The sequence below is a fragment of the Oncorhynchus masou genome, unplaced genomic scaffold (genome assembly GCF_036934945.1).
Source record: "Oncorhynchus masou masou isolate Uvic2021 unplaced genomic scaffold, UVic_Omas_1.1 unplaced_scaffold_2579, whole genome shotgun sequence".
NCBI classification, from domain to species: Eukaryota; Metazoa; Chordata; class Actinopteri; order Salmoniformes; family Salmonidae; genus Oncorhynchus; species Oncorhynchus masou.
In genome coordinates this window covers 1-59,388 of record NW_027009020.1, presented here as the reverse complement: position 1 = coordinate 59,388, position 59,388 = coordinate 1, and the positions used below count along the sequence as shown (strand labels likewise).

The window sequence follows — 59,388 nt, the reverse complement described above, 5'->3', positions numbered from 1 at the left end:
AATATTGTTCACAAGAAGAGTTCACCTACAAAAAGGTTACGACTGGATCCTACACAGTACTATAGCCTACTGCTAGGGCTAACCACTTAGCATCCCGCCAACCACTTAGCATCCCGCTAACCACTTAGCATCCCGCTAACCACTTGGCATCCCTGCTAACCACTTGGCATCCTGCTAACCACTTGGCATCCTGCTAACCGCCGGCATCCTGCTCAACCGCTTGGCATCCCGCTCAACCACTTGGCATCCCGCTAACCGCCAGCGTCCGGCTAACCACTCGGCATCCGCTAACCACTTGGCATCCCGCTAACCGCTTGGCATCCCGCTAACCACTTGGCATCCCGCTAACCGCTTGGCATCCCGCTAACCACCCGGCATCCTGCTAACCACTTGGCATCCCGCTAACCACTTGGCATCCTCGCTAACCACTTGGCATCCTGCTAACCACTTGGCATCCTGCTAACCACTTGGCATCCTGCTAACCGCCCGGCATCCTGCTAACCACTTGGCATCCTGCTAACCGCCCGGCATCGCCGCTAACCACTTGGCGTCCTGCTAACCACTGGCGTCCTGCCCAGCACGCCCCAGCGTCCCGCCAACCGCCCGGCATCCTGCTAACCACTTGGCATCCCGCTAACCACTTGGCATCCTGCTAACCACGGCATCCTGTACCGCCCGCATCCTGCTAACCACTTGGCATCCTGCTAACCACTTGGCATCCCGCTAACCACTTGGCATCCTGCTAACCACTTGGCATCCCGCTAACCACTCGGCATCCCGCTAACCACTTGGCATCCTGCTAACCACTTGGCATCCCGCTAACCGCCCAGCATCCCGCTAACCACTTAGCATCCTGCTAACCGCCCGGCGTCCTGCTAACCGCCTGGCATCCCGCTAACCACTTGGCATCCCGCTAACCGCTTGGCATCCTGCTAACCACTTGGCATCCTGCTAACCACTTGGCATCCTGCTAACCACTTGGCATCCTGCTAACCATGGCGTCTGCAACCATGGCATCCTGCTAACCGCTTGGCATCCTGCTAACCGCTGGCATCCTGCTAACCACTTGGCATCCTACAACCGCTTGGCATCCTGCTAACCGCCTGGCATCCTGCTAGCCACCCGGCATCCTGCTAACCGCTTGGCGTCCTGCTAACCACTTGGCATCCTGCTAACCAAACGGCGTCACACCCAACCGCTTGGCGTCCAGCTAACACGGCGGCGTCCGTGACACGGCAGCTCCGGCAACAGCGGCGTCCGCTAACCGCCGGCGTCCAGCTAACCGCCCAGCGTCCTGTAACCGCGGCGTCTGCTAACCATGGCGTCCTGCTAACCGCCAACATCCTGCTAAAGCCGCGGCATCCTGCCAACCGCTGCCGGCGTCCTGCTGGCCACTTGGCATCCTGCTAAATCCTGCTAGCCATCCTGCTAACCGCTTCCCTGCTAAAGCTAACCGCGGCTTCCTGCTAAAGCCACTTGGCATCCTGCTAAAGCCACTTGGCATCCTGCTAAAGCCACTTGGCATCCTGCTAACCACCGTCCTGCAACTTCCTGCTAAAGCCACTTGGCTTCCTGCTAAAGCCACTTGGCCAGCGTCCTGCTAACCGCTTGGCATCCTGCTAAAGCCACTTGGCATCCTGCTAAAGCCACTTGGCATCCTGCTAAAGCCACTTGGCATCCTGCCTAACCACTTAGCATCCTGCTAACCACTTGGCATCCTGCTAACCACTTAGCATCCTGCTAACCACTTAGCATCCTGCTAACCGCGGCATCCCCGCTAACCACTTAGCATCCCGCTAACCACTTGGCATCCTGCTAACCACTTGGCATCCTGCTAACCACTTAGCATCCTGCTAACAGTACACACACACTCCCTTTCTCATTGGAACAGGCCACAGTTGTACAGTATGTCAGAGGCAGATCGGAAGGTGAGGACATCGTCGTGGAAACGCTGCAGGTCCAACCGGGCCTGCCCGACGCCCCGCCCCCTCGACTCTTATAGGTTATAGTCAGCAGCTTGGAGCTCAGGTAGTGGAGCCACAACACATTGGAGTGGGGCTGGTAGTCACCCCACTTGTTACTGTAGGAGAGAGAGAGACAGGTTAGAGACAGAGAGACAGACAGGTTACCACCCACACCCTCCGATAACCACCCACACCAACGTACCCGTTCTCCATGGTAACCCCCCCACCCCAACGTACCCGTTCTCCTGTCTCATGAGTCTGTAGATGTCAAACTGCAGGTCTCCATGGTAACCCCCCACCCCAACGTACCCGTTCTCCTGTCTCATGAGTCTGTAGATGTCAAACTGCAGGTCTCCATGGTAACCCCCCCCACCCCAACGTACCCGTTCTCCTGTCTCATGAGTCTGTAGATGTCAAACTGCAGGTCTCCATGGTAACCCCCACCCCAACGTACCCGTTCTCCTGTCTCATGAGTCTGTAGATGTCAAACTACCCGCAGGTCTCCATGGTAACCCCCACCCCAACGTACCCGTTCTCCTGTCTCATGAGTCTGTAGATGTCAAACTGCAGGTCTCCACCCCAACGTGTTCTCCTGTCTCATGAGTCTGTAGATGTCAAACTGCCTCCACCCCCACCCCACGTACCCGTTCTCCTGTCTCATGAGTCTGTAGATGTCAAACTGCAGGTCTCCATGGTAACCCCCCCACCCCAACGTACCCGTTCTCCTGTCTCATGAGTCTGTAGATGTCAAACTGCAGGTCTCCATGGTAACCCCCACCCCAACGTACCCGTTCTCCTGTCTCATGAGTCTGTAGATGTCAAACTGCAGGTCTCCATGGTAACCCCCCACCCCAACGTACCCGTTCTCCTGTCTCATGAGTCTGTAGATGTCAAACTGCAGGTCTCCATGGTAACCCCCCAGGTCTCCATGAGTAATGTCCTGCCCCATGGTAACCCCCACCCCCAACGTACCCGTTCTCCTGTCTCATGAGTCTGTAGATGTCAAACTGCAGGTCTCCATGGTAACCCCCCACCCCAACGTACCCGTTCTCCTGTCTCATGAGTCTGTAGATGTCAAACTGCAGGTCTCCATGGTAACCCCCACCCCAACATACCCGTTCTCCTGTCTCATGAGTCTGTAGATGTCAAACTGCAGGTCTCCATGGTAACCCCCCACCCCAACGTACCCGTTCTCCTGTCTCATGAGTCTGTAGATGTCAAACTGCAGGTCTCCATGGTAACCCCCCACCCCAACATACCCGTTCTCCTGTCTCATGAGTCTGTAGATGTCAAACTGCAGGTCTCCATGGTAACCCCCCCCACCCCAACGTACCCGTCTCTCCTGTCTCATGAGTCTGTAGATGTCAAACTGCAGGTCTCCATGGCCCTGGAACAACTCCTCATCCTCTGAGATGTCACAGGACACGGTGAGACCATCTACACACACACACACACACACACACACACACACACACACACACACACACACACACGTTAGTGGTACAGAGAGAGAGACAGAGCCAGAGAGACAGAGACAGCCAGAGAGAGAGACACACACAGAGCCAGAGAGAGAGACACACAGAGAGACAGAGAGAGAGAGACAGAGAGAGAGAGACAGAGAGAGAGAGACAGACAGAGAGACAGACAGACAGAGAGGGACTGACCTATCTCGAGCCTGGAGAGGGAGTAGTCGATGATGCGTACGCTCACCCCCCTGGTCTCTAAGGAATGGTTTGTCCCATTGAGGAGGAAACTCCCCTCCTTCTCCTTAGTGGACTGGACCAATACATTACCCCAGTGGAGGTCTCTGAGGACAGAACAACAGGTTACTAACACACACAGACAGGTGTTACCAGACAGACAGACAGGTTAGACAGAGAGACAGACAGGTGTTACCAGATAGACAGACAGACAGGTGTTACCAGACAGACAGACAGGTTAGACAGACAGGTGTTACCAGACAGACAAACAGACAGGTTAGACAGACAGACAGACAGGTGTTACCAGACAGACAGGTGTTACCAGATAGACAGACAGGTTAGACAGACAGACAGGTGTTAACAGATAGACAGACAGGTTAGACAGACAGACAGGTGTTAACAGACAGACAAACAGACAGGTTAGACAGACAGACAGACAGACAGGTTAGACAGACAGACAGGTTAGACAGACAGACAGGTTAGACAGACCTGTGTTCAAAGCAGAGCTCCTGTTCAGCCACAGCCAGAGCAGCAGTCACCTGATGGAGGATACTCTTAGACACCATCACCGACGCCAGCTGGAGAGGAGAGAGGAGGGGAGAGGAGAGGGGAGGAGAGAGAGAGGACAGAAAAGGAGGGAGGAGATAGGAGAGGAGGAGGAGAGGAGGAGGAGAGAGGAGAGGGGTGGGGAGAAGAGGAGGGGGGGGAGAAGAGGAAGGGAGGGGAGTTTTGGTATGTTCATAAACATATCACAAGACCAAACACCCGATCAGATATACTGTAGAGAACCAAACAGAACCAGGTCTCCTCACCTGTCCATTGCTGTTCTCCAGGTCTCCTCACCTGTCCATTACTGTTCTCCTCACCTGTCCATTACTGTTCTCCAGGTCTCCTCACCTGTCCATTACTGTTCTCCAGGTCTCCTCACCTGTCCATTACTGTTCTCCAGGTCTCCTCACCTGTCCATTGCTGTTCTCCAGGTCTCCTCACCTGTCCATTACTTGTCTCCAGGTCTCCTCACCTGTCCATTACTGTTCTCCAGGTCTCCTCACCTGTCCATTACTTGTCTCCAGGTCTCCTCACCTGTCCATTACTGTTCTCCAGGTCTCCTCACCTGTCCATTACTGTTCTCCAGGTCTCCTCACCTGTCCATTACTGTTCTCCAGGTCTCCTCACCTGTCCATTACTTGTCTCCAGGTCTCCTCACCTGTCCATTACTGTTCTCCAGGTCTCCTCACCTGTCCATTACTTGTCTCCAGGTCTCCTCACCTGTCCATTGCTGTTCTCCAGGTCTCCTCACCTGTCCATTACTTGTCTCCAGGTCTCCTCACCTGTCCATTACTGTTCTCCAGGTCTCCTCACCTGTCCATTACTGTTCTCCAGGTCTCCTCACCTGTCCATTACTGTTCTCCAGGTCACTGCCTCCAAACTCGAACTCCAGGATCAGAAACAGCTGCTCGTCATTGAAGAAATCTGAGAGAATGAAACAGACGGCGGCTAAATTAGTCAATGAGGTTTATTCACGAGGACGCTGGTCTGTTGTACGGCTCCTTACTCCTTACATTCACACACAAACAGTAGGTATCCTACGCACACACTGTCCTGCTACCCAGCCGACAAAGATTAGGGGAGTCCGTGAGAATCACTCCTCCCTCAAGACAGGGAGACCCTGGGACGTGCTCTCAGTGGCCCCCAGCCAAGGTCGGCACCGAATCAGACTGTTTAAAGATACTATAATACAGATATATTGTTTTACACTCTGACCAAAAACTACACTCACGGATATATAATTCTACTGACTAAAACCACCATCACTTTCATGTATAATTCTACTGACTAAAACCACCATCACTTTCATGTATAATTCTACTGACTAAAACCACCATCACTTTCATGTATAATTCTACTGACTAAAACCACCATCACTTTCATGTATAATTCTACTGACTAAAACCACACACATCATTAGAATAACCTCATGAGTCTAATCGCTTTCATCATGATTCTAATCGCTTACATCATGATTCTAATCAATGTCATCATGATTCTAATCGCTTTCATCATGATTCTAATCGCTTACATCATGATTCTAATCAATGTCATCATGATTCTAATCTCTTTCATCATGATTCTAATCAATTTCATCATGATTCTAATCAATTTCATCATGATGCTAATCAATTTCATCATGATGCTAATCAATTTCATCATGATGCTAATCAATTTCATCATGATGCTAATCAATTTCATCATGATGCTAATCAATTTCATACAATCGTATGGTTTCAGGGTGGAATATTCTAATAATTCATATGAACATATAAAATCCCATTAACACTGGGGTATTGTGATGTCATCCTGGGGTATTGTTTGTAGATTAACCCAGAATAAGGATGTAAAGAAATAAATGTGGAAAAGGGGGAGTGGTCTGTATAACCATACCAGAGCTAGCCAGCTCCCAGACTGAAGGGGATCAGATAGAGCTAGCCAGCTCCCAGACTGAAGGGGATCAGACAGAGCTAGCCAGCTCCCAGACTGAAGGGGATCAGATAGAGCTAGCCAGCTCCCAGACCGAAGGGGATCAGACAGAGCTAGCCAGCTCCCAGACCGAAGGGGATCAAATAGAGCTAGCCAGCCAGCTCCCAGACTGAAGGGGATCAGACAGAGCTAGCCAGCTCCCAGACTGAAGGGGATCAGATAGAGCTAGCCAGCTCCCAGACGGATGTGGATCAGACAGAGCTAGCCAGCTCCCAGACTGAAGGGGATCAGATAGAGCTAGCCAGCTCCCAGCCTGAAGGGGATCGGATAGAGCTAGCCAGCTCCCAGCCTGAAGGGGATCAGACAGAGCTAGCCAGCTCCCAGACCGAAGGGGATCAGACAGAGCTAGCCAGCTCCCAGCCTGAAGGGGATCGGATAGAGCTAGCCAGCTCCCAGACTGAAGGGGATCGGATAGAGCTAGCCAGCTCCCAGACTGAAGGGGATCAGATAGAGCTAGCCAGCTCCCAGCCTGAAGGGGATCAGACAGAGCTAGCCAGCACCCAGCCTGAAGGGGATCGGATAGAGCTAGCTAGCCAGCTCCCAGCCTGAAGGGGATCAGATAGAGCTAGCCAGCTCCCAGACTGAAGGGGATCGGATAGAGCTAGCCAGCTCCCAGACCGAAGGGGATCGGATAGAGCTAGCCAGCTCCCAGCCTGAAGGGGATCGGATAGAGCTAGCCAGCTCCCAGACTGAAGGGGATCGGACAGAGCTAGCCAGCTCCCAGACTGAAGGGGATCGGACAGAGCTAGCCAGCTCCCAGACTGAAGGGGATCAGATAGAGCTAGCCAGCTCCCAGCCTGAAGGGGATCAGACAGAGCTAGCCAGCTCCCAGACTGAAGGGGATCAGATAGAGCTAGCCAGCTCCCAGCCTGAAGGGGATCAGACAGAGCTAGCCAGCACCCAGCCTGAAGGGGATCAGACAGAGCTAGCCAGCACCCAGACTGAAGGGGATCAGATAGAGCTAGCCAGCTCCCAGCCTGAAGGGGATCAGACAGAGCTAGCCAGCACCCAGACTGAAGGGGATCAGATAGAGCTAGCCAGCTCCCAGACTGAAGGGGATCGGATAGAGCTAGCCAGCTCCCAGACTGAAGGGGATCAGATAGAGCTAGCCAGCTCCCAGCCTGAAGGGGATCAGATAGAGCGAGCCAGCTCCCAGACCGAAGGGGATCAGATAGAGCTAGCCAGCTCCCAGACTGAAGGGGATCAGATAGAGCTAGCCAGCTCCCAGACTGAAGGGGATCGGATAGAGCTAGCCAGCACCCAGACTGAAGGGGATCGGATAGAGCTAGCCAGCTCCCAGACCGAAGGGGATCAGATAGAGCTAGCCAGCTCCCAGACTGAAGCCAGCTCCCAGACTGAAGCCAGCTCCCAGACTGAAGGGGATCGGATAGAGCTAGCCAGCTCCCAGACTGAAGCCAGCTCCCAGACTGAAGCCAGCTCCCAGACTGAAGGGGATCGGATAGAGCTAGCCAGCACCCAGACTGAAGGGGATCGGACAGAGCTAGCCAGCTCCCAGACCGAAGGGGATCGGATAGAGCGAGCCAGCTCCCAGACCGAAGGGGATCAGATAGAGCTAGCCAGCTCCCAGACTGAAGGGGATCAGATAGAGCGAGCCAGCTCCCAGACTGAAGGGGATCGGATAGAGCTAGCCAGCACCCAGACTGAAGGGGATCGGATAGAGCTAGCCAGCACCCAGACTGAAGGGGATCGGACAGAGCTAGCCAGCTCCCAGACCGAAGGGGATCGGATAGAGCTAGCCAGCACCCAGACTGAAGGGGATCGGATAGAGCTAGCCAGCACCCAGACTGAAGGGGATCAGATAGAGCTAGCCAGCTCCCAGCCTGAAGGGGATCAGATAGAGCTAGCCAGCTCCCAGCCTGAAGGGGATCAGATAGAGCTAGCCAGCTCCCAGCCTGAAGGGGATCAGATAGAGCTAGCCAGCTCCCAGCCTGAAGGGGATCAGATAGAGCTAGCCAGCTCCCAGCCTGAAGGGGATCAGATAGAGCTAGCCAGCTCCCAGACTGAAGGGGATCAGACAGAGCTAGCCAGCTCCCAGACTGAAGGGGATCAGACAGAGCTAGCCAGCTCCCAGACTGAAGGGGATCAGATAGAGCTAGCCAGCTCCCAGACTGAAGGGGATCAGACAGAGCTAGCCAGCTCCCAGACGCATGGGGATCAGACAGAGCTAGCCAGCTCCCAGACCGAAGGGGATCAGATAGAGCTAGCCAGCTCCCAGACGGATGTGGATCAGACAGAGCTAGCCAGCTCCCAGACTGAAGAGGATCAAATAGAGCTAGCTAGCCAGCTAAGAGAGACAGACAGGTGTACAGGGTTCTCTCTCACCTGGCCGGTCATTCTCTGATCCTCTCTGTGTGTTGAAGGAGTCCCAGGCTTTTAGCAGGCTTGGAGGGTAGCAGCCCTGCACACAGTGGAGACTGGACACACACACTAATATTAGTGCTAGTACCTATTGACCTAGCAGTTCTACATAGAGTATCTGATCGAGACAAGAGGTAGAGGCAGAGAGGCCGAGAGAGAGACAGAGACAGAGAGAGACAGAGAGAGAGAGAGAGAGAGAGAGAGAGAGAGAGAGAGACAGAGGCCGAGAGGCCGAGAGACAGAGAGAGAGAGAGAGAGACAGAGAGAGAGAGAGAGAGAGAGAGACAGAGAGAGAGAGAGAGAGAGAGACAGAGAGAGACAGAGAGAGACAGAGAGAGACAGAGAGAGACAGAGAGAGACAGAGAGAGACAGAGAGAGACAGAGAGAGAGAGAGACAGAGAGAGACAGAGAGAGACAGAGAGAGACAGAGAGACAGAGAGAGACAGAGAGAGAGAGAGAGAGAGAGACAGAGAGACAGAGAGAGAGAGAGAGAGGGAGAGAGAGAGAGAGAGAGAGAGAGAGGCAGACAGAGAGAGACAGAGAGAGAGAGAGGCAGACAGAGAGAGACAGAGAGAGAGACAGAGGCAGACAGAGAGAGAGACAGAGACAGAGACACAGAGAGAGACAGAGACAGACAGCGACAGCGAGAGACAGACAGCGACAGCGAGAGACAGACAGCGACAGCGAGAGACAGACAGCGACAGCGAGAGACAGACGGCGACAGCGACAGAAAGACGGCGACAGAGAGAGACAGACGGCGACAGAGAGACAGACGGCGACAGAGAGACAGACGGCGACAGAGAGAGACAGACGGCGACAGAGAGACAGACGGCGACAGAGAGACAGACGGCGACAGAGAGAGACAGACGGCGACAGAGAGAGACAGACGGCGACAGAGAGAGACAGACGGCGACAGAGAGACAGACGGCGACAGAGAGAGACAGACGGCGACAGAGAGAGACAGACGGCGACAGAGAGAGACAGACGGCGACAGAGAGACAGACAGCGACAGAGAGAGACAGACGGCGACAGCGACAGAAAGACGGCGACAGAGAGAGACAGACGGCGACAGAGAGACAGACGGCGACAGAGAGACAGACGGCGACAGAGAGACAGACGGCGACAGAGAGACAGACGGCGACAGAGAGACAGACGGCGACAGAGAGAGACAGACGGCGACAGAGAGAGACAGACGGCGACAGAGAGACAGACAGCGACAGAGAGAGACAGACGGCGACAGAGAGACAGACGGCGACAGAGAGACAGACGGCGACAGAGAGACAGACGGCGACAGAGAGACAGACGGCGACAGAGAGACAGACGGCGACAGAGAGACAGACGGCGACAGAGAGACAGACGGCGACAGAGAGACAGACGGCGACAGAGAGACAGACGGCGACAGAGAGACAGACGGCGACAGAGAGACAGACGGCGACAGAGAGACAGACGGCGACAGAGAGACAGACGGCGACAGAGAGACAGACGGCGACAGAGAGACAGACGGCGACAGAGAGACAGACGGCGACAGAGAGACAGACGGCGACAGAGAGAGACAGACGGCGACAGAGAGAGACAGACGGCGACAGAGAGAGACAGACGGCGACAGAGAGAGACAGACGGCGACAGAGAGAGACAGACGGCGACAGAGAGAGACAGACGGCGACAGAGAGAGACAGACGGCGACAGAGAGAGAGACAGAGAGAGACAGAGAGAGAGAGAGAGACAGAGAGAGAGAGAGAGAGAGAGAGAGAGAGACAGAGAGAGAGAGAGAGAGAGAGAGAGAGACAGAGAGGCCGAGAGACAGAGAGAGAGAGAGAGAGAGAGAGAGAGAGAGAGAGAGAGAGAGAGAGAGAGGCAGACAGAGAGAGACAGAGAGAGAGAGAGGCAGACAGAGAGAGACAGAGAGAGAGACAGACAGAGAGAGAGAGGCAGACAGAGAGAAAGAGAGAGAGAGACAGACAGAGAGACAGGCAGAGACAGAGACACAGAGAGAGACAGAGACAGACAGCGACAGCGAGAGACAGACAGCGACAGCGAGAGACAGACAGCGACAGCGAGAGACAGACAGCGACAGCGAGAGACAGACAGCGACAGCGAGAGACAGACAGCGACAGAGAGAGACAGACAGCGACAGAGAGAGACAGACGGCGACAGCGACAGAAAGACGGCGACAGAGAGAGACAGACGGCGACAGAGAGACAGACGGCGACAGAGAGACAGACGGCGACAGAGAGACAGACGGCGACAGAGAGACAGACGGCGACAGAGAGACAGACGGCGACAGAGAGACAGACGGCGACAGAGAGACAGACGGCGACAGAGAGACAGACAGCGACAGAGAGACAGACAGCGACAGAGAGACAGACGGCGACAGAGAGACAGACGGCGACAGAGAGAGACAGACGGAGAGACAGACGACAGAGAGAGACAGACGGCGACAGAGAGAGACAGACGGCGACAGAGAGAGACAGACGGCGACAGAGAGAGACAGACGGCGACAGAGAGAGACAGACGGCGACAGAGAGAGACAGACGGCGACAGAGAGAGACAGACAGCGACAGAGAGAGACAGACAGCGACAGAGAGAGAGACAGCGACAGAGAGACAGAGAGAGAGACAGCGACAGAGAGACAGAGAGAGACAGACGGCGACAGAGAGAGAGACAGACAGCGACAGAGAGAGACAGACAGCGACAGAGAGACAGACGGCGACAGAGAGACAGACGGCGACAGAGAGACAGACGGCGACAGAGAGAGACAGACGGCGACAGAGAGAGACAGACGGCGACAGAGAGAGACAGACGGCGACAGAGAGAGACAGACGGCGACAGAGAGAGACAGACGGCGACAGAGAGAGACAGACGGCGACAGAGAGAGACAGACGGCGACAGAGAGAGACAGACGGCGACAGAGAGAGACAGACGGCGACAGAGAGAGACAGACAGCGACAGAGAGAGACAGACAGCGACAGAGAGAGAGACAGCGACAGAGAGACAGAGAGAGAGACAGCGACAGAGAGACAGAGAGAGAGACAGACGGCGACAGAGAGAGAGACAGACAGCGACAGAGAGAGACAGACAGCGACAGAGAGACAGACGGCGACAGAGAGACAGACGGCGACAGAGAGACAGACGGCGACAGAGAGAGACAGACGGCGACAGAGAGAGACAGACGGCGACAGAGAGAGACAGACGGCGACAGAGACAGAGAGCGACAGAGAGAGACAGACAGCGACAGAGAGAGACAGACAGCGACAGAGAGAGACAGACAGCGACAGAGAGAGACAGACGGCGACAGAGAGAGAGACAGCGACAGAGAGACAGAGAGAGAGACAGACGGCGACAGAGAGAGAGACAGACAGCGACAGAGAGAGACAGACGGCGACAGAGAGACAGACGGCGACAGAGAGACAGACAGCGACAGAGAGAGAGACAGCGACAGAGAGACAGACAGACGGCGACAGAGAGAGAGACAGACAGCGACAGAGAGAGAGACAGACAGCGACAGAGAGAGACAGACAGCGACAGAGAGAGACAGACGGCGACAGAGAGAGACAGACGGCGACAGAGAGAGACAGACGGCGACAGAGAGAGACAGACGGCGACAGAGAGAGACAGACGGCGACAGAGAGAGACAGACGGCGACAGAGAGAGACAGACAGCGACAGAGAGAGACAGACAGCGACAGAGAGAGACAGACGGCGACAGAGAGACAGACGGCGACAGAGAGAGACAGACGGCGACAGAGAGAGACAGACGGCGACAGAGAGACAGACAGAGACAGAGAGAGACAGACAGCGACAGAGAGAGACAGACGGCGACAGAGAGACACAGACGGCGACAGAGAGAGACAGACGGCGACAGAGAGAGACAGACGGCGACAGAGAGAGACAGACGGCGACAGAGAGACACAGACGGCGACAGAGAGAGACAGACAGCGACAGAGAGAGACAGACAGCGACAGAGAGAGACAGACAGCGACAGAGAGAGACAGACAGCGACAGAGAGAGACAGACAGCGACAGAGAGACAGACAGCATATTTACTCCTTCAGTCCGATGAAGCCAGTGGTCTGGTTGTGTTTCTTCTCCTTTAGACTGCTCAGCTCCCTGAGACACACAGACACCATTAGTACAGACAGACACCGTTAGTACAGACAGACACCGTTAGTACAGACAGACACCGTTAGTACAGACAGACACCATTAGTACAGACAGACACCATTAGTACAGACAGACACCATTAGTACAGACAGACACCATTAGTACAGACAGACACCATTAGTACAGACAGACACCATTAGTACAGACAGACACCATTAGTACAGACAGACACCATTAGAATACACTAGACTCCCTACAGTTATATCCCTGGGGGGGGTTTATCTATATATAACACCATTAGAATACACTAGACTCCCTACAGTTATATCCCTGGGGGGTTTATCTATATATAACACCATTAGAATACACTAGACTCCCTACAGTTATATCCCCTGGGGGGGGGGGGGTTATCTATATATAACACCATTAGAATACACTAGACTCCCTACAGTTATATCCCAGGGGGGGTTTATCTATATATAACACCATTAGAATACACTAGACTCCCTACAGTTATATCCCTGGGGGGGTTTATCTATATATAACACCATTAGAATACACTAGACCCCCTACAGTTATATCCCTGGGGGGGGGGGGGGGGGTTATCTATATATAACACCATTAGAATACACTAGACTCCCTACAGTTATATCCCTGGGGGGTTTATCTATATATAACACCATTAGAATACACTAGACCCCCTACAGTTATATCCCTGGGGGGGGGGGGGGGGGTTATCTATATATAACACCATTAGAATACACTAGACTCCCTACAGTTATATCCCTGGGGGGGGGGGGGGGGGGGTTATCTATATATAACACCATTAGAATACACTAGACTCCCTACAGTTATATCCCTGGGGGTTTATCTATATATAACACCATTAGAATACACTAGACTTCCTACAGTTATATCCCTGGGGGGGGGTTATCTATATATAACACCATTAGAATACACTAGACTCCCTACAGTTATATCCCTGGGGGGTTTATCTATATATAACACCATTAGAATACACTAGACTCCCTACAGTTATATCCCCTGGGGGGTTTATCTATATATAACACCATTAGAATACACTAGACTCCCTACAGTTATATCCCCTGGGGGGGGGGGGGGGGGGGTTTATCTATATATAACACCATTAGAATACACTAGACTCCCTACAGTTATATCCCCTGGGGGTTTATCTATATATAACACCATTAGAATACACTAGACTCCCTACAGTTATATCCCCTGGGGGGGGGGGGGGGGGGGTTTATCTATATATAACACCATTAGAATACACTAGACTCCCTACAGTTATATCCCCTGGGGGGGGGGGGGGGGGGGGTTTATCTACATATAACACCATTAGAATACACTAGACTCCCTACAGTTATATCCCTGGGGGGTTTATCTATATATAACACCATTAGAATACACTAGACTCCCTACAGTTATATCCCCGGGGGGGGGTTTATCTATATATAACACCATTAGAATACACTAGACTCCCTACAGTTATATCCCCGGGGGGGGGGGGGTTTATCTATATATAACACCATTAGAATACACTAGACTCCCTACAGTTATATCCCCGGGGGGGGGGGGTTATCTATATATAACACCATTAGAATACACTAGACTCCCTACAGTTATATCCACTAGGGGGGGTGGGGTTTATCTATATATAACACCATTAGAATACACTAGACTCCCCTACAGTTATATCCCTGGGGGTTTATCTATATATAACACCATTAGAATACACTAGACTCCCTACAGTTATATCCAATAGGGGGGGGGGTTTATCTATATATAACACCATTAGAATACACTAGACTTCCTACAGTTATATCCCCAGGGGGGGGGGGGGTTTATCTATATATAACACCATTAGAATACACTAGACTCCCTACAGTTATATCCACTAGGGGGGGGGGGGGTTTATCTATATATAACACCATTAGAATACACTAGACTCCCTACAGTTATATCCCCGGGGCGGTTTAAATGGGACATTTGGTCTTCTTTATTTTGGTTCTTGCATTTTCTCTCCTAAACCTCTTCGCTCCGTAAATGAAGATGACAGAAAACTTGACCGATGTCAACAAGACTGAAGATTCCTTCTGTGGATCTATGACATGTTTCTGGTGAGCACGGGTTGATTTAGTATTCTAGGACAACAAGAGATGACAGAAGAGATGCTGACAGAACAGAAGATGAGATGCAGACAGAACAGAAGATGCTGACAGAACAGAAGATGCTGACAGAACAGAAGATGCTGACAGAACAGAAGATGCTGACAGAACAGAAGATGCTGACAGAACAGAAGCCGAGATGCTGACAGAACAGAAGATGCTGACAGTAGAGAAGCTGACAGAACAGAAGATGCTGACAGAACAGAAGATGCTGACAGAACAGAAGCCGAGATGCTGACAGAACAGAAGATGCTGACAGTAGAGAAGCTGACAGAACAGAAGATGCTGACAGAACAGAAGATGCTGACAGAACAGAAGCCGAGATGCTGACAGAACAGAAGCCGAGATGCTGACAGAACAGACCCGAGATGCTGACAGAACAGAAGCCGAGATGCTGACAGAAGAGATGCTGACAGAAGAGATGCTGACAGAAGAGAAGCAGAGATGCTGACAGAAGAGATGCTGACAGAAGAGATGCTGAAAGAAGAGATGCTGACAGAAGAGATGCTGACAGAAGGGAGGCTGAGATGCTGACAGAAGAGAAGCTGACAGAAGAGATGCTGACAGAAGAGATGCTGACAGAAGGGAGGCTGAGATGCTGACAGAAGAGAGGCTGAGATGCTGACAGAACAGACCCGAGATGCTGACAGAACAGAAGCCGAGATGCTGACAGAAGAGATGCTGAAAGAAGAGATGCTGACAGAAGAGAAGCTGAGATGCTGACAGAAGAGAAGCTGAGATGCTGACAGAACAGAAGCTGAGATGCTGACAGAACAGAAGCAGAGATGCTGACAGAAGAGAAGCTGAGATGCTGACAGAAGAGAAGCCGAGATGCTGACAGCAGAGAAGCTGAGATGCTGACAGAACAGACCCGAGATGCTGACAGAACAGAAGCCGAGATGCTGACAGAACAGAAGCCGAGATGCTGACAGAAGAGATGCTGAAAGAAGAGATGCTGACAGAAGAGAAGCTGAGATGCTGACAGAAGAGAAGCTGAGATGCTGACAGAACAGAAGCTGAGATGCTGAAAGAAGAGAAGCTGAGATGCTGACAGAAGAGATGCTGACAGAACAGAAGCTGAGATGCTGACAGAAGGGAAGCAGAGATGCTGACAGAAGAGAGGCTGAGATGCTGACAGAAGAGAGGCTGAGATGCTGACAGAAGAGAGGCTGAGATGCTGACAGAAGAGATGCTGACAGAACAGAAGCTGAGATGCTGACAGAAGAGATGCTGAGATGCTGACAGAAGAGACGCTGAGATGCTGACAGAAGAGACGCTGAGATGCTGACAGAAGAGAGGCTGAGATGCTGACAGAAGAGAGGCTGAGATGCTGACAGAAGAGATGCTGACAGAACAGAAGCTGAGATGCTGACAGAAGAGATGCTGACAGAACAGAAGCTGAGATGCTGACAGAAGAGATGCTGACAGAACAGAAGCTGAGATGCTGACAGAAGAGATGCTGACAGAACAGAAGCTGAGATGCTGACAGAAGAGATGCTGACAGAACAGAAGCTGAGATGCTGACAGAAGAGATGCTGACAGAACAGAAGCTGAGATGCTGACAGAACAGAAGCTGAGATGCTGACAGAAGAGATGCTGACAGAACAGAAGCTGAGATGCTGACAGAACAGAAGCTGAGATGCTGACAGAAGAGAAGCTGAGATGCTGACAGAAGAGAAGCTGAGATGCTGACAGAAGAGAAGCAGAGATGCTGACAGAAGAGAAGCCGAGATGCTGACAGAAGAGAAGCTGAGATGCTGACAGAAGAGAGGCTGAGATGCTGACAGAAGAGAAGCTGAGATGCTGACAGAAGAGATGCTGACAGAACAGAAGCTGAGATGCTGACAGAAGAGAAGCTGAGATGCTGACAGAAGAGATGCTGACAGAAGAGAAGCTGAGATGCTGACAGAAGAGATGCTGACAGAAGAGAGGCTGAGATGCTGACAGAAGAGAGGCTGAGATGCTGACAGAAGAGAAGCTGAGATGCTGACAGAAGAGATGCTGAGATGCTGACAGAAGAGAGGCTGAGATGCTGACAGAAGAGAAGCTGAGATGCTGACAGAAGAGAAGCTGAGATGCTGACAGAAGAGAAGCTGAGATGCTGACAGAAGAGAAGCTGGAGATGCTGACAGAAGAGAGGCTGACAGAACAGAAGCTGAGATGCTGACAGAAGAGATGCTGACAGAACAGAAGCTGAGATGCTGACAGAAGAGAGGCTGAGATGCTGACAGAAGAGATGCTGAGATGCTGACAGAAGAGAGGCTGAGATGCTGACAGAAGAGAAGCTGAGATGCTGACAGAAGAGAAGCTGAGATGCTGACAGAAGAGAAGCTGACAGAAGAGAGGCTGAGATGCTGACAGAAGAGAGGCTGAGATGCTGACAGAGGAGATGCTGACAGAAGAGAGGCTGAGATGCTGACAGAAGAGAGGCTGAGATGCTGACAGAAGAGAGGCTGAGATGCTGACAGAAGAGAGGCTGACAGAAGAGAGGCTGAGATGCTGACAGAAGAGAGGCTGACAGAACAGAAGCTGAGATGCTGACAGAAGAGAGGCTGAGATGCTGACAGAAGAGAGGCTGAGATGCTGACAGAAGAGAGGCTGAGATGCTGACAGAAGAGAGGCTGAGATGCTGACAGAAGAGAGGCTGAGATGCTGACAGAAGAGAAGCTGAGATGCTGACAGAACAGAAGCCAAGATGCTGACAGAAGAGATGCTGACAGAACAGAAGCTGAGATGCTGACAGAACAGAAGCCAAGATGCTGACAGAAGAGATGCTGACAGAACAGAAGCTGAGATGCTGACAGAACAGAAGCTGAGATGCTGACAGAAGAGAAGCTGAGATGCTGACAGAAGAGAAGCTGAGATGCTGACAGAAGAGAAGCAGAGATGCTGACAGAAGAGAAGCCGAGATGCTGACAGAAGAGAAGCTGAGATGCTGACAGAAGAGAGGCTGAGATGCTGACAGAAGAGAAGCTGAGATGCTGACAGAAGAGATGCTGACAGAACAGAAGCTGAGATGCTGACAGAAGAGAAGCTGAGATGCTGACAGAAGAGATGCTGACAGAAGAGAAGCTGAGATGCTGACAGAAGAGATGCTGACAGAAGAGAGGCTGAGATGCTGACAGAAGAGAGGCTGAGATGCTGACAGAAGAGAAGCTGAGATGCTGACAGAAGAGATGCTGAGATGCTGACAGAAGAGAGGCTGAGATGCTGACAGAAGAGAAGCTGAGATGCTGACAGAAGAGAAGCTGAGATGCTGACAGAAGAGAAGCTGAGATGCTGACAGAAGAGAAGCTGAGATGCTGACAGAAGAGAGGCTGACAGAACAGAAGCTGAGATGCTGACAGAAGAGATGCTGACAGAACAGAAGCTGAGATGCTGACAGAAGAGAGGCTGAGATGCTGACAGAAGAGATGCTGAGATGCTGACAGAAGAGAGGCTGAGATGCTGACAGAAGAGAAGCTGAGATGCTGACAGAAGAGAAGCTGAGATGCTGACAGAAGAGAAGCTGACAGAAGAGAGGCTGAGATGCTGACAGAAGAGAGGCTGAGATGCTGACAGAACAGAAGCTGAGATGCTGACAGAAGAGAAGCTGAGATGCTGACAGAAGAGAAGCTGAGATGCTGACAGAAGAGAAGCAGAGATGCTGACAGAAGAGAAGCTGACAGAAGAGAGGCTGAGATGCTGACAGAAGAGGGCTGAGATGCTGACAGAGGAGATGCTGACAGAAGAGAGGCTGAGATGCTGACAGAAGAGAGGCTGAGATGCTGACAGAAGAGAGGCTGAGATGCTGACAGAAGAGAGGCTGAGATGCTGACAGAAGAGAGGCTGACAGAACAGAAGCTGAGATGCTGACAGAAGAGAGGCTGAGATGCTGACAGAAGAGAGGCTGAGATGCTGACAGAAGAGAGGCTGAGATGCTGACAGAAGAGAGGCTGAGATGCTGACAGAAGAGAGGCTGAGATGCTGACAGAAGAGAAGCTGAGATGCTGACAGAACAGAAGCCAAGATGCTGACAGAAGAGATGCTGACAGAACAGAAGCTGAGATGCTGACAGAACAGAAGCCAAGATGCTGACAGAAGAGATGCTGACAGAACAGAAGCTGAGATGCTGACAGAACAGAAGCTGAGATGCTGACAGAACAGAAGCTGAGATGCTGACAGAACAGAAGCTGAGATGCTGACAGAAGAGAAGCTGAGATGGGGGTCTGAATACACTGTATCTAATTAGACACGTTGACTAACAAATAGCCTCCCGAAATGTCGGAAAAATAAGAAATTAGGCCTGCACCCCCTGTCAAAAAAAATTGTATTTTCTATTTTATTTATTTGACCTTTATTTAACGAGGCAAGTCAGTTAAGAACAAATTCTTATTTTCAATGACGGCCTAGGAACAGTGGGTTAACTGCCTGTTCAGGGGCAGAACGACAGATTTGTACCTTGTCAGCTCAGGGAGTCAAACTTGCAACCTTCCGGTTACTAGTCCAATGCTCTAACCACTAGGCTACCCTGCCGCCCCAGGTTAGGTTCTGGTCTCAGATTCACAGTGTATTGTCTATATTAGCAGGTTAGGGTCTCAGATACACAGTGTATTGTCTATATTAGCAGGTTAGGGTCTCAGATGCACAGTGTATTGTCTATATTAGCAGGTTAGGGTCTCAGATGCACAGTGTATTGTCTATATTAGCAGGTTAGGGTCTCAGATTCACAGTGTATTGTCTATATTAGCAGGTTAGGGTCAGGGTCTCAGATGCACAGTGTATTGTCTATATTAGCAGGTTAGGGTCTCAGATGCACAGTGTATTGTCTATATTAGCAGGTTAGGGTCTCAGATTCACAGTGTATTGTCTATATTAGCAGGTCAGGGTCTCAGATGCACAGTGTATTGTCTATATTAGCAGGTTAGGGTCTCAGATTCACAGTGTATTGTCTATATTAGCAGGTTAGGGTCTCAGATTCACAGTGTATTGTCTATATTAGCAGGTCAGGGTCTCAGATGCACAGTGTATTGTCTATATTAGCAGGTTAGGGTCTCAGATTCACAGTGTATTGTCTATATTAGCAGGTTAGGGTCTCAGATTCACAGTGTATTGTCTATATTAGCAGGTTAGGGTCAGGGTCTCAGATGCACAGTGTATTGTCTATATTAGCAGGTTAGGGTCAGGGTCTCAGATGCACAGTGTATTGTCTATATTAGCAGGTTAGGGTCAGGGTCTCAGATTCACAGTGTATTGTCTATATTAGCAGGTCAGGGTCTCAGATTCACAGTGTATTGTCTATATTAGCAGGTTAGGGTCTCAGATTCACAGTGTATTGTCTATATTAGCAGGTTAGGGTCAGGGTCTCAGATTCACAGTGTATTGTCTATATTAGCAGGTTAGGGTCAGGGTCTCAGATTCACAGTGTATTGTCTATATTAGCAGGTTAGGGTCTCAGATTCACAGTGTATTGTCTATATTAGCAGGTTAGGGTCTCAGATTCACAGTGTATTGTCTATATTAGCAGGTCAGGGTCTCAGATACACAGTGTATTGTCTATATTAGCAGGTTAGGGTCTCAGATTCACAGTGTATTGTCTATATTAGCAGGTTAGGGTCTCAGATACACAGTGTATTGTCTATATTAGCAGGTCAGGGTCTCAGATACACAGTGTATTGTCTATATTAGCAGGTTAGGGTCAGGGTCTCAGATACACAGTGTATTGTCTATATTAGCAGGTTAGGGTCTCAGATGCACAGTGTATTGTCTATATTAGCAGGTTAGGGTCTCAGATTCACAGTGTATTGTCTATATTAGCAGGTTAGGGTCTCAGATTCACAGTGTATTGTCTATATTAGCAGGTTAGGGTCAGGGTCTCAGATGCACAGTGTATTGTCTATATTAGCAGGTTAGGGTCTCAGATACACAGTGTATTGTCTATATTAGCAGGTCAGGGTCTCAGATACACAGTGTATTGTCTATATTAGCAGGTTAGGGTCTCAGATACACAGTGTATTGTCTATATTAGCAGGTTAGGGTCTCAGATTCACAGTGTATTGTCTATATTAGCAGGTTAGGGTCTCAGATTCACAGTGTATTGTCTATATTAGCAGGTTAGGGTCAGGGTCTCAGATGCACAGTGTATTGTCTATATTAGCAGGTTAGGGTCAGGGTCTCAGATGCACAGTGTATTGTCTATATTAGCAGGTTAGGGTCAGGGTCTCAGATACACAGTGTATTGTCTATACTAGCAGGTTAGGGTCAGGGTCTCAGATTCACAGTGTATTGTCTATATTAGCAGGTCAGGGTCTCAGATTCACAGTGTATTGTCTATATTAGCAGGTTAGGGTCAGGGTCTCAGATTCACAGTGTATTGTCTATATTAGCAGGTCAGGGTCTCAGATTCACAGTGTATTGTCTATATTAGCAGGTTAGGGTCAGGGTCTCAGATTCACAGTGTATTGTCTATATTAGCAGGTTAGGGTCTCAGATTCACAGTGTATTGTCTATATTAGCAGGCCAGGGTCTCAGATACACAGTGTATTGTCTATATTAGCAGGTTAGGGTCTCAGATTCACAGTGTATTGTCTATATTAGCAGGTTAGGGTCTCAGATACACAGTGTATTGTCTATATTAGCAGGTCAGGGTCTCAGATACACAGTGTATTGTCTATATTAGCAGGTTAGGGTCAGGGTCTCAGATACACAGTGTATTGTCTATATTAGCAGGTTAGGGTCTCAGATACACAGTGTATTGTCTATATTAGCAGGTCAGGGTCTCAGATGCACAGTGTATTGTCTATATTAGCAGGTTAGGGTCAGGGTCTCAGATTCACAGTGTATTGTCTATATTAGCAGGTTAGGGTCGTACTTGGAGATGATTATCTCGTGGAGGATTTCTCCAAAGGTTTTCTGTTCCTCTCCATTCACCTGGTCACATCCTTCTACTGGGATAATCTACACAGAGAGAGAGAGACACTGGAATGATCCACACAGAGAGAGACAGAGAGAGAGAGAGAGAGAGAGATAAAGACTGGAATGATCTACACAGAGAGAGAGACACTGGAATGATCTACACAGAGAGAGAGAGAGACAGACACAGAGAGAGAGAGATAAAGACTGGAATGATCTACAGAGAGAGAGAGAGAGAGAGAGAGAAAGACTGGAATGATCTACACACAGAGAGAGAGAGAGACTGGAATGATCTACAGAGAGAGAGAGAGACTGGAATGATCTACAGAGAGAGAGAGAGAGAGAGAGAGAAAGACTGGAATGATCTACACACAGAGAGAGAGAGAGACTGGAATGATCTACAGAGAGAGAGAGAGACTGGAATGATCTACAGAGAGAGAGAGAGACTGGAATGATCTACACACAGAGAGAGAGAGAGACTGGAATGATCTACAGAGAGAGAGAGAGAGAGACTGGAATGATCTACAGAGAGAGAGAAAGACTGGAATGATCTACACACAGAGAGAGAGAGAGACTGGAATGATCTACAGAGAGAGAGAGAGACTGGAATGATCTACAGAGAGAGAGAGAGAGAGACTGGAATGATCTACAGAGAGAGAGAGAGACTGGAATGATCTACAGAGAGAGAGAGAGACTGGAATGATCTACACACAGAGAGAGAGAGAGACTGGAATGATCTACAGAGAGAGAGAAAGACTGGAATGATCTACACACAGAGAGAGAGAGAGACTGGAATGATCTACAGAGAGAGAGAGAGACTGGAATGATCTACAGAGAGAGAGAGAGAGAGACTGGAATGATCTACAGAGAGAGAGAGAGACTGGAATGATCTACAGAGAGAGAGAGAGAGAGACACACTGGAATGATCTCCACAGAGAGAGACTGAATGATCTACACACAGAGAGAGAGACACAGAGAGAGAGACACAGAGAGAGAGACACAGAGAGAGAGAGACCAGAATGATCTCCACAGATCGGTTCCTCTCCTACCTTGAGAGCGACGGCGTCTCCAGAGGTGTTGGTGGTACTGAAGACCTCTCCGAAGGTCCCCTCTCCGATCTTCCTACAGAGCTTCATCCTGGCTGCTGGGAGACAGTCCTGGAAGCCCAGAGGTCCTGTCTGGTTACACTCCGAAAACACCTTCTGGTCATCAGACAGCTCTCCGTCTAACGAACACACACTCTACAGAGAATACACACACACACATTAGATACACACTCTACAGAGAACACACAGACTTCATGTGTATATTTATTATATATGTGTGTGTGTGTGTGTGTGTGTACCAGAGGAGTGCTCCCCCGTATCGTTGAGCGGAGGTTTGGTGGGCGGGGCGTGGAGAACAGTTTTTGACTGACATCACCTAGCTCCGCCTCTAGCTCCGCCTCTAGTCCCACCCCTAGCTCCGCCTCAGGAGAGGACAGCAGGTAGAGAGGCCTCTTCGGAGTCAGGAACGCTGAGGGGGGACAAAAACAACAAGCCATTTAACACTGCAGTCATCAACACAATGACAGCTGACTGGTCACTCAGTCACAGAGAGAGAGACCGAGAGAGACAGCTGTCTGATCATGTTGGTCACTCACAGAGAGAGAGAGACTAAGAGAGAGAGAGAGACACGGAAAGAGAGACAGACAGAGAGAGTAAGAGAGAGACAGCTGTCTGATCATGTTGGTCACTCACAGAGAGAGAGACAGTAAGAGAGAGACAAAGACAGACACTCTCTCTCAAAGAGACCGAGACAGAGAGAAACAGAGACACAGAGAGAGACACACAGAGAGAAAGAGAGAGAGACAGAGAGAGAGAAACAGAGACACAGAGAGAGACATGCAGAGAGAGAGAAACAGAGACAGAGAGAGACACACACAAAGAGAGAGAAGCAGACACACAGAGAGAGACAGAGAGAGAGAAGCAGACACACAGAGAGAGACAGAGAGAGAAACAGAGACAGAGAGAGAGAAACAGAGACACAGAGAGAGAGAAACAGAGAGAGACACACAGAGAGAGAGAGAAACAGAGACACAGAGAGAGACACAGACACACAGAGAGAGACAAAGAGAGAGAGAGAGAAACAAAGACACAGAGAGAGAGAGAAACAGAGACACAGAGAGAGACACAGACACAGAGAGACACAAAGAGAGAGAGAGAAACAGAGACACAGAGAGAGACACAAAGAGAGAGAGAGAGAAACAGAGACAGAGAGACACACAGAGAGAGCAGACACACACAGAGAGAGAAACAGAGACACAGAGAGAGACACACACAGAGAGAGCAGACACACAGAGAGAGAGAGAAACAGAGAGACAGAGAGAGACGTACCTTTGGTCTTCCTGTGTAGGGAGAGGGCAGCTTTGAGGCGACTCCAGGTGTGAGTCTCAGGAGTGAGGTTGACCAGCAGAGACGACAGGTGGAGTCTGTTACCACCAACTGGAGTCCCCAATACTACCTGGAACATTATAATACTGTCTGATAGACTGGATACCTGGAACATTATAATACTGTCTGATAGACTGGATACCTGGAACATTATAATACTGTCTGATAGACTGGATACCTGGAACATTATAATACTGTCTGATAGACTGGATACCTGGAACATTATAATACTGTCTGATAGACTGGATACCTGGAACATTATAATACCGTCTGGTAGACTGGATACCTGGAACATTATAATACTGTCTGATAGACTGGATACCTGGAACATTATAATACTGTCTGATAGACTGGATACCTGGAACATTATAATACTGTCTGATAGACTGGATACCTGGAACATTATAATATAATACTGTCTGATAGACTGGATACCTGGAACATTATAATACTGTCTGATAGACTGGATACCTGGAACATTATAATACTGTCTGATAGACTGGATACCTGGAACATTATAATACTGTCTGATAGACTGGATACCTGGAACATTATAATACTGTCTGATAGACTGGATACCTGGAACGTTATAATACTGTCTGATAGACTGGATACCTGGAACATTATAATACTGTCTGATAGACTGGATACCTGGAACAATATAATACTGTCTGATAGACTGGATACCTGGAACATTATAATACTGTCTGATAGACTGGATACCTGGAACATTATAATACTGTCTGATAGACTGGATACCTGGAACATTATAATACTGTCTGATAGACTGGATACCTGGAACATTATAATACTGTCTGATAGACTGGATACCTGGAACATTATAATACTGTCTGATAGACTGGATACCTGGAACATTATAATACCGTCTGATAGACTGGATACCTGGAACATTATAATACTGTCTGATAGACTGGATACCTGGAACATTATAATACCGTCTGATAGACTGGATACCTGGAACATTATAATACTGTCTGATAGACTGGATACCTGGAACATTATAATACTGTCTGATAGACTGGATACCTGGAACATTATAATACTGTCTGATAGACTGGATACCTGGAACATTATAATACTGTCTGATAGACTGGATACCTGGAACAATATAATACTGTCTGATAGACTGGATACCTGGAACATTATAATACTGTCTGATAGACTGCATACCTGGAACATTATAATACTGTCTGATAGACTGGATACCTGGAACATTATAATACTGTCTGATAGTCTGGATACCTGGAACATTATAATACTGTCTGATAGACTGGATACCTGGAACATTATAATACTGTCTGATAGACTGGATACCTGGAACATTATAATACTGTCTGATAGACTGGATACCTGGAACATTATAATACTGTCTGATAGACTGGATACTACCTATTGACCTTTTGGTGTGTGTGTGTGTGTGGATACCACCTACTGACCTTTTGGTGTGTGTGTGTGTGTGGATACCACCTACTGACCTTTTGGTGTGTGTGTGTGTGTGGATACCACCTACTGACCTTTTGGTGTGTGTGTGTGTGTGGATACCACCTACTGACCTTTTGGTGTGTGTGTGTGTGTGTGGATACCACCTACTGACCTTTTGGTGTGTGTGTGTGTGTGGATACCACCTACTGACCTTTTGGTGTGTGTGTGTGGATACCACCTACTGACCTTTTGGTGTGTGTGTGTGTGTGGATACCACCTACTGACCTTTTGGTGTGTGTGTGTGTGTGGATACCACCTACTGACCTTGGTGTGTGTGTGTGTGTGTGGATACCACCTACTGACCTTTTGGTGTGTGTGTGTGTGGATACCACCTACTGACCTTTTGGTGTGTGTGTGTGATACCACCTACTGACCTTTTGGTGTGTGTGTGTGTGTGTGTGGATACCACCTACTGACCTTTTGGTGTGTGTGTGTGTGGATACCACCTACTGACCTTTTGGTGTGTGTGTGGATACCACCTACTGACCTTTTGGTGTGTGTGTGTGTGTGTGGATACCACCTACTGACCTTTTGGTGTGTGTGTGTGTGTGGATACCACCTACTGACCTTTTGGTGTGTGTGTGTGGATACCACCTACTGACCTTTTGGTGTGTGTGTGTGTGTGGATACCACCTACCCCGTGTGTGTGTTGAGCAGACAGCAGTTCAGTGATGCTGCAGTCCCCAGCTCGGCCAGGGGGAGGTGCTGCTCTGCTGTTGGGAGCCCTGTCTCTCCTTCCCCAGCGACTCACACTCACACCGCTCACACACACCTTCCTACTGGTGGCGGGCCGCTCCCGAGACACGCTCCTCCGCTCTTTAGGAGCACCTCCCACCTTCCTTCTGTGGGGGTTGTCCCTGGGAACGCGCTCTTTAGGGACGAGACTGTCCCTGGGAACGTGGTCTTTAGGGACGAGACTGTCCTTGGGAACCTGGTCTTTAGGGACGAGACTGTCCCTGGGAACGCGGTCTTTAGGGACGAGACTGTCCCTGGGAACCTGGTCTTTAGGGACGAGACTGTCCCTGGGAACGCGGTCTTTAGGGACGAGACTGTCCCTGGGAACGTGGTCTTTAGGGACGAGACTCTGAACGTTCTCTGAACGTGCGTGGTCACTGGACAACAGGCTGGTCTCTCTGTGTGGTCGAGTTACGGTCAGGCTGGTCTCTCTGTGGGGTTGAGTTACGGTCAGGCTGGTCTCTCTGTGGGGTTGAGTTACAGTCAGGCTGGTCTCTCTGTGGGGTCGGGTTTCGGTCAGCCTCCCCAGCTGTACCTCACAGTGTGTGGTCAGTCTCTGCTTCACCCTGACAGGTTCCTCACTGGTCCGGCTGACAGACACGATACGGCTGTCGTTGACCGCACGGTCTATAGACTGCCCTTCAGTCACTGACCCTGTGTGGTCTCTAGAGGGATCCCTCGTCGCCGAGTGGTCGATGGACTGATCCCTCGTCGCCGAGTGGTCGATGGACTGACCCCTGATCGCCGAGCGGTCGATGGACTGACCCTCGTCGCCGAGCGGTCGATGGACTGACCCCTCGTCGCCGAGTGGTCCATGGACTGACCCCTCGTCACCAAGCGCACGTGGTCGACAGACCGCCCGTTGTCGTGTGAGCGTGTCTGGTCGACGCAGGGTGAACATGTGGTGTGCAGTTTGTCCACTCTCTCCAGCCGTACAGCACAGCACTGTGTCAGACACCTCTGCTTCACGGCCTCGGCCAGCCAATCCTGTCCCACCGTCGCTGACACAAAATGGCTGCCGTCCTCAGTTTCCTCCCCGGCCCTGTGTGGGTCAGTCTGCTCACAGGCAACCGCAGAGAACAGCTCCGGGCTCAGCTGCTCACCGACGCCATCTTGGATCGCCGAGCCTCCATTCCGGCTCACGTTACTCCTCAGTCTGGTTGATCCACGGGGAGTCGGCGCATCACGGTTTCCTACCTCTGGTTGTCCCACTGCCTGGCCCAGGGACGACAGCTGGCGCAGCTCTGTGAGAGACAGGGGGTCCTCTGGAACATCGAGCTCCTCCTGGGTGGTGCTCAGAGAGATGATGTCACTGGCGGAGACGAGTGGACGGAGGAAGGAGGGAGGAGGAGGGAGGGAACGTGAGCTGGGGGTGGAGGAGAAGAGAGGTTTCCTGTGGTAGGGTCGCTCGGGCGACTCGATCAGAGAGATATCTCGCAGGAACCCTTTACTGTTGGACACTCCGCTGTTACCCAGGTCGGCCAATGAGCTGTCAGCGTTGGCCAGGGCCCGGCGGCGCCCCTGTTTGGCATGGCGAGGGAAGAAACGCTGGACCACTCCCCCTTCTTCTCTTCCACCCTGGACGAAGTCATCAGAGGAGTTGAGGCTGAGCTGGGCCAGCAGGACCTGGGAAGACAAGAGAGACAGACAGAGAGACAGAGACAGACAGAGAGAGAGACAGAGAGAGAGACAGAGAGAGAGAGAGAGAGAGACAGAGAGAGAGACAGAGAGAGAGAGACAGACAGAGAGAGAGACAGACAGACAGAGAGAGACACAGGGGTTAGGATCTCTCAGGGGACACGATGTAGCTCACAATTTAAAACCAGAGCCACAACGGGGCCTAGGGGGGAGTGACGGTAGGATGGATCGGGAGAACGGGGACTCGGGGGGAGTGACGGTAGGATGGATCGGGAGAACGGGGCCTCGCGGGGAGTGACGGTAGGACGGATCGGGAGAACGGGGCCTCGGGGGAGTGACGGTAGGACGGATCGGGAGAACGGGGCCTCGGGGGAGTGACGGTAGGACGGATCGGGAGAACGGGGCCTCGGGGGGAGTGACGGTAGGATGGAGCAGATCGGGAGAACGGGGCCTCGGGGGAGTGACGGTAGGACGGATCGGGAGAACGGGGCCTCGGGGGAGTGACGGTAGGATGGATCGGGAGAACGGGGCCTCGGGGGAGTGACGGTAGGATGGAGCGGGGGAGAACGGGGCCTCGGGGGGAGTGACGGTAGGATGGAGCGGGAGAACGGGGCCTCGGGGGGAGTGACGGTAGGATGGAGCGGGAGAACGGGGCCTCGGGGGGAGTGACGGTAGGATGGAGCGGGAGAACGGGGCCTCGGGGGGAGTGACGGTAGGATGGAGCAGATCGGGAGAACGGGGCCTCGGGGGAGTGACGGTAGGATGGAGCGGGAGAACGGGGCCTCGGGGGAGTGACGGTAGGATGGAGCGGGAGAACGGGGCCTCGGGGGAGTGACGGTAGGATGGAGCAGATCGGGAGAACGGGGCCTCGGGGGAGTGACGGTAGGATGGAGCAGATCGGGAGAACGGGGCCTCGGGGGGAGTGACGGTAGGATGGAGCAGATCGGGAGAACGGGGCCTCGGGGGGAGTGACGGTAGGATGGAGCAGATCGGGAGAACGGGGCCTCGGGGGGAGTGACGGTAGGATGGAGCGGGAGAACGGGGCCTCGGGGGGAGTGACGGTAGGATGGAGCAGATCGGGAGGACGGGGCCTCGGGGGGAGTGACGGTAGGATGGAGCAGATCGGGAACAGAGTAGTGAAGGAAGGATGGAGTGGATTGGAACGGGGCCTTACACTGAGTTTCCTCTTGGGGGCTTTGTGTTTGGCGGTTGTTGCTCCCCTACGATGAGTCACAAACTTCCCTGGAGCCAAAACTGGAGACGGACTGAGAGAGACAGAGACAGAGAGTGAGTCTAGGCAGGTAACCTAGTGGTTAGAGTGTAGAGGTGGCAGGTAGTCTAGTGGTTAGAGTGTAGAGGAGGCAGGTAGCCTAGTGGTTAGAGTGTAGAGGTGGCAGGTAGTCTAGTGGTTAGAGTGTAGAGGAGGCAGGTAGCCTAGTGGTTAGAGTGTAGAGGAGGCAGGTAGCCTAGTGGTTAGAGTGTAGAGGAGGCAGGTAGCCTAGTGGTTAGAGTGTAGAGGAGGCAGGTAGACTAGTGGTTAGAGTGTAGAGGAGGCAGGTAGCCTAGTGGTTAGAGTGTAGAGGAGGCAGGTAGCCTAGTGGTTAGAGTGTAGAGGAGGCAGGTAGCCTAGTGGTTAGAGTGTAGAGGAGGTAGGTAGACTAGTGGTTAGAGTGTAGAGGAGGCAGGTAGCCTAGTGGTTAGAGTGTAGAGGAGGCAGGTAGCCTAGTGGTTAGAGTGTAGAGGAGGCAGGTAGCCTAGTGGTTAGAGTGTAGAGGAGGCAGGTAGCCTAGTGGTTAGAGTGTAGAGGCGGCAGGGTAGTCTAGTGGTTAGAGTGTAGAGGAGGCAGGTAGACTAGTGGTTAGAGTGTAGAGGAGGCAGGTAGCCTAGTGGTTAGAGTGTAGAGGAGGCAGGTAGTCTAGTGGTTAGAGTGTAGAGGTGGCAGGTAGCCTAGTGGTTAGAGTGTAGAGGAGGCAGGTAGTCTAGTGGTTAGAGTGTAGAGGAGGCAGGTAGACTAGTGGTTAGAGTGTAGAGGAGGCAGGTAGACTAGTGGTTAGAGTGTAGAGGTGGCAGGTAGTCTAGTGGTTAGAGTGTAGAGGAGGCAGGTAGCCTAGTGGTTAGAGTGTAGAGGAGGTAGGTAGCCTAGTGGTTAGAGTGTAGAGGAGGCAGGTAGCCTAGTGTTTAGAGTGTAGAGGAGGCAGGTAGCCTAGTGGTTAGAGTGTAGAGGAGGCAGGTAGTCTAGTGGTTAGAGTGTAGAGGAGGCAGGTAGCCTAGTGGTTAGAGTGTAGAGGAGGCAGGTAGACTAGTGGTTAGAGTGTAGAGGAGGCAGGTAGACTAGTGGTTAGAGTGTAGAGGAGGCAGGTAGACTAGTGGTTAGAGTGTAGAGGAGGCAGGTAGACTAGTGGTTAGAGTGTAGAGGAGGCAGGTAGCCTAGTGGTTAGAGTGTAGAGGAGGCAGGTAGCCTAGTCGTTAGTGTGTAGAGGAGGCAGGTAGCCTAGTGGTTAGAGTGTAGAGGAGGCAGGTAGCCTAGTGGTTAGAGTGTAGAGGAGGCAGGTAGCCTAGTGGTTAGAGTGTAGAGGAGGCAGGTAGCCTCATGGTTAGAGTGTAGAGGAGGCAGGTAGTCTAGTGGTTAGAGTGTAGAGGCGGCAGGTAGCCTAGTGGTTAGAGTGTAGAGGAGGCAGGTAGCCTAGTGGTTAGAGAGTAGAGGAGGCAGGTAGCCTAGTGGTTAGAGTGTAGAGGAGGCAGGTAGCCTAGTGGTTAGAGAGTAGAGGAGGCAGGTAGCCTAGTGGTTAGAGAGTAGAGGAGGCAGGTAGCCTAGTGGTTAGAGAGTAGAGGAGGCAGGTAGCCTAGTGGTTAGAGTGTAGAGGAGGCAGGTAGTCTAGTGGTTAGAGTGTAGAGGAGGCAGGTAGCCTAGTGGTTAGAGTGTAGAGGAGGCAGGTAGCCTAGTGGTTAGAGTGTAGAGGAGGCAGGCAGCCTAGTGGTTAGAGTGTAGAGGAGGCAGGTAGCCTAGTGGTTAGAGTGTAGAGGAGGCAGGTAGCCTAGTGGTTAGAGAGTAGAGGAGGCAGGTAGCCTAGTGGTTAGAGTGTAGAGGAGGCAGGTAGCCTAGTGGTTAGAGTGTAGAGGAGGCAGGTAGCCTAGTGGTTAGAGTGTAGAGGAGGCAGGTAGCCTAGTGGTTAGAGTGTAGAGGAGGCAGGTAGCCTAGTGGTTAGAGTGTAGAGGAGGCAGGTAGTCTAGTGGTTAGAGTGTAGAGGAGGCAGGGTAGCCTAGTGGTTAGAGTGTAGAGGCGGCAGGGTAGCCTAGTCGTTAGTGTGTAGAGGAGGCAGGTAGCCTAGTGGTTAGAGTGTAGAGGAGGCAGGTAGCCTAGTGGTTAGAGTGTAGAGGAGGCAGGTAGACTAGTGGTTAGAGTGTAGAGGAGGCAGGTAGCCTAGTGGTTAGAGAGTAGAGGAGGCAGGTAGCCTAGTGGTTAGAGTGTAGAGGAGGCAGGTAGCCTAGTGGTTAGAGTGTAGAGGAGGCAGGTAGCCTCATGGTTAGAGTGTAGAGGAGGCAGGTAGCCTAGTGGTTAGAGTGTAGAGGAGGCAGGTAGCCTAGTGGTTAGAGTGTAGAGGAGGCAGGTAGCCTAGTGGTTAGAGTGTAGAGGAGGCAGGTAGCCTAGTGGTTAGAGTGTAGAGGAGGCAGGTAGTCTAGTGGTTAGAGGAGGCAGGTAACCTAGTGGTTAGAGTGTAGAGGAGGCAGGTAGACTAGTGGTTAGAGTGTAGAGGAGGCAGGTAGCCTAGTGGTTAGAGTGTAGAGGAGGCAGGTAGCCTAGTGGTTAGAGTGTAGAGGAGGCAGGTAGACTAGTGGTTAGAGTGTAGAGGAGGCAGGTAGCCTAGTGGTTAGAGAGTAGAGGAGGCAGGTAGCCTAGTGGTTAGAGTGTAGAGGAGGCAGGTAGCCTAGTGGTTAGAGTGTAGAGGAGGTAGGTAGCCTAGTGGTTAGAGTGTAGAGGAGGTAGGTAGCCTAGTGGTTAGAGTGTAGAGGAGGCAGGTAGTCTAGTGGTTAGAGTGTAGAGGAGGCAGGTAGCCTAGTGGTTAGAGTGTAGAGGAGGCAGGTAGCCTAGTGGTTAGAGTGTAGAGGAGGCAGGCAGCCTAGTGGTTAGAGTGTAGAGGAGGCAGGTAGCCTAGTGGTTAGAGTGTAGAGGAGGCAGGTAGCCTAGTGGTTAGAGAGTAGAGGAGGCAGGTAGCCTAGTGGTTAGAGTGTAGAGGAGGCAGGTAGCCTAGTGGTTAGAGTGTAGAGGAGGCAGGTAGCCTAGTGGTTAGAGTGTAGAGGAGGCAGGTAGCCTAGTGGTTAGAGTGTAGAGGAGGCAGGTAGCCTAGTGGTTAGAGTGTAGAGGAGGCAGGTAGTCTAGTGGTTAGAGTGTAGAGGAGGCAGGGTAGCCTAGTGGTTAGAGTGTAGAGGCGGCAGGGTAGCCTAGTCGTTAGTGTGTAGAGGAGGCAGGTAGCCTAGTGGTTAGAGTGTAGAGGAGGCAGGTAGCCTAGTGGTTAGAGAGTAGAGGAGGCAGGTAGCCTAGTGGTTAGAGTAGAGGAGGCAGGTAGCCTAGTGGTTAGAGTGTAGAGGAGGCAGGTAGCCTAGTGGTTAGAGTGTAGAGGAGGCAGGTAGCCTAGTGGTTAGAGAGTAGAGGAGGCAGGTAGCCTAGTGGTTAGAGTGTAGAGGAGGCAGGTAGCCTAGTGGTTAGAGTGTAGAGGAGGCAGGTAGCCTCATGGTTAGAGTGTAGAGGAGGCAGGTAGCCTAGTGGTTAGAGTGTAGAGGAGGCAGGTAGCCTAGTGGTTAGAGTGTAGAGGAGGCAGGTAGCCTAGTGGTTAGAGTGTAGAGGAGGCAGGTAGCCTAGTGGTTAGAGTGTAGAGGAGGCAGGTAGTCTAGTGGTTAGAGGAGGCAGGTAACCTAGTGGTTAGAGTGTAGAGGAGGCAGGTAGACTAGTGGTTAGAGTGTAGAGGAGGCAGGTAGCCTAGTGGTTAGAGTGTAGAGGAGGCAGGTAGCCTAGTGGTTAGAGTGTAGAGGAGGCAGGTAGACTAGTGGTTAGAGTGTAGAGGAGGCAGGTAGCCTAGTGGTTAGAGTGTAGAGGAGGCAGGTAGACTAGTGATAAGAGTGTAGAGGAGGCAGGTAGACTAGTGGTTAGAGTGTAGAGGAGGCAGGTAGCCTAGTGGTTAGAGTGTAGAGGAGGCAGTTAGCCTAGTGGTTAGAGTGTAGAGGAGGCAGGTAGCCTAGTGGTTAGAGTGTAGAGGAGGCAGGTAGCCTAGTGGTTAGAGTGTAGAGGAGGCAGGTAGCCTAGTGGTTAGAGTGTAGAGGAGGCAGGTAGCCTAGTGGTTAGAGTGTAGAGGAGGCAGGTAGCCTAGTGGTTAGAGTGTAGAGGAGGCAGGTAGCCTAGTGGTTAGAGTGTAGAGGAGGCAGGTAGCCTAGTGGTTAGAGTGTAGAGGAGGCAGGTCGCCTAGTGGTTAGAGGAGGCAGGTAGCCTAGTGGTTAGAGTGTAGAGGAGGCAGGTAGCCTAGTGGTTAGAGTGTAGAGGAGGCAGGTAGCCTAGTGGTTAGAGTGTAGAGGAGGCAGGTAGCCTAGTGGTTAGAGTGTAGAGGAGGCAGGTAGTCTAGTGGTTAGAGTGTAGAGGAGGCAGGTAGCCTCGTGGTTAGTGTCGAGGAGGCAGGTAGCCTCGTGGTTAGAGTGTCGAGGTGCCACTAGACTTGACGAGTTAAATAAAGTTTAAATGAATTAAACATATAAAAGTCTGACTGTGTGTGTGTCCTGTCTCTAGCTGTGGTGTGTTTGCAGCGTTTCGGGTTGGGTTGTCTGGTGGTCGTTGTCTCTACATCACTCTCACTGGAGCTCACAATACGCTGGGCCTTCCGACCTGCACGCCTCAAGAATGGCTTCCTAAAACACACACACACACCAGATCGAGACAGGCGGGTCAGATAGAGACAGACAGACAGACAGACAGACGGGTCAGAGACAGACAGACAGACGGGTCAGACAGAGACAGACAGACAGACGGGTCAGATAGAGACAGACGGGTCAGATAGAGACAGACGGGTCAGATAGAGACAGATGAGTCAGATAGAGACAGACGGGTCAGATAGAGACAGACGGGTCAGATAGAGACAGACGGGTCAGATAGAGACAGACGGGTCAGATAGAGACACAGACAGACAGACGGGTCAGATAGAGACAGACAGACAGACGGGTCAGATAGAGACAGACAGACGGGTCAGATAGAGACAGACAGACAGGCGGGTCAGATAGAGACAGACAGACAGGCGGGTCAGATAGAGACAGACAGGCGGGTCAGATAGAGACAGACAGACAGACGGGTCAGATAGAGACAGACGGGTCAGATAGAGACAGACATGCGGGTCAGATAGAGACAGACAGACGGGTCAGATAGAGACAGACAGACGGGTCAGATAGAGACAGACAGACGGGTCAGATAGAGACAGACGGGTCACAAACATTTGAAGACCAGAAAGGTAATGCCACCAGTCTGACCTGGCTGTGTTGTTGCTCTGCTGCTGGGGAGGAGGAGGAGGAGGGACGATGAAGATGTTCTCTTCATCACTGTCCTGCTCTCTCAGACAGGACAGGGCTTTGGTCTTCGCTAGTCGCAGCTCTCTACTGATATCTGCTGTCCAGGACAGGGCTTTGGTCTTCGCCGGCCGCAGCGCTCTCCTGCCATCTGCTGTGCTTCTCTTTCTCCCCCTGGAACAGGGGAAGGGAGGCCGGGAGGAGAGGAAGAGGATGTTTTCATATCAGTGTGGAAGAAAAGAGGAGAGGAAGAGGACGTTTTCATATCAGTGTGGAAGAAAAGAGGAGAGGAAGAGGACGTTTTCATATCAGTGTGGAAGAAAAGAGGAGAGGAAGAGGATGTTTTCATATCAGTGCGGAAGAAAAGAGGAGAGGAAGAGGATGTTTTCATATCAGTGCGGAAGAAAAGAGGAGAGGTCACAGTTTAGACGGTGAGATAAAGAGAGAGAGAGAAGCACATAGAAGACACTACTGGTGCCAGTCAGAGCAAATTGACCATATGACCGCAGAGAAGACACCTGATTCAGCTAGCTACTCTATCTAGGAGAAGCTAGACCCCCCCCACCTGACTCAGCAAGCTAATCTATCTAGGAGAAGCTAGACCCACAGCTCCAACACACCTGATTCAGCTAGCTAATCTATCTCGGCCCTGGCCTGCTGAGCAGGAACGGAGCAAGAGCCTGAACGCCCAGATCACTCGCTCTTCAGGGGGAGAGAAGTCTCTCACCTCTTGGCCGGGGGTTTGGGGCTGGAGGGCTCAACGATGGACAGGTCAGAGGAAGAGGTGCTGGCGAAAACCTGTTTTCGGTTGTCAGGGGAGATCCAGGCCTCCAACTTCCGGTTCTGTTTGCCGTAGGTCTTCATGAACAACGGTCGGCCTGCTCGGTTCATCTTTACTCTTTTTTTTGCAGGGTCCGTTTCACCAACAAGAAGATCGGGAACCGACTGTCAAATGACAAAATAATGGTGACAAGGGGCGTATTCGTTATGTTGACCGTTAAAGAACCACACGGAAGCAAAACGAGGGTTTCTATTGGACAAATTCAGGTAGGCGCCTCCCTGTTTCGTTCCGTACGCTTCCGTTTAATAAACGTTTTACAACAGACTTGGCGTAATGAATACGCCCCAGTTGACATATTAGGACTAAACGTTACTTAGTTTATATCCTCTATGCTTCCGTTTTTCTCAATTCATGTAACGTTAGCCAGCGACAGGAAAATAACATCCGGGGGAAAAAAGTGTCAACTTTACATTGTGATTTGATTTTACTATGACTAGTCAGCTTAACTATAATACCTAACAAAACAGTCTCTCTCCATAGATACATCGGTATAATTTACTTTTTTTGTGTTGTTGTTGACAGAGTAACGTTACAATGTTTATCTCCCCCCACCGTTACTGTCGTAACAGTAAACTCGGTTATCGTCCGCAATCTGACAAAATACTCACCGAACTCAAACATTACCGTGGTAACCGTCTCTATCCGTTATCATACCTTTTTATTTTTTGATTTAAAGCTAAAAATTAATTCATTTAGTTACGGGATGAAATATAAGTCTTTATTCCGTTTTCAACAACAGCTCAGGATAGAGTCCCGCTCCCCCGGTTCAAACGACACAACGCTTTCTCATTGGTCGAAACTCCACCGGATGTGAGGTTGTCTAAATATAAAACACGTTAGAAGCACTTCCTCAAACAGCGCCGCTGTCGGGACGGAAGGTGCGTCGAAAACTTAATGTGGACACTATAAATATATTATATATAAATAAATATATACATTTTCAGGACATAAAAAAAAAATAGATACCTCGATATCAATGTAAGGTTGAATATGACGTGATATATTCTTTGTATTTCAATAATGTTTTTTAGTTTCAAGCAGAATTGTTGTCACTCATTCTGGAAGATTGAAATGTAACCAAGGAAACCAGGGGCCTGTTGCACAAAACTAGGATAAGGGATTAAGCCAGGATATCTTGGTGATCCTGGCTCAATTGATCCGTAATCCGGTTGCACTAAAGATGGATAGGGGGCAGGAGGATATGTTATGGTATAAATTACCATGGAGATTTATTCTGTGGAGCTAGCCTGCTCCAGACCAGGCTAAATTCCAGGATCTATTTAATCTCATCCCTAATGTCAGTCAGCAGTCACCACAAATGGAAACCAATAGTTATTTCACTGCTCACTATACATTGTTATCACATATAACTAGACCCACTGTTATTTAAACGTTTGTGATCATTAATTTCAATGATTTTGGATAAAAAATGATTTTTAGATGTTGCTATCATTAGATAATTTACAGTTTCCCATAGACTATAAGGCTATATATAAAATGATAGAATATTAGGGCCACAGAGGGGAATATTAGGGCCACAGAGGGGAAAAAAACACAAGTCATAATATTGTAACCAGTTGTTTTAAAGGAGGACAGTTGTTAAAATGACAGATGTGGGGCATTTCGTGAAATTGTACTTCAGTATGGTTTCATAAACAAAGACATGCTGATGTGCCAGAATATTAAGTATCACATTGTCATAAGTATCAAAACTGTAAAAACAATATGTAGCTTTTCTGCAGAAAGAACCAGCCTCATAAATGTATGACTATATCCTTTTTCTTCAGTGTGGCCCTAGTACTCTGTCATATAAACAAATACACATTCCATATGAATATAAAAACACAATGTGTAACATTATGTTCCTTTATTGAATAAGGACAAAACAAAGCAGGTAAACCATCAGCTCCTTTCGAAACTGAAGTCACAGTGACTCTACAAGATGGAAAGCACAGAATCCAAGCATATTATACATACACATTCAAAGGTCTGTATATAACACACCCTGCATGTCTGCACACTAAAATAAATGCAGGACAAATCCATACACATCAACTGAACAGACAAATGAATGGATGCAGTAGCCTCCCTGCAGCCTTGTATTACACACAGTATACCGCACAAACATCATAAGAGGCCAAATTCGTCAAAAACGAACCCAAAAAACCCAAATTCCTCTGCCACCGCAGGACATATTTAACCAAAATTGAAAGCACACATACTAACTAAAATAATTCAACACATATTGGTCCCTCAGCAGCCGACCACTGTCGTCATCAGGGAAGATTGCCGGATTGTCCCAGTCCATGGCTGGTGGCACTCTGGGGGCCCTCTCCTTCCTCAGGCAGGCCACATTGTGGAGGACAGCACAAGCCACAGTAATATCACATGCCCTAACAGGGCTGACCCTTAATTTGTGAAGGCAGTGAAAGCGTGCCTTCAGGAGGCCAAAGGTCATTTCAACTCTGGCCCTGGTCCTGGCATGGGCATGGTTGTAGGCCTGCTGTGCTTCCTGGGGGTCTGTGAAAGGTGTCAGGAGAAAAGGCTGGCAGCCATACCCCCTGTCTCCCAGCAACACACCAGAGAATTCACCTGTCAACACAAAATCTCATCATTACTACCTCATAAACACTGTGATATTCTTGACACAGCCATGATGGTTATAAATAGGGGTTGTGTGGCTTACCTTGTGATAGATTTCAGAGGCCCGAAAGATTCTGGAGTCATGGACTGAGCCAGGCCATTTTGCCACAACATTGCTGATCACACAGTCAGCAATGCAGACCATCTGAAATCATAAGATGAGGAATATTACACCAATCAATGCACATCACTGGCAATGCAGAGTGTTCGTCAATGGACAATATCAAAAAGTTATGTTCACCTGAACATTAATGCTGTGAAAGGATTTCCTATTCACAAAATCGGCCTCATGGGCACCTGAGGGGGCTTTTATCCTTATGTGTGTGCAGTCCACTGCACCAATGACATTGGGGAAACCTGTCACACAAAGTAAAGAGTATCCTACTATGTGTTAACAGTTGTCCTGTAATTTGTAGATCCTCTTACCTGCAATCCTATAGAACTCCTCTTTGATGTCACAGAGTCTTCTGTGGCCAGGGAAGGAGATGAAGACATCTGCTAATGCTTTGATAGCCAGACACACACTCCTTATTGTGCGGCAAATTGTGGCCTTGTTCAGCATCCCCCACTGAGTACAGGAAGGCTCCACTAGCAAAAAAGCGCAAGGCCACACAAACCATTTGCTCCACACTCAGTGCATGGCTCCGTGAAGTGCGGTGCTTAATCCTGGGACCCAGTAGTCTGCATAGATACCTGATGCCATCTGCAGAAAACCTGTATCTTTCATATAGATGGTCATCAGGGAAGGCCAGTGGGTCCAACCGGTCCCTGAAGACCCTTTCTCGCCTGAAGGCTCTCCTCAGCACAAGTGCTTCTTCATCCACCACATCTCGCACGAATGGGCATGCCATTGTCAGAGCAGAAAGGAACACACAATTTTGGGCCTTCATATAGGCTAGTGGCCACACCTGGTGCTGGGGGGGTGGGCAAAAGAGGGCGATGCCTTATAACGATGACTTGGTTGTACTGATTGCTGGGAAAGTAAAAAAAAACTTAGAAAGATGCCACCGTCCTGTGTGCTCACAATAAGAGCTCATATGTCATGGCTCACTTGACTTTACGAGAATATACCTAATTTTTATTTTGAGCTGTGTCATCTTCTTGGAGCTGGGGGAGGAAAGAAAAATGATTAATACATTTGTGTTACAGTTAGCATACAGTGTACATTGAAGGCATATCTCACCTCTCTCTCTCAAGTTTTTTTATTTCAAGGTCCAGTTTCCTAATTGTCCTCTTTTTTATTTCGGACTCCAGTGCAAGATTTTCCATCTTTTTCTTCTTGTACTGAATGTCTATGTCTGCCAGTTCTATTTGGCGCCGGAGGTGGTTGCCATACAACTTTCTGATAGCTTGTGAGCTCTGTGAACACAATACAATTAGCGCAGCTGGAATTTGGCAGGATGTGGTGTCCTTTTATTAATACGCACTATGTTGCCAGGCTGGTTTTCCCACTGTATAGCATCTGGGTCCTGTAAAATAAATTAGATTTTTTGATGAGGACTCCTCACCATTGTAGAGTAAATAGTACTTTCACAGTCTTAACATGATACCTCATGCCTTCTGGAATCCAGAGAGATGGTCTCCTCCTCATCATCGTCTCCATCATGTGCTGTTGCTGCTGCACTGGGGCCTTCACCCTATCACATTTAATCGGATTCATATTGAAGCTAGTAGACAAGACATGCCAGGCCTACAGTATGCCTTTGATGGAGTACTCACTGGATCAGCATCGTCTGGTGCTTGTGCTGGTGGCTCTAACAGGAACACAGTGCTGCCAGACACTGCAAGGCAATAGGTAAACCAAAGTCAGACAGTCCAAATTGATTCAATATGAATGTGGTTGTATCCCATGTAGAGATGGAAGGACATACCTTGAATGAAGCGGGTGGCATCTTGGGAGGAACCTATGCTAGTCTCTTTCCCCCAGGGATCCCCTCTAAGACGGGCCTGCCTTTATTTAGCTCCAAGGCCATGTCCTCTGCTGGGGTAAGGTCAGCCTTTGGTGACCCACCACCCGTGCCTTGTCTGTGGGTATTCTTTTTCACTGCTAAAACAGTACAGACAATGTGTGAGCAGGCACCTTCTGGGTACAATATATGCTTGTGCTTTGTTAAATATTAGTCAGGGACCATACCATTCTGCAGAATGTTCTTGTATTTGATTTTGACCTGCTGCCATGTCCGTTTTGGCCCGTTCATGTTTAATCTACACACACACACACACACACACATTTAATGGAGTCACACTGCAAAAAATTACTTGGTATTTTTGTCTTGTTTTCAGTAAAAAAAAAAAAAAAATTATCATAGCTTTATACAGTGTGATGGAGTTACTTTACACAATTTCACTCATATCTGCAGTGCATTTCAATTAAACATTTAACCGTTTCATAATTACAGTACAACTGCATTTTTGGAGATGTGAATTAAATATTTGAATTGTAATTGTGATGTTTCAGCGGAGCGGTGAGTGTGTAATTGTGCACTACTTACGCATTCAGGCGGTCTGCAATACTTTGCCACGCTTTTTCTCTTTGCTTTATCACTGTGGCGGTGTTGCCTTTCTTCTTAATTATATCTTTTACCTCCTCGTATGCCTCCATGAGGATTTGTGCTTCCGACGGGGAAAAGTACGCGGCTCTAGTTGCCATGGTAAATCAGTTAATCTGTGATCTGTGGCGGGGTCTATTTGAGTGAGCCGTGAGCGCGCACCTATCCAGGATTGGTTTCACCTGGCTTAATGAATCCGTGTCTGCTCATCCTGGCTTGGTCTTTGTGCAACCAATTAAGCCTGGACGCACATGTTTTGGCTTCATTGAGCTCAGCTGAGTCATTTATCCCGGATGTCTTAATTCTACTTTTGTGCAACAGGCCCCAGCTGGTTCCCATTGAGCCAGTACAGAAAAATATATTTATTGAGTATATGTCAAAATTAAAATCAAATGATATTTGTCACGTACACATATTTTGCAAAAGTTTTCGTGGGTGTTGCAAAATTCAACAGTGCAGTAACACCTAACAAAACAAAACAATACACGCACACCCCCCCCCAATTTTTTTTTAAAAATAATTACATTAAGAAATGTAGAGATGTTAGGGCGAACAATGTCAGAGTTCAGAATATAAACATATTACATATGTATATGATGGTGTGTATAGACAAAATGGACTTTATATGAATAGAGAAGTGGACAGCAGTAGTTATATAGGATGAACTAGAATACAGTATATACATATGAAGTGGACAGCAGTAGTTATATAGGATGAACCATGACTAGAATACAGTATTTACATATGAAGTGGACAACAGTAGTTATATAGGATGAACCATGACTAGAATACAGTATATATACATATGAAGTGGACAACAGTAGTTATATAGGATGAACCATGACTAGAATACAGTATATATATATATGAAGTGGACAGCAGTAGTTATATAGGATGAACTAGAATGGTGGAGCAGGGTAGAGTACCGGGTGGTAGCAGGGTAGAGTACCGGGTGGTGTAGGGCAGAGTACCGGGTGGTAGCAGGGCAGAGTACTGGGTGGTAGCAGGGCAGAGTACCGGGTGGTAGCAGGGCAGAGTACCGGGTGGTAGCAGGGTAGAGTACCGGGTGGTAGCAGGGTAGAGTACCCGGGTGGTAGCAAGGTAGAGTACCGGGTGGTAGCAGGGTAGAGAACCGGGTGGTAGCAGGGTAGAGAACCGGGTGGTAGCAGGGTAGAGTACCGGGTGGTAGCAGGGTAGAGTACCGGGTGGTAGCAGGGTAGAGGACCGGGTGGTAGCAGGGCAGAGTACCGGGTGGTAGCAGGGCAGAGTACCGGGTGGTAGCAGGGCAGAGTACCGGGTGGTAGCAGGGCAGAGTACCGGGTGGTAGCAGGGCAGAGTACCGGGTGGAGCAGGGTAGAGTGTGTGTGTGTGACAGAGTAACAAATCATGAATGATAAAAGTATGATATTTGTTCAAAGTTTATATTTTCACGTTGAAGGAGTCAATTTTCAAAGTCGGTTCAAAAAAATGTTTTAAAAATCTATGTTTATGTCGGGTTCAGGTGACAAGCTGCAGGTCTGTCCAGGGGGCGTGTCCGGTTCACTGGAGCCAGGGGGCGTGTCCGGCTGGAGCCAGGGGGCGTGTCCGGTTCACTTGAGCCAGGGGGCGTGTCCGGCTGGAGCCAGGGGGCGTGTCCGACTGGAGCCAGGGGTGGAGTAACATCTCGTCCAGAGTGGGCCGTCCTCGGGGTCGCTTCGCCAGACACCTCCTCAACAGATCCACACAGTCTGGAGAACAAAGGAGGGAGAACAAGTGTCTGTCTGTCTGCCTGCCTGCCTGCCTGTCTGTCTGCCTGTCTGTCTGTGTATTCCTCTGTCTGTCTGTCTGCCTGTCTGTCTGTCTGTCTGTCTGTCTGTCTGTCTGTCTGTCTGTCTGTCTGTCTGTCTGTCTGTCTGCCTGCCTGCCTGTCTGTCTGTCTGTCTGTCTGTCTGTCTGTCTGTCTGTCTGTCTGTGTATTCCTCTGTCTGCCTGTCTGCCTGTCTGTCTGTCTGTCTGTCTGTCTGTCTGTCTGTCTGTCTGTCTGTCTGTCTGTCTGTCTGTCTGCGTCTGTCTGCCAGCCTGCCTGTCTGTCTGTCTGTCTGTCTGTCTGTCTGTCTGTCTGTCTGTCTGTCTGTGTATTCCTCAGTCTGCCTGTCTGCCTGTCTGCCTGTCTGTCTGTCTGTCAGTCTGTCTGTCTGCCTGCCTGCCTGCCTGCCTGTCTGTCTGTCTGTGTGTGTGTGTGTGTCTTACGTCGGGACAGTTGATCCTTGATGTAAGGCTCTTCATAGATGATCTCTCGTCGTGTGTTGAAGGGCTGGTCCCCACACAGCATGTCGTACAGCACAACCCCCAGCTGCCACACTGTGGAGGGACCGGCCCGGTACGACTCGCTCAGAAACCACTCTGGAGGGGTGTACTGGGACGTACCTACACACACACACAGAGAAACACACACAGAGAAACACACACACACACACAAACACACACAGAGAAACACACACAGAGAAACACACACACACACACACACACACACACACACACACACACACACACACACACACAGAAACACACACACACACACACACGGAGAAACACACACACACACACACAGAAACACACACACACACACAGAAACACACACACACACACACAGTACAGGAAGGTGTGTGTGTATCTGAGATCAATAGACCATAACTACCATCCAGGCTTTAGCTCAGCGGGCTAGCAGTGTTATGGTTTAATCCCAGCGGTTGGACACCATCCAGGCTTTAGCTCAGCGGGCTAGCAGTGTTATGGTTTAATCCCAGCGGTTGGACACCATCCAGGCTTTAGCTCAGCGGGCTAGCAGTGTTATGGTTTAATCCCAGCGGTTGGACACCATCCAGGCTTTAGCTCAGCGGGCTAGCAGTGTTATGGTTTAATCCCAGCGGTTGGACACCATCCAGGCTTTAGCTCAGCGGGCTAGCAGTGTTATGGTTTAATCCCAGCGGTTGGACACCATCCAGGCTTTAGCTCAGCGGGCTAGCAGTGTTATGGTTTAATCCCAGCGGTTGGACACCATCCAGGCTTTAGCTCAGCGGGCTAGCAGTGTTATGGTTTAATCCCAGCGGTTGGACACCAGCCTACCGTAACACTCTGTGTAAGGCCCATCTCTGAGAATGCAGCCGCAGCCAAAGTCTAGGACCCTGATCCGAGGCCAGGTGGAACCGGTTTCTACTAGAACGTTCTCCGGTTTGAGGTCACGATGGAGAACACCTCTGGAATGGACCTCTCTCATCGCTTCAACAAGCTGCCTCAGGATGACCTAGAGAGAGACAGAGAGAGACAGAGAGAGAGAGAGAGAGACCGATATATATATTATCTACCTTACTTGCTTTGGCAATGTTAACACATGTTTCCCATGCCAATAAAGCCCCTTGAATTGAATTGACAGAGAGAGAGACCGAGAGAGAGAGACCGAGAGAGAGAGACCGAGAGACAGAGACAGACAGACAGACAGAGACAGAGAGACACTCTCTCTCTCTCTCTCTCTCTCTCTCTATCTCTCTCCCCCTCACCCTAGCGTGTTCCTCCTTCAGAGTTCCTCCTCTCATCTGAATGTAGTCATAGAGGTCCATACAGGGAACTGGTCTCTCCAGAACCAGCACCAACTCCCGATCCAGCTCAAACCAGTCCAGCAAGGCCACCGCAGCACGGGGAGGAGGGACAACTTCACCCATCCCCTCCCCCGTAGCCTCACCCCTACCTCCCACGATTCTCAGTAGGACCACCTCCAAGGGAAACTCCACCTGCTGTCCATCCTGAGTCTGAAGATGAAAGATTACTGACTACTGACTACTACAGACTACTATAGACTACTACTGACTACTACTGACTACTACTGACTACTACTGACTACTACAGACTACTACTGACTACTACTGACTACTACAGACTACTACTGACTACTACAGACTACTACTGACTACTACTGACTACTACTGACTACTACTGACTACTACAGACTACTACTGACTACTACTGACTACTACAGACTACTACAGACTACTACTGACTACTACAGACTACTACTGACTACTACTGACTACTACAGACTACTACAGACTACTACTGACTACTACTGACTACTACTGACTACTACTGACTACTACAGACTACTACAGACTACTACAGACTACTACTGACTACTACTGACTACTATAGACTACTAGACTACTACAGACTACTACAGACTACTACAGACTACTACAGACTACTACAGACTACTACAGACTACTACTGACTACTACAGACTACTATAGACTACTACAGACTACTACAGACTACTACTGACTACTACTGACTACTACAGACTACTACAGACTACTACTGACTACTACAGACTACTATAGACTACTACAGACTACTATAGACTACTACAGACTACTATAGACTACTACAGACTACTACAGACTACTACTGACTACTACTGACTACTACAGACTACTACAGACTACTACTGACTACTACAGACTACTATAGACTACTACAGACTACTATAGACTACTACAGACTACTATAGACTACTACAGACTACTATAGACTACTACTGACTACTACTGACTACTACAGACTACTACTGACTACTACTGACTACTACAGACTACTACAGACTACTACAGACTACTACTGACTACTACTGACTACTATAGACTACTACAGACTACTACAGACTACTACAGACTACTATAGACTACTACTGACTACTACTGACTACTACAGACTACTACAGACTACTACAGACTACTACTGACTACTACAGACTACTACTGACTACTACAGACTACTACAGACTACTACAGACTACTACAGACTACTACAGACTACTATAGACTACTATAGACTACTACTGACTACTACAGACTACTATAGACTACTACTGACTACTACAGACTACTACTGACTACTACAGACTACTACAGACTACTACTGACTACTACAGACTACTATAGACTACTACTGACTACTACAGACTACTACTGACTACTACAGACTACTATAAACTACTACAGACTACTACAGACTACTACAGACTACTACAGACTACTACTGACTACTACAGACTACTACAGACTACTACAGACTACTACAGACTACTACAGACTACTACTGACTACTACAGACTACTATAGACTACTACTGACTACTACAGACTACTACAGACTACTACTGACTACTACAGACTACTATAGACTACTACAGACTACTACAGACTACTACTGACTACTACAGACTACTATAGACTACTACTGACTACTACAGACTACTATAGACTACTACAGACTACTACAGACTACTACAGACTACTACTGACTACTACAGACTACTATAGACTACTACAGACTACTACAGACTACTACTGACTACTACTGACTACTACAGACTACTACAGACTACTATAGACTACTACTGACTACTACAGACTACTATAGACTACTACAGACTACTACAGACTACTACAGACTACTACTGACTACTACAGACTACTATAGACTACTACTGATTACTACAGACTACTATAGACTACTACTGACTACTTCAGACTACTATAGACTACTACAGACTACTACAGACTACTACAGACTACTATAGACTACTACTGACTACTACAGACTACTACTGACTACTACAGACTACTACAGACTACTACAGACTACTACAGACTACTACAGACTACTATAGACTACTATAGACTATTACAGACTACTACAGACTACTACAGACTACTACTGACTACTACAGACTACTACTGACTACTACAGACTACTACTGACTACTACAGACTACTACTGACCACTACAGACTACTACAGACTACTACAGACTACTACTGACTACTACAGACCACTACAGACTACTACTGACTACTACAGACTACTACAGACTACTACTGACTACTACAGACTACTACAGACTACTACTGACTACTACAGACTACTACTGACTACTACAGACTACTACAGACTACTACAGACTACTACAAACCACTACTGACTACTACTGACTACTACTGACTACTACTGACTACTACTGACTACTACTGACTACTACTGACTACTATAGACTACTACAGACTACTATAGACTACTACTGACTACTACTGACTACTACAGACTACTACTGACTACTACAGACTACTACTGACTACTACTGACTACTACAGACTACTACAGGCTACTATAGACTACTACTGACTACTACAGACTACTACTGACTACTACAGACTACTACAGACCACTACTGACTACTACAGACTACTACAGACTACTATAGACTACTACTGACTACTACAGACTACTACTGACTACTACAGACTACTACAGGTTACTATAGACTACTACTGACTACTACAGACTACTACAGACTACTACTGACTACTACTGACTACTACTGACTACTACAGACTACTACTGACTACTACAGACTACTACAGACTACTACAGACTACTACAGACCACTACTGACTACTACAGACTACTACAGACCACCACTGACTACTACAGACTACTACAGACTACTATAGACTACTACTGACTACTACAGACTACTACAGACTACTATAGACTACTACTGACTACTACAGACTACTACTGACTACTACAGACTACTACAGACTACTATAGACTACTACTGACTACTACAGACTACTACTGACTACTACAGACTACTACAGACTACTATAGACTACTACTGACTACTACAGACTACTACTGACTACTACAGACTACTATAAACTACTACTGACTACTACTGACTACTACTGGCTACTACAGACTACTACTGACTACTACTGACTACTACTGACTACTATAAACTACTACTGACTACTACTTACTACTACAGACTACTACAGACTACTACTGACTACTACTGACTACTACAGATTACTACTGACTACTACTGACTACTACAGACTACTACAGACTACTACTGACTACTACAGACTACTACTGACTACTACAGACTACTACTGACTACTACAGACTACTACTGACTACTACAGACGACTACAGACTACTACTGACTACTACAGACTACTACATACTACAACTGACTACTACAGACTACTACAGACTACAACTGACTACTACAGACTACTACAGACTACAACTGACTACTACAGACTATTACAGACTACTACAGACTACTACTGACTACTACAGACTACTACAGACTACTACAGACTACTACAGACTACTACAGACTACTACAGACTACTACTGACTACTACAGACTACAACTGACTACTACAGACTACTACAGACTACTACAGACTACTACTGACTACTACAGACTACTACAGACTACTACAGACTACTACAGACTACTACAGACTACTACAGACTACTACTGACTACCACAGACTACTACTGACTACTACTGACTACTACAGACTACTACAGACTACTACAGACTACTATAGACTACTTTAAACTACTACAGACTACTACAGACTACTACAGACTACTACAGACTACTATAGACTACTACTGACTACTATAAACTACTACAGACTACTACAGACTACTACAGACTACTACAGACTACTACTGACTACTACAGACTACTACTGACTACTACAGACTACTATAAACTACTACAGACTACTATAGACTACTACTGACTACTATAAACTACTACAGACTACTACAGACTACTACAGACTACTACAGACTACTACTGACTACTACAGACTACTACTGACTACTACAGACTACTACTGACTACTATAAACTACTACAGACTACTACAGACTACTACAGACTACTACAGACTACTACTGACTACTACAGACTACTACAGACTACTACTGACTACTATAAACTACTACAGACTACTATAAACTACTACAGACTACTACTGACTACTACAGACTACTACAGACTACTACAGACCATAAAGATCTACTACAGACTACTATAAACTACTACAGACTACTACAGACTACTACAGACTACTACTGACTACTACGGACTACTACGGACTACTACAGACTACTACTGACTACTACAGACTACTACAGACTACTATAAACTACTAAAGACTACTACTGACTACTACTGACTACTACTGACTACTACTGACTACTACAGACTACTACAGACTACTACAGACTACTACAGACTACTACAGACTACTATAGACTACTATTGACTACTACAGACTACTACAGACTACTACTGACTACTACAGACTACTACAGACTACTACATACTACTACAGACTACTACAGACTAGTACTGACTACTACTGACTAGTACTGACTACTACTGATTAGTACTGACTACTACTGACAACTACAGACTACTATAAACTACTACAGACTACTATAAACTACTACAGACTACTACAGACTACTACAGACTACTACAGACTACTACTGACTACTACAGACTACTACAGACTACTACAGACTACTATAGACTACTATAGACTACTACAGACTACTACAGACTACTATAGACTACTACAGACTACTTTAAACTACTACAGACTACTACAGACTACTATAGACTACTACTGACTACTATAAACTACTACAGACTACTACAGACTACTACAGACTACTACTGACTACTACTGACTACTACAGACTACTACTGACTACTACAGACTACTATAAACTACTACAGACTACTATAGACTACTACTGACTACTATAAACTACTATAGACTACTACAGACTACTACAGACTACTACTGACTACTACAGACTACTACTGACTACTACAGACTACTACTGACTACTATAAACTACTACAGACTACTATAAACTACTACAGACTACTACTGACTACTACAGACTACTACAGAATACTACAGACCATAAAGATCTACTACAGACTACTATAAACTACTACAGACTACTACAGACTACTACAGACTACTACTGACTACTACGGACTACTACGGACTACTACAGACTACTACTGACTATTACAGACTACTACAGACTACTACTGACTACTACCGACTATTACAGACTACTACTGACTACTACAGACTACTACTGACTACTATAAACTACTACAGACTACTACAGACTACTATAAACTACTACAGACTACTACAGACTACTACAGACTACTATAAACTACTACAGACTACTATAGACTACTATAGACTACTACAGACTACTACTGACTACTATAAACTACTACAGACTACTACAGACTACTATAGACTACTACAGACTACTATAAATTACTACAGACTACTACAGACTACTACTGACTACTATAAACTACTACAGACTACTACAGACTACTACAGACTACTATAGAATACTACAGACTACTACTGACTACTATAAACTACTACAGACTACTACAGACTACTACAGACTACTATAGACTACTACTGACTACTACTGACTACTACTGACTACTACTGACTACTACAGACTACTACAGACTACTATAAACTACTACAGACTACTACAGACTACTACAGACTACTATAAACTACTACAGACTACTACAGACTACTATAGACTACTATAGACTACTACCGACTATTACAGACTACTACTGACTACTACAGACTACTACTGACTACTACTGACTACTACAGACTACTACTGACTACTACAGACTACTACAGACCACTACAGACTACTATAAACTACTACAGACTACTACAGACTACTATAAACTACTACAGACTACTACAGACTACTACAGACTACTATAAACTACTACAGACTACTATAGACTACTATAGACTACTACAGACTACTACTGACTACTATAAACTACTACAGACTACTACAGACTACTATAGACTACTACAGACTACTATAAATTACTACAGACTACTACAGACTACTACTGACTACTATAAACTACTACAGACTACTACAGACTACTACAGACTACTATAGACTACTACAGACTACTACTGACTACTATAAACTACTACAGACTACTACAGACTACTACAGACTACTACAGACTACTATAAACTACTACAGACTACTACAGACTACTATAGACTACTATAGACTACTATAGACTACTATAGACTACTACAGACTACTACTGACTACTATAAACTACTACAGACTACTACAGACTACTACAGACTACTATAAATTACTACAGACTACTACAGACTACTACAGACTACTACAGACTACTACAGACTACTATAAACTACTACAGACTACTACTGACTACTACAGACTACTACAGACTACTATAGACTACTATAGACTACTACAGACCATAAAGATCTGCTACAGACTACTACAGACTACTACAGACTACTACAGATCTGCTACAGACTACTACAGACTACTATAGACCACTATAGACCACTATAGACTACTATGACTACTACAGATCTGCTCCAGACTACTATAGACTACTATAGACCACTATAGACTACTATAGACTACTAAAGATCTGCTACAGACTACTATAGACTACTACAGACCATAAAGATCTGCTACAGGCTACTATTGACTACTATAGACTACTGCAGACCATAAAGATCTGCTACAGACTGCATCACAGCAGACCGTGACGAGAGAATGATGAACTCACCACCGGTATGCGTAACACTTTGGCCAAGGGGACACGTTTTATAGCCACCTACAGAGAAACACACACACACACAGAGAAACACACACACACACAGAGACACACACACACAGAGAGACACACACACACAGAGAGACACACACAGACACACACACACAGAGACACACACACACACAGAGACACACAGAGACACACACACACACACACACACACACACACACACACACACACACACACACACACACACACACACACACACACACACACACACACACACACACACACACACACACACACACACACACACAATCATTGACTAATAATACTGTAACTCCAATGGACAAAACAAGTGTAGTCTATAGTAGTCTAAAGTGGCTGTTCCACTGGATGTCAGAAGGTGAATTCACCAATTTGTAAGTCGCTCTGGATAAGAGCGTCTGCTAAATGACTTAAATGTAAATGTAAGTGTGTGTGTGTTTATTGAACTCTTCTCACAGGTAGGTTGTCTTCTCTGCGGTACCCAGCGTAGACGGTCCCGTAGCCTCCGTCTCCAAGACAACCCAGCTGTACAAACCTCTCTGCAACTGGATCACGACTTGGCTCTCTACTGTTGCATTGTGGGGGCTGTAACGTGTCGATCAGCGTGGTGCTACTCTCCAAGGACAGATTCCCCTCCTCCTCTTCCTTCTGACTCCTCCCCCTCCTCTTCCTCTCTCCTCTTCCTCCCGTACTCCTCTCGTAGCTCTTCCCCCTCCTCTTCCTCTCTCCTCTTCCTCCCGTACTCCTCTCTGAGCTCTTCCTCCTCCTCCGCCTCCTCTCTGCTCTCTCATCCCTCAGGGTGAGTCGGCTGAGTCCCTCGTTCGCCCCTCCCTCATTGGCCAGAGGGCTGGTGTGGGTGTCTGAGGGGGGTAATTAAAGATGCAGTCCGGGATATTAAGCACTTCGTAACATATTGTACGTATATCACAATTTGTAACATATCATACGAATTGCAAAAAAACAAACAATTATAATAAAAAAACATTTATAATTGCCAGACGTAACATATCGTACGGATTAGGTAGTGCACAATTTTCGATAACCCAGTTTTGCAAACCTACTTTCTGAAATTATACAAAAGTTCTGGAGCATCACTTCAAGTTAATAAGTGTTAAGTTAAAAGCAACTTCTCTGTGTTGGAATGGTGTGGATATACCCCCCCCAACAACAGAATGGTGTGGATATACCCCCCCAACAACAGAATGGTGTGGATATACCCCCCCCCCCAACAACAGAATGGTGTGGATATACCCCCCAGAATGGTGTGGATATACCCCCCCCCCCAACAACAGAATGGTGTGGATATACCCCCCAACAACAGAATGGTGTGGATATACCCCCCCAACAACAGAATGGTGTGGATATACCCCCCAACAACAGAATGGTGTGGATATACCCCCCCAACAACAGAATGGTGTGGATATACCCCCCCCCCAACAACAGAATGGTGTGGATATACCCCCCCCAACAACAGAATGGTGTGGATATACCCCCCCAACAACAGAATGGTGTGGATATACCCCCCAACAACAGAATGGTGTGGATATACCCCCCCCAACAACAGAATGGTGTGGATATACCCCCAACAACAGAATGGTGTGGATATACCCCCCAACAACAGAATGGTGTGGATATACCCCCCCAACAACAGAATGGTGTGGATATACCCCCCCAACAACAGAATGGTGTGGATATACCCCCCCCCAACAACAGAATGGTGTGGATATACCCCCCAACAACAGAATGGTGTGGATATACCCCCCAACAACAGAGTGGTGTGGATATACCCCCCAACAACAGAATGGTGTGGATATACCCCCCAACAACAGAATGGTGTGGATATACCCCCCCCCCCAACAACAGAGTGGTGTGGATATACCCCCCCAACAACAGAATGGTGTGGATATACCCCCCAACAACAGAATGGTGTGGATATACCCCCCAACAACAGAATGGTGTGGATATACCCCCCCCCCCAACAACAGAATGGTGTGGATATACCCCCCCCCCAACAACAGAATGGTGTGGATATACCCCCCAACAACAGAATGGTGTGGATATACCCCCCAACAACAGAATGGTGTGGATATACCCCCCAACAACAGAATGGTGTGGATATACCCCCCCAACAACAGAATGGTGTGGATATACCCCCCCAACAACAGAATGGTGTGGATATACCCCCAACAACAGAATGGTGTGGATATACCCCCCCCAACAACAGAATGGTGTGGATATACCCCCCAACAACAGAATGGTGTGGATATACCCCCCCCCAACAACAGAATGGTGTGGATATACCCCCCAACAACAGAATGGTGTGGATATACCCCCAGAATGGTGTGGATATACCCCCAACAACAGAATGGTGTGGATATACCCCCCAACAACAGAATGGTGTGGATATACCCCCCCCCAACAACAGAATGGTGTGGATATACCCCCCCAACAACAGAATGGTGTGGATATACCCCCCCCCCAACAACAGAATGGTGTGGATATACCCCCAACAACAGAATGGTGTGGATATACCCCCCCAACAACAGAATGGTGTGGATATACCCCCCCCAACAACAGAATGGTGTGGATATACCCCCCCCCAACAACAGAATGGTGTGGATATACCCCCCCAACAACAGAATGGTGTGGATATACCCCCCCAACAACAGAATGGTGTGGATATACCCCCCCCCCAACAACAGAATGGTGTGGATATACTCCCCCCAACAACAGAATGGTGTGGATATACCCCCCCAACAACAGAATGGTGTGGATATACCCCCCCCCCAACAACAGAATGGTGTGGATATACCCCCCCAACAACAGAATGGTGTGGATATACCCCCCCCAACAACAGAATGGTGTGGATATACCCCCCCAACAACAGAATGGTGTGGATATACTCCCCCCCAACAACAGAATGGTGTGGATATACCCCCCAACAACAGAATGGTGTGGATATACCCCCCCCAACAACAGAATGGTGTGGATATACCCCCCAACAACAGAATGGTGTGGATATACCCCCCCAACAACAGAATGGTGTGGATATACCCCCCCAACAACAGAATGGTGTGGATATACCCCCCCAACAACAGAATGGTGTGGATATACCCCCCCAACAACAGAATGGTGTGGATATACCCCCCAACAACAGAATGGTGTGGATATACCCCCCCAACAACAGAATGGTGTGGATATACCCCCCAACAACAGAATGGTGTGGATATACCCCCCTCCCAACAACAGAATGGTGTGGATATACCCCCCCCCAACAACAGAATGGTGTGGATATACCCCCCCAACAACAGAATGGTGTGGATATACCCCCAACAACAGAATGGTGTGGATATACCCCCCCCCAACAACAGAATGGTGTGGATATACCCCCCAACAACAGAATGGTGTGGATATACCCCCCCCCAACAACAGAATGGTGTGGATATACCCCCCCCCAACAACAGAATGGTGTGGATATACCCCCCCCCAACAACAGAATGGTGTGGATATACCCCCCCCCCCAACAACAGAATGGTGTGGATATACCCCCAACAACAGAATGGTGTGGATATACCCCCCCAACAACAGAATGGTGTGGATATACCCCCCAACAACAGAATGGTGTGGATATACCCCCCCCAACAACAGAATGGTGTGGATATACCCCCCCCCCCCAACAACAGAATGGTGTGGATATACCCCCCCCAACAACAGAATGGTGTGGATATACCCCCCCAACAACAGAATGGTGTGGATATACCCCCCCCAACAACAGAATGGTGTGGATATACCCCCCCCAACAACAGAATGGTGTGGATATACCCCCCAACAACAGAATGGTGTGGATATACCCCCCCCAACAACAGAATGGTGTGGATATACCCCCCAACAACAGAATGGTGTGGATATACCCCCCCCAACAACAGAATGGTGTGGATATACCCCCCAACAACAGAATGGTGTGGATATACCCCCCCAACAACAGAATGGTGTGGATATACCCCCCCCCAACAACAGAATGGTGTGGATATACCCCCCAACAACAGAATGGTGTGGATATACCCCCCAACAACAGAATGGTGTGGATATACCCCCCAACAACAGAATGGTGTGGATATACCCCCCCCCCCAACAACAGAATGGTGTGGATATACCCCCCAACAACAGAATGGTGTGGATATACCCCCCAACAACAGAATGGTGTGGATATACCCCCCCCAACAACAGAATGGTGTGGATATACCCCCCCAACAACAGAATGGTGTGGATATACCCCCCCCAACAACAGAATGGTGTGGATATACCCCCCCAACAACAGAATGGTGTGGATATACCCCCCCCAACAACAGAATGGTGTGGATATACCCCCCCCCAACAACAGAATGGTGTGGATATACCCCCCAACAACAGAATGGTGTGGATATACCCCCCAACAACAGAATGGTGTGGATATACCCCCCCCCAACAACAGAATGGTGTGGATATACCCCCCCAACAACAGAATGGTGTGGATATACCCCCCCAACAACAGAATGGTGTGGATATACCCCCCCAACAACAGAATGGTGTGGATATACCCCCCAACAACAGAATGGTGTGGATATACCCCCCCCCAACAACAGAATGGTGTGGATATACCCCCAACAACAGAATGGTGTGGATATACCCCCCCAACAACAGAATGGTGTGGATATACCCCCCAACAACAGAATGGTGTGGATATACCCCCAACAACAGAATGGTGTGGATATACCCCCCCCAACAACAGAATGGTGTGGATATACCCCCCCCCAACAACAGAATGGTGTGGATATACCCCCAACAACAGAATGGTGTGGATATACCCCCCAACAACAGAATGGTGTGGATATACCCCCACCAACAGAATGGTGTGGATATACCCCCAACAACAGAATGGTGTGGATATACCCCCCCAACAACAGAATGGTGTGGATATACCCCCCCAACAACAGAATGGTGTGGATATACCCCCCAACAACAGAATGGTGTGGATATACCCCCCCAACAACAGAATGGTGTGGATATACCCCCCCAACAACAGAATGGTGTGGATATACCCCCCAACAACAGAATGGTGTGGATATACCCCCCCAACAACAGAATGGTGTGGATATACCCCCCAACAGAATGGTGTGGATATACCCCCAACAACAGAATGGTGTGGATATACCCCCCAACAACAGAATGGTGTGGATATACCCCCCCCCAACAACAGAATGGTGTGGATATACCCCCCCCAACAACAGAATGGTGTGGATATACCCCCCCAACAACAGAATGGTGTGGATATACCCCCCCAACAACAGAATGGTGTGGATATACCCCCCCCCAACAACAGAATGGTGTGGATATACCCCCCCAACAACAGAATGGTGTGGATATACCCCCCCCCCCAACAACAGAATGGTGTGGATATACCCCCCCCAACAACAGAATGGTGTGGATATACCCCCAGAATGGTGTGGATACCCCCAACAACAGAATGGTGTGGATATACCCCCCCAACAACAGAATGGTGTGGATATACCCCCCCCCAACAACAGAATGGTGTGGATATACCCCCCAACAACAGAATGGTGTGGATATACCCCCCAACAACAGAATGGTGTGGATATACCCCCCCAACAACAGAATGGTGTGATATACCCCCCAACAACAGAATGGTGTGGATATACCCCCCAACAACAGAATGGTGTGGATATACCCCCCCAACAACAGAATGGTGTGGATATACCCCCAACAACAGAATGGTGTGGATATACCCCCCCAACAACAGAATGGTGTGGATATACCCCCCCAACAACAGAATGGTGTGGATATACCCCCCAACAACAGAATGGTGTGGATATACCCCCCCCCCAACAACAGAATGGTGTGGATATACCCCCCAACAACAGAATGGTGTGGATATACCCCCCCCAACAACAGAATGGTGTGGATATACCCCCCCCCAACAACAGAATGGTGTGGATATACCCCCCAACAACAGAATGGTGTGGATATACCCCCAACAACAGAATGGTGTGGATATACCCCCAACAACAGAATGGTGTGGATATACCCCCCAACAACAGAATGGTGTGGATATACCCCCCACAACAGAATGGTGTGGATATACCCCCCCCAACAACAGAATGGTGTGGATATACCCCCCAACAACAGAATGGTGTGGATATACCCCCAACAGAATGGTGTGGATATACCCCCCCAACAACAGAATGGTGTGGATATACCCCCCAACAGAATGGTGTGGATATACCCCCCCAACAGAATGGTGTGATATACCCCCCAACAACAGAATGGTGTGGATATACCCCCCAACAACAGAATGGTGTGGATATACCCCCCCAACAACAGAATGGTGTGGATATACCCCCCCCAACAACAGAATGGTGTGGATATACCCCCAACAACAGAATGGTGTGGATATACCCCCCAACAACAGAATGGTGTGGATATACCCCCCAACAACAGAATGGTGTGGATATACCCCCCAACAACAGAATGGTGTGGATATACCCCCCAACAACAGAATGGTGTGGATATACCCCCCCAACAACAGAATGGTGTGGATATACCCCCCCCCCAACAACAGAATGGTGTGGATATACCCCCCCCCAACAACAGAATGGTGTGGATATACCCCCCCCCCAACAACAGAATGGTGTGGATATACCCCCCCAACAACAGAATGGTGTGGATATACCCCCCCCAACAACAGAATGGTGTGGATATACCCCCAACAACAGAATGGTGTGGATATACCCCCCCAACAACAGAATGGTGTGGATATACCCCCCCCCAACAACAGAATGGTGTGGATATACCCCCCCAACAACAGAATGGTGTGGATATACCCCCCAACAACAGAATGGTGTGGATATACCCCCCCCAACAACAGAATGGTGTGGATATACCCCCCAACAACAGAATGGTGTGGATATACCCCCCAACAACAGAATGGTGTGGATATACCCCCCCCCAACAACAGAATGGTGTGGATATACCCCCCCAACAACAGAATGGTGTGGATATACCCCCCAACAACAGAATGGTGTGGATATACCCCCAACAACAGAATGGTGTGGATATACCCCCAACAACAGAATGGTGTGGATATACCCCCCCCCAACAACAGAATGGTGTGGATATACCCCCCCCCCAACAACAGAATGGTGTGGATATACCCCCCCAACAACAGAATGGTGTGGATATACCCCCCAACAACAGAATGGTGTGGATATACCCCCCCAACAACAGAATGGTGTGGATATACCCCCCCCAACAACAGAATGGTGTGGATATACCCCCCCAACAACAGAATGGTGTGGATATACCCCCCCCCCAACAACAGAATGGTGTGGATATACCCCCCCCCCCCCCCCAACAACAGAATGGTGTGGATATACCCCCCCCAACAACAGAATGGTGTGGATATACCCCCCAACAACAGAATGGTGTGGATATACCCCCCCCCCAACAGAATGGTGTGGATATACCCCCCAACAACAGAATGGTGTGGATATACCCCCCCAACAACAGAATGGTGTGGATATACCCCCCCAACAACAGAATGGTGTGGATATACCCCCCCAACAACAGAATGGTGTGGATATACCCCCCTAACAACAGAGAGTGGTGTGGATATACCCCCCCCCAACAACAGAATGGTGTGGATATACCCCCCCAACAACAGAATGGTGTGGATATACCCCCCAACAACAGAATGGTGTGGATATACCCCCCCCAATAATATATCCCATAATAATAATAATTCTATTATAATTCTATGAGTAATTCTATAGTAATTCTATGAGTAATTCTATAGTAATTCTATGAGTAATTCTATATGTAATTCTATATGTAATTCTACATGTAATTCTATTATAATTCTATGAGTAATTCTACATGTAATTCTATATGTTATTCTATATTTAATTCTACATGTAATTCTACACATAATTCTACGTGTAATTCTACATGTAATTCTATTATAATTCTATGAGTAATTCTATGAGTAATTCTATATGTAATTTTACATGTAATTCTATTGTAATTCTATGAGTAATTCTATATGTTATTCTATATTTAATTCTACATGTAATTCTACATGTAATTCTATACAT

At 48.4% G+C, this 59,388-nt stretch overlaps 2 protein-coding genes and 1 long non-coding RNA gene across 3 annotated transcripts; all 3 read right to left on the bottom strand.

The window, feature by feature from the left end:
- Positions 1 to 3,021: 3,021 nt before the first annotated feature.
- LOC135533680 (uncharacterized) lies at positions 3,022 to 27,421 on the bottom strand. The gene is made up of 11 exons (XM_064960952.1): positions 26,333 to 27,421; positions 24,136 to 24,262; positions 23,106 to 23,275; positions 22,810 to 23,001; positions 21,720 to 21,805; positions 12,624 to 12,686; positions 8,546 to 8,637; positions 5,058 to 5,137; positions 4,154 to 4,242; positions 3,629 to 3,771; positions 3,022 to 3,401 (listed from the first exon to the last, which is right to left on the bottom strand). Exons 1-11 carry the CDS (start codon positions 27,329 to 27,331, stop codon positions 3,022 to 3,024), a joined length of 2,421 nt encoding a protein of 806 aa, XP_064817024.1. The 5' UTR covers positions 27,332 to 27,421.
- Positions 27,422 to 38,288: 10,867 nt separating this feature from the next.
- On the bottom strand, positions 38,289 to 39,201 carry LOC135533679 (uncharacterized). Its single transcript, XR_010454572.1, has 3 exons — positions 39,164 to 39,201; positions 38,519 to 39,065; positions 38,289 to 38,449 (listed from the first exon to the last, which is right to left on the bottom strand). It is a non-coding gene; the product is annotated as an uncharacterized LOC135533679 (long non-coding RNA).
- A 1,782-nt stretch (positions 39,202 to 40,983) lies between these two features.
- LOC135533678 (serine/threonine-protein kinase pim-2-like) lies at positions 40,984 to 52,101 on the bottom strand (the record flags this gene model as incomplete). Its single annotated transcript, XM_064960951.1, has 6 exons — positions 40,984 to 42,368; positions 42,871 to 43,047; positions 43,747 to 43,924; positions 44,178 to 44,426; positions 51,206 to 51,253; positions 51,698 to 52,101. Coding segments are annotated over 6 exons (1,244 nt in total), but the record flags the coding sequence as incomplete, so codon positions are not given.
- Between the last annotated feature and the right edge of the window lie 7,287 nt (positions 52,102 to 59,388).

Excerpts from the sequence above, each read along its gene's own strand:
- LOC135533680 (XM_064960952.1), bottom strand. The coding sequence starts at position 27,331 with ATGTTCACCCTGCGTCGACCAGACACGCTCACACGACAACGGGCGGTC. Across the intron at positions 24,263-26,332 it reads CTGCTCAACACACACACGGG|GTAGTATTGGGGACTCCAGT; the intron begins GTAGGTGGTATC and ends ATAATGTTCCAG. Across the intron at positions 4,243-5,057 it reads TGGAGAACAGTAATGGACAG|CTGGCGTCGGTGATGGTGTC; the intron begins GTGAGGAGACCT and ends TCTCCTCTCCAG.